Genomic DNA, 72089 nt, shown 5'->3' with positions numbered 1-72089 from the left:
CCATGATTATATATATATATATATATATATATATATATATATATATATATATATATATATATATATATATATATAATCATGGTGAATCAATAATTCTTTAGATTAAATAACGTATATATATATATATATATATATATATATATATATATAGATATATATATATATATATATATATATATATATATATATATAGATACATAAAATGAATCATTGCAAGCTGATAGTCATATTATTGATTCACCATAACTATAAAAAAAAATACCTAAAAAGAATCATTGCAAATTGATAGTCATATTGCAGATAGCAGGAATATCAAGATCATCTACAAAATATATGTTACAGCAATTGAAGCACCTGGAAAATATGTACAACCATATGCATTCTATGAGGGAAGGTGAATTATGTGCAATGGAGATGAAATACAAATTTATTGGTGTTGTATTGTTTTAAACATTTTGATTGGTAATCAAGCAGCATACATTAATAATTTTTTTATTATATTTGTGCAGATTTGATACAATTCGGAAAAATTGTTTCAAGATCTCTCTGAAGACAAATGTGACACTTTTGGATTTGATGTGAAGATGAACTAGACAGTTTTAGATTTGATGTTAAGATTATCGAGTGGAAAAATTACATCAGAAATATTCATATTCCCTGACTTGGTGAATATATCTTAAATGGGTGAATATGTATTAGCGGATCACAATGGTTGCAATGGACATGAAGACATCAATTTTCACTTCACTGGGTTCACTATTTTTGGGAGAGTGATGGGGGCTGTTGGAGCAGAAATTTGTCCAGATATAAATGGAGGTCGTGCCAATGTGAACGTTGAACTCATTTCCAACAGCAATGTTCTCATTAATGATGTGTTTGCATCGCAGGGAGGCAGTTACGCATTTGCAAATATTACTCCAAGGAACTATAGGCTAGTTTCTTCCCATCATGAATACATAAACTACATGAATCCTCGAGTAGTATACAAATATCAGGTCATATCAAATCCCACTACATTTTTTCAAAAAGGAAAGGCCATGATATTTTTCTCTCACTGCCTTCATTTGATACACAGAATAAGTTTTGAGATTCCTTAGGATGAGTGTCCAAAGGACACAGTAGCCCTCCATGAAATCAAATGTGAAGAAGTGGAAAGAGCGGGCTCTATGAGCCAATTGTTGAATAGAGGAAGAAGATGCAAGGTGATACCTAATGTCGATACTAGCTAGGATGGTGATACACATGAGGTACAATGATTGATGTTTATCAAGTATATTTTCTAATATTCTCTTTCAAATACGTGATTATCCTGTTCTCTTAACAATTGTCCAAGGAGGCTCTCCAGAGATGGCGTTGGGCTTTGGAAATCTGGTAGTAGATGACATCTTTTATGTCCCAAGTTATGATATGGATAGCTTAGTTATTTCTCAGGGTAACCCTAATTTAGGTGTTCATGTATACCTTTATTTAGATGATTTCCATGAGGTGAAGTGCCCTCAAAGAAGCTCCTTGGCCAAATCAAGTGCTTTGTCATGCAATATCTTATGCATATGTGAAATTTTCTTTTAATTTTATTCCATGTGGAAAATAAAGGTCGTTGCCATTCTACAATGGTGAGAATACAATATTTAATGTTTCACTTCCATCTATAGAGGTTCTTGTTGAGCACAGTCATGTTAATATATCTCAGCCATTTCAGGTCATAGGTTTCTTAGTTAGAGGACTTGTGGTGACTTCTGAAGGAGTCTGTTTTGAAGGTGTTAAGATATTAGTTGCTGGACGAGAAAGAGATACAACAGATGTCCAAGGATATTACAAACTTGATCATGAAACATCAATATGCTACACAATCAAGGCTAAGAAGGATCACTTCGAGTTTAGAAGTTCAGAGAATTTCATGGTTGTGCCAAACATGGCTTCAATACCAAAGATAGAAGCAACACATTATAATATTTGTGGTTCCCTAAAATTAGTGACAAATGGCTATTATGGTAAGCGTCAAGTTGGCTTGACACATGGGCCAAACAATGTTAAGCCTCAACTAAAGAGGATTGACAATATGGGAAACTTCTGCTTCGAGGTTCAACCATGTTAATATCAAATATCCCCACTGACCAGAACAACAGAACATGATTCGGGTCTTCAATTTTCACCATCACATATTGATGTGATAGCAACTAGACCAATATTTGGCATTGAATTTATAAAGTCCCTTGTTGATATCTGTGGATCGGTGATATGCAAGGAAGGATGTGACTCCTTAGTTTTTATATCACTTACTTCTTTGGTTGTTGAACTCTAGGTTCAAAGAAGCTTAACTCTTTAAGTTTAACAAATGAGAGCAGTGACTTCATATTTGAGAAAGTCTTACCTGGTGCATTGTGTCTTGAAGTAAAACATGGACCTTCATCTTATTTGTTAGATTGGGATGATGACTGGTGTTGGGAGAGAGGCTATCAATGTCAATGTTGTTGTTTCTGACCATTCAGAGATAATTTTTATCCAACGAGGTTATTGGTTGCATATTATGTCTACCCATCCTATGGCTTCTTACACCATACATCCAAACAAAGAATCAATGAATTTGTTGATTGACAGAGGATGGTAGCAAATCTACTTAGAAGCTCCTCGTGTGCACATGCTTCATTTCTTGAACTCATTTATTTTATTTGGAATGTCTTCATTATAATTCAATGTATTGAATGATAAGCCTATATATTTGACTCGTGAAAAATATCTACTAAGTGGTGAAATACATGTTGATTCAAGTTCTTATCCCAATGCAAATGAGTTGTCTTGAAGCATTATTGTAGACATATGGCAAAAGGAGGGTGCATTTATAGATATGATCAATAATGTCAAACTTGTTTCAAGTGCTAATGGACCAAGCAACATTGTTCTTTATCAATACACTCACTGGGCCAATCTTGAAGATGAAATGGTCTTTGTTCTAAGAGATAAAAGGAATTCTAGTGAGAAAAATAGTTTTGAAAAGGTCTAGTTTTATCCAAGAAGTTGGAACGTTGTTGTTAAAACTGATGGATGCCAACCTACTATTCCTTTTTTTGTGGGGTGCCTAGGAAAGTACATTCAGGGCTAGTGTTGCCAGAAATCCTAGGTGTTCACATTAAAATAATTGCTCAAAATGACTACAACAATGGTCTTCTAAAAAAGGGTGACTTGGTTCTTCAAACTTCGATAAGATCAGATGGTCTACTTTTGGGTGGTCCTTTGTATGATGATACTGAGTACTATGTTGAAGCTTCCAAGGGATATCATTTAAAATCACTTGCATAGGACCCCTTTTAAAGCTTAGCTGTATGCTCATCCAATTTGATTGGACGCCCCACTCGACTAGCCAAACCATAAAAAAAATTTGATCGTTAGTATTTGACCCTCTGTGCACTCACTGCCTTTGTGGTCCTCAATAGAGGAATCATTGAATTTGCATCAAACAACCACTAGATATGGACGAAACCTCTTCAATCGCATTGCTTCAAACTACAACCATGTAAGTATGGATTTTACTATTACTTTCAACGCTTTACAATGAAACCAGTGTAAATGCAGGTTGTATGTGGATAAACTATAAACCACTGTAAACGCAGGTTGTCTTCTATGTGTATGTAGTGGCATACATGATAAAATATTTGAGAGTGAATGGAATACTGTTTCAAGAGCTTCTATGCTTTATCTTGAGACTCAATATGCAACGTGGAAGTAATTTGATTGTACTGGAAATGGACTCATAACCCAATAATGCATACAATTTCTTTGTGGACATAATGATTGAGATTATGGGGAGCTTTAAATCATTAAAGGAGCTGGTCATATGTGTTGTGTCTTTTCTTAAATAAATATGTGTCTTCTCAATTTGTTGTTCGATAGGCTTCCTAATCTCCAATGTTTGTTAATGGGTGAAAACTTTATCTTGGTAAAAACAATTTTTTTGCTTTTCTTTTACATGTGCAATGAACAACATGTTCAATGTTTAAGAATGTTTGGATTTGCTACTTAGTATTCAGGTATAGCATAATTTTTTTTTATACAAAGCATATATTGACGTAGCTTAGGTTGACTATTATGTTTTGGTTCATTATTATGTCCTGTTTGCAGGTTCAATATATCCAATAGATATGAAACAAAACCAAGTAACAACTTTGTTTCATATCTATTCCTTAATGAAAATCTACACTACCTAAATTTAAAAAGTTAACCTGTTATAACATGTGAAAAGACCATAAATTCTTCCATGGTCTTTTTCCATGATGTTCATAATGAATATTTATGTATTTTACCTCATACATGAGTGCAGAGTTGGCTTATTCTGGTTTTGAAATGCAATGCAGGAAATTTCAAAATATCCCATACCTCGACGTCTCACATCCCCACTCTCTCATATCCATATATACAGGTTTATGTAGACATTACTGGATTTCATGATAGGGAAATTGTTGTATTAGGTTGCTTTCTTCAGAGCACCCCTGCTCTAGAGATGATAGAACTTTGTTTAATTGATGACTTGAATTATGCCGATCCACGATATGTAAAGGTTTTGGACGAAGTGATGTATTTGAATAGAGTTTCAAAGAAAGCAATCATATTGGTATGAGACTATTCTTTTTAAATACACACTTCAAAATCTTTAAATTGTTGACCAGTAAAAAGGCTTTTGGGCTTCATTTTCTTTTATTTTTTTCTTTACAGAAGGGTATGACCAATGCAGGTTGTATGTGGATATGTGGATGAATTCTACTGTGGATACAAGGATGTGGACATCAGTGGAATGACCTGTTTAGTCTTGGGATACATGGAGTATGGGAGCGAATGGAAGTCTCATGGAGTGGGTATGTGACATTTTGCCCCATTTTCATTTTGTTTATCATTCATTGTTTGAGCTGGTTCTAATAGTCAATTTTAATTATTTATCTTTTGTCATTTATATCATTAAAATTCCATGTTTCCCAAGAAAGGTAACGTCTTCAGTTGCTTTAGATGATAAACCTATAGGATTAGGATGTTCCCAATGAGTTTTGAACATTTGTCCAATATGCCTTGTCCATTTTTTATTGTCATTGTGGGTTATCAATTTAATTGTTATCTAGTTTGAAATTTGATTCACAACGAAATTCCATGCTTTTATAAATTATTTGTATGTTAATTTTTAAAAGTATTTAAGAAATTTTATTCAGTAGCCACACTTCAAACAGTGAATTTCACACTACTAGGTTTAAGGTTTGGGTTACGTATTTGGTTAGAATTTCTCAAGATTTATATCATATCTCAAGTGTTAGGTTTGGGTTATTTATTCAGTCAAAATTTCCCAAGATTTATATCATATCTCATCCTTTTGAAATTCATGCATTCATGCCATTCAAATGTAACACATCACAACAAGGATGAGCCCTTTTAAGATCACCAACTCTGTTACTATGCTTCATGAATCATAATTCAAGTGGACTCTAAATTTGGTTCTTTTACTTGACTAAATAGTATTAAGCAAAATCCTCTCATTCAAACTCAACCCCAAGTCATTCTCAAAATTTTGACATGTGAATAGCATTGGCTTGGTAACAAGTTTGACACCCAAGTCCTTGCAAGTCAGACAAGACTGTCCACTTTAAAAAAAAAATGATCATATCCTTAAATTGTTAGCCCTTGGACTACTTCATTAAATAAAATATCATTCTATGATCTTGATAATTGGTTTATGAAAATATGGATGGGGCGAAATATGAGTTAAGGAGTAGAGAAAGAAATTTTCCTTGACATTTCCTAGAATATTTTGAACTTTTGGGGTCACATCACGTGACACTACCATCACGACACCAATATTTTTTGGTAAAGTTCCACTACAAGCGGCATCCATTGGTTCACGTTCCTCAACCCGTGACCGTAAAGATGATTCTTCCTGGACATTTTTCCTAAATGATGATAATGACATATAGTCCTTATCATCATAAATTTTCTTCACCTATGCTCCAAATTCCCCCTTCCAATTGTATATAAGAATCAGTTTTACTTGCATGCTTCCCTCCAATTGAAAAGTTATACCCATACCTGAGATCCTCATCTTGATCTTGGTTCTTATGCTTTGCTTATTCTTCTAAGCTATGCAATTAGAAAAACAATACCTCCTTACCACCACAAATAGACAAATCATTTTTCCTACACTATATTTCAAGATCCACAAGAGGAATACCAAACAATTATCGAGTTGTTTCTCCCTCTCCAATCACCATAGCAACATCTTGATTTGGACCAGATCCATCTGTTATGCCTGTAAGATTGGATTCAAAACTATCAAGGTCCTTCAATGGTGGGGCATCTCCACATATTGAATGAAAGAGAGGGACGCCTGAATTTCCAAACCAAAGAAAGGTAACTCTACGTCCATTCACATAATCATATGAAAGGAAAGACCAATTTGACCAAACTTGGAGAACTCTCATCACTCTCTCTCGCAAGGACGCCATGATATAAATGTAAAAAAATTCACAAAAATATCCACATAGTCTTTACACTAATTATGATATTTTTTTACGAGTAAACATTACCAGCCGCCTTTCTAATTGATGACCAATAAGGGTCTTGATCTTAAAGCATGATCTATTTTCATCATTACTATCCTCAACATGTTCTATTATTTAGAGTGAGATTTCGTGAATTGGAAGATGTGTTTTTCCACATTTCTGTTTTTATATCCCACACAATTGGAATCCTACTACATTTGGCCTCCTCTACTTCCCTAGGCTACATGTGTTAAAGAGGGTACAAAACACTAATGATATGTTCTTTTTCCATAATTTCTTCTCATTTTTTGGATGAATTCTGTGGAAATTTTATTCATGCCAATTATGTGGCAGGAAATAATGTTCCATTATTCTTTTTTATCATCTCTTGTTTATGAGTTAGCATGCTTCTATTGTACTAGTTCATTACGACTACATCATGTAAAGATCAAGTTGAGTGGGTTTTATATTTGATTTCCACTCTAGTCAACAACTGAATATATATGTTTTATGTTAGGTTGAATGATGGGACAACACACTTTGATTTCCACTAGTGCTCTCTTTTTCATATACTATCACAAGTGCATAAATACAAACTCGCTTTTCTTTTTACCTCGATAAGAAAATGATGACAACTCTTTATTTTGTAGTGACAAAGATAACTATGTATTGGAGATATACCTCAAGCCCTTCAATTCATCCTTTCCTTACCCAACACGGCCATCTCCTATTAATAACGGAGTTTAATTTTTGAACCAACATTTGTCTTCAATACTATTTCATGATAAAGAAAGAACACAACCATTGTTGGATTTCCTTTGAGCACACAAATACCAAAGCCATGTCATTTTTCTTTCCTTCATTAATATATTGCATCATTGTGTTTCATAATTAATTCATTATTATTCTATGCCAATAAATCTCTATCAAATAGCAGAGAAGGATGACCTTGTTTTTTTAGATATATATAATATGAATTAATTAAAAATTCACAGGGTTATTTCGATTCTCATCTTTCTATTTCACTTCTTTAGAGAAAACTATATATTCAGATACCAACTTAACTGAAACCAAACTAAAATAGTGAATCTGTTTCTCTCTCCATACCTTATAATGACATTATTTTTTTGAATTATACTTGAAGTTCACTGACAATAACCTGGATTTATATATTTCTTTTAGCACCAAATTGAAATCATGGTAAGAATACGAATATTCCATTAAATATGACCTAAAGATGATTTAAAGAATATCATATTTAGTCTGAGCACGTGGCAGAGTAATTTCTGAGGTGTGAAGTTTTATTAGAGGCATTGTTTGTTTATTTGTTTTGGTTAGAAAATTGTTTTCTCTTTCTTTTATGTGACTTTCAATTTATCATATCTAGCATGTTGAAAAATGGGAAAGAATAACGTGTGACTTTTATCTTGGAGAAATTCATGTTGAATGAAAAGATAAAGAGTTTAACCAAGCTACAATCTGCTTTGGTAAAGGTAGAGGGACATCTTAAAATGTTACCGAAGAATACACCATATACATAGTTTGAACATAAGTAATATATGCCTTTTTCATTTGCAGATATGTTGTTTTTTCTATCCAAGATATCACAGCAAGACAAATATTGATATTGTAGAAATTGTTAGAGGACCTCATTGAGGTCAATTTTTCTGATGTTCTACTTGATTGATACATTCTCATGATAGGAAGGCTTTAAATACAAATTAATATGTTACCAAAACAAATTATATTCAAAGTTTATACATATAAAAGATAAAAACAAATGTCAATTCCTTCATTTGATTGTTACTTGACTCTGGTGTGGGTAGGTTACATGAAATGTGATTGGAAAAAGGATGGGGAGACAATATAGAGATCATGTCTTGGATATCATTCATTTGTTGTTCTTACTCCTTCAGGCACTTCAACCATCAACTTTGGAAATGTTTCTAGTAAGTATTCCTATGGTTTTTAATATTCTGATTCTTTCACCTCATGGTTATTTTGGGCAAGAAAATTTTTTAGGGCTGCGTGATAAGATATCGATGGGCATGTAAACAATTTTTTTATGATTGCAATGTCCATTCCATGATATCCTCTCTTTATTGTTAGAATGTATTTTGAATGTTTATTTCGATTTTTCTTTTTATTTTAACTATGTAATCGAAAGTACTTGGTATTATGTCCGTTTAAACAATAGCAAAGCTTGAAGATGAAATTAATATTACATGATATTGATTGAAATCCTTTTAACTGTTTTGTATTGAAATATTTTCATGATTATTAGAAAAGTTTACTTTCATGTTGTTGTTTGAGAACATGATGGTTATATGCTTGACCAAGTTCACGCATTAGACAATAAATTGTTGTTTCGAATAAAATGACAAGGATTAGACATCTCACCTCAGATTATTATTTTTAACAAGTTATTTATAGCTTGAGTGTGTTAGCATGTAACTTAGTTGGCATGATTGTGCCTAATCTTTCCCTGAAGGTTGAATACTAAGTTACTAAGGTGTTATTTTCAATGGTGACTTTAATTTGTTTATACAGGTCATCTGGCCACATAGTTTCCACTATCACTCAATTGAAGAAAACTTGTTCTAGTTTCTTGCTCTTATGGGGAAGAATGGTTTTAGCATTGTTGATGTTGAGGTATATGTAATATAAATCCTTTATAGTATACTTTCATTTATATTCTAGTGTTCATCATCTTTCATGTCTTACACTCTGCATTCTAGGTTTTAGTTTTTAGAAAAGGAACTCAATATTAATGGTAAGTAGGAGGATTTCAAGAAAGAGGAGAACACTAACACTAGAGTGACAAATGCAAAAAAATAGAGAAGAGAACTGGTCTAGTGGTACCCTTAAAGCCAATATCCCGCATAAGACACACACATAGAGACTGATGTTCAAGTCTTCATAGTTGGTGAATTCACCTACAATGACTTGAGAGCACAATGATAATGTTTTATAGTGATGAAACAACATTTCATGTGTAAATTGTAATCCAGCCAATGTTAAGTTGAAAACTCATATTGTAATACTCAACATTTCATATAATATAATTTATGTGGTTGAAATTATTTATAGTTGCACTTGATATTGTTTAGTATTTTAACTAACATATGTAATTTTGAATTTTCATATTAGATGAACCAATTCACATTGTATGATGTTTTTTTAGTTTAGTCACAAAATCATACTAATTAATCTATGTTGATTAATAATGAACACATCAAATGAATCTAAAACTACTGAATTAGTATTTTATATTGATTAATGATGAACACAAATAAAATGAATATACAACTAAATTATTCTTTTATAATGATTATTAATGAAAATAAATGAAATGAATATAAACTACTAAATTAGTCATTTATATAATGAATATGAAACTACCAAAAAAATATAAATGACTACTGCAAATGACTAATTTTTCATTACAAATGACAACTAAATTTTGCATATATACGACTATTAATAGCTAATCTACAATATCTTATAACACGACAAAAATTTAGTCATATTTATTTGGTCATTAATTGGTTTCAAACAATGACTAAAATTTCCATATATATGACTATTAGTAGCTAATTTATAGTATCTTATAACACTACCAACATTTTGGTCATATTTATTTGTTCATTAATTGGTATTATCAGATGATCATATACTAATATATTTTGTTGTATATTTCATCATTAATTGTGCAATTAATGACTAAATCAATAACTAAATTAATGACCAAATTTATGACTAAATATACTGTTAGATGATAAAATTGAGACAATCAATTAATTACTAATCTAAAAATGACTAAAAGTTGTTCGTGTTATAAGATATTGTAAATTAGCTACTAATGGTCACTGACTTAAAAATAGTCATTCATATGCAAATTTTAGTCGTTGTTTTAGTAACTAATTAGTAATTTTGTAGTAGTGCTCAATATGAGTTTTTTTTTTCATTAAGAATACACTTAAAAATATTATATAACATGTTTCAAATAATCTATTAATTTAGATATGTTTAATGTTCTACAGGAAAGAACAACGAAGAAAAAAATCAATGTCCTTCTAAGAAAAGAAAAATTATAGAACATGTAAATGATGATGAATTGGTCCTTAGTTCATTCAGAGTGGTGTTTTAGGTTAATGAAAGGGGGAAAGTGTTTTACAGAACTATGAGGTATCTAGTGGAATGAACGTATAGATTTATTTTCCACTTACAACACAGAAATCAATCTAATGATTCTAAGAACCAAATTATATCTAAACTACGTGAAACGATTCGAGAGCAATGGTAAATGAGACATGTCGAACTTGCAATAGCAAAAACATACAACACCAAAAAAAATCACTCAAAAGATAATATTTCTAATTGCATAAAATGATTTTCTTGGGTTATATATATATATATATATATATATATATATATATATATATTACCACAAACCATTAATTTATTAATATCAATTTTTTTATATTTACTTTCCATATATCATTATAAAAATAGTTTATCACCTTTTTTGGAAAGATTATGAAAATCCCAAATGATCAATGTGCTAATATGCGAAACATGCCTGTAGGAATATTCACAAAAATGTATAAGGAGATCGTCAAATAAATGGACATAATTGCATCACAGCAAGAGCCATGTCAACAAAAATGTGCTTCAAATGTATGTAATCATGATTGACTATGTACATATACAAAAATTAATTTATCATCAAATATTACTTTTCAATTATTTTCCTGCAAAAAGCAAAACAAGATGGAACTCATTCAACACATAAAACAGGATGACAAGGAAGAAAAGGGTCAATTTCAAAGTTTGTGAGTAATTGTTAATATATCCTTTTAACAACTCAAGTCAGTTTTGTATATTTTAAGTTGTCGTACAACCATCCCTAAATGTCTTCAAAGATATGCTAACATACAAATAATAACTATCAGAAAAATTGATTGACATTGGGTTAAATAATGGTTGTGAGTCTATGTTGGCATATCAAAAATTAATTGTGGAATTTGTAAGTATCTATGTTGCTTTACTTCTATGAGTTTATAATTAATAATAGAACAAAAAAATCATTTATATTAAATCTATGGTTTATAATGGAGTTTAAAACATGCAGGAAACAAAATATGGAACTACGCTAGTAGAAGACTTGTTGCAAAAAGGCATGAGACTTGGTTTTGAAATAATGTGCATAGTTTATAAGTCACTTCCTTCTTTGGTATATTTATATTCTATTTACATTGATGTATATTATTTATTTCAATTTTCATCATTCTCACCAAAGTAGATACACTCATTACACTTTATTTTTATGTTTGCAAATGGAACATGAGAAAGAAGAGGCAAACAATCGATGCAATCAAGAAAACATTCGTCAAGATAACCGAAGTCATGGAAGTAGCCTGACCACTGACAACATTTTTAGTGAAGAATGATAATCTATTTAGGTATTAGTGCAAGCTGTTGTAATTTTTGAAATAATTATCTGTGAAAATAAGATATTTTGTTTAATGTAATGGACATAATGTCCCAATTGAAAAACAAGCGGTTACCAATAAAAATCCCATTTTGTATGGAAAAAAGCCTCTTATTTATATATAATAAAATACATTTTAATTTATTCTATTGTGTTATCCAATGTCATTGTGAAATGTTACACCACATATTAAACATATGGATGATTAAATATTATAATGAAGAGACCTAAAATCTGATAATATAACAAATTAATCCAAACATCGTATATAAAGTCACTAATCCAATTTTAATTTATATGAATGTAGTTATAATATATATGCCGATTTTTTGTTGAATAACATATTGTAAAAATTACAATAATTGCACTATCGTGGGTCAACGCTTAAAAAAAAAGAGAAAATATCATTCAATATTCTGGAGCGTCCCCTAGATGCGGGTGGCACTTTGGCTTTAAATGCTCATCATGCAGAACAATAAATCCTAGTACTGCCAGCTGCAGAGCAGCGTGGCTTCCCAAGACTTCACCTTGTGCAAGCGGGAGGGAGTTATTAAGGCTGGATTTGGTAGGATATTTGCATTAATGGATTGTGTTGTTCAACGCAACATTATCTCTGTTATAATCATGTCGACCTTGTATGTTTTCCTCACACCTTGCGCTCAGTCTTACGGCGACGGAACCTGGTTAGCTGTGATCGATGGTGACAGGCTAATTCTGGCACACAGAAGCAAGCTCCAGGCTGACTCTTTCAGGGGTAAGCTCTCCTCAGTTCTTGACTTCAGCATTGGTAGTATTGTGCCTCCGTCTTGGGCGTTCTCTGTGCATTCAATTTGGTATCTGTGTCTGGTCTCTCTGGTCTCTAGTCTCTCTAGTCTCTCTGTGGCCTACCCTTCGTCATTCATAATGGTTTGACAGGGTAAAAGACGTCGCTCCAGGGGGCGCCATGACAATGGCTTACACTCAACTACCGGTCACTCTGTGGAACCTGAGTAGGCGCCCATCAATCTTCCCCCCTCTCATGAGGTTGTGCCACCTTTGAGCTCTAGCGCAAGCCAATTCCTAACAGTGCTTTCCAAACCACGCATTTTAAATTTCAAAGCAATTTAAACAGGCCTCTGATTACTGCTCACATCACTATCATCCTTTGGGAAGAAGAAAATCAAGTCTCCCCTCTGGCATGCATCGCTCTTGATCCTTCCCAAAGTAGTGAGCATTCCATGGATAAAGATAGCCCGGAGAATTGGAAAAGTGATAAGTCTGGTCAGGAGGAAATTCCTAAAAGTATTCTGCCCCTTGAAGACATAAGCCCAGTTGTTGAGGAAGGGACTCTTGGCGCCACAAGTCACTCCATGGTGATCCCTGTCAGCGAAACGGATGGCAATGAGAGTCTGAGGACCGGCAGTGCGTGTCTGGTTGAGGAGAAGACTCCTGGTAAGGTTAAGGAAGTCTAGCGCCACCTGGGACCGCTTTTTTCCTTTTTGTGTTTGCTACTGCTCAAATGACCACCTATAGGCGTCTTCGCTCACAGTCAAGGTTCAGCACTTCTGGCCTATTGTTTTGGCATCCCGTTGGGGAAATGGCAATTCACTTACCAGATGGTTTGCAATGACTTTAAGCTTATGTTGCCAATGTCTCTTTCTTAGCTAAACACATCATCCTCTGGGTTTTATATCTGGTTTTTTGCTATATGTAACTGGTCTCCCCAGCTTCTTTTTGTAAGGGGGCAGTTCTGCTGTGTTGAGTGCCCTTGGGCTCTGATCTCTGAGGCCTCAACTCTATGTAAAAATATTCTTCTTTTCAGTTAATAGAATTTAGTATTTGCAGAGAAAAAAAAAATATTCTGGAGCGTCTATAACATTAAAAAAAAAACATCGGTGCATTGTATTATATAAAAGCAACATGAAGACATTTCTTTGCATGAAAGGTGCATTTTAATAAAACAAGAGCACGGGTTCATTTATGACTTCTAAAGCATCAGACTTGTTCGAGATTAATGCCCCAATGAATTATAATTCTTAACACACTAGATCTTTCATATATCTAACTCCTCGGTCATACAAAACATTACTTCCCTCCTGGTGCTTTATGAAGTCCAATAACACAACCCCTTTTTATAACTAACACATCAGGGCCTTTGTACGAATAATGTGCATTAGTGCTACAAGTTAGAAAAAAAAAACACTAGTGCAACAATTATTTTTTACGTGATGCGGTGTCATTCCATAAAACATCACCCTGGGATTTTTTTATCTCTTACCACCGATGTGGTATATATTACCCTCTAGTATTTATTGAATTGAACACTTTGGTGCTTTTAGATATGTATGCCGCTTGGTTCTTTTATGTGTGTAGCTTACTAGTGATACTTGTTCCATTAAGTGTGCAAAAAAAAACATCCGTTGGAACTTCCAATCACCTAAATTTTTTAAGTTGTGATGAATTTATATTAAAACCTCTTCAAAAACCTCTGTTATCTCAAACAGATGTTTTAGTGAATGTTTTTTTGACGACTTTTTCCAATTTTGTAACACTAAAAACATTTGTTATAACCTCCACTGGAATGTATTTTCCTCATATCTTTTATGGGTCGAAGTACGGGATGAAAACACAAAATTATTCCAAGCATATGTTAAGCGAAGGATGATTCAGAATGCTATTTGGAATCTTCAAGACAAGGATGATAGGGAGGTTTCAAATTTGGAGGGCCTTGCTTCTCTTGGTTGCGTACATGTTTAGAAGTTATTCAAAGAACCTAGAAGGGTAAGTATTTCCAAAGTAATTAAGGTTGCAAAATTATTTCCCAGGTTTACGGATAATTAAGACAATAGGGCACTGGAAAAGGAGGTCTTAGAAAATAAATTGAAGGTTGTTCTAACTAGATTTTGGAGGGATAAAATTCCTAGCCTTGGTGGGTGGGGAATCGAGTTCTTTAAACATTTTTATGACATTAATGGTACATAATTATTCATTTTTGACAATGAATCTATAAGGGAAGGTAGAGTACTGGTAGCATTAAACACAATTTTCATTTCCCTCATACCAATTTTCATTTCAGTTGTTGACTTTAATCTAAAATACACAAATGTATTTTTTAAGTAATATTTTATTAATATATGTATATAAACATACAAGAGATGATCGAGAGTTACAATGACGCCCTGCTTATATACCTAGGCAAGTATCCTTTCATGATTGGCAATGTATTTTAGACATTCCTCTTTAGTTAGCTAATGAATATTTGAATAATGATTATTTATGTTTATCTATGTTTATTTTATTTTATAAAAATTTATGTTCGTAACATAAACTCCATGCGAAAAAAATCCAACCATCTTAAGGGTTGGTGTGGCCCATGCTGGGTGTGAACCTCAAGTGATTTTAGCATCTTATATGCCCTTTGGTTGCAGTTTATCAAGCCAAAGGTTAGGCATCCAATCATCTCACAACTCACACCAGTTAGCAAACAACAACAACAACAACAACAACAATAGTAAAAATAGAAAAAATAAATAAATAAAAGTTAAAAAACAATATATATATATATATATATATATATATATATATATATATATATATATATTAGAAGCCATGAGATGGAGGTGATGCTAGTCCTCGCCTTCCCCAAGTACGTTGCATGGCAACGACATCAACCCCGAATTCCCTTGCCTTGCCCAAAAAGGATAATTTTTTTTTCTTAATAAGAAACTTGAGAAACATAATGTCATCATTTGAGAAAGAAAAATGACACTAAAACTTGAATTTTTTTTTTGAAGGCATTTCAAGAAAAAAAGAAATCCTTGAAAAATTCTAAACTTACTTGAAAAATTCTTAAAAGACTAACATTTGTAGATAAAAACGTCTATACTTTATTGATAAAAGCTAAAAGGTTAAAATATTACTCCCTCGTAAAAGGGTTGATGCTACATCATCACTTTCTAAATCAAAATCAAAACAAACACTAAATGTGACCACTAAAAAATGAGAACTTGGTCAAGTTCTTGTTAGGTTGATAGCTTTGTTACTTGAGGACTTATTTCTATTTCGGTCATGTAAACATCCTCTTAAAAATAAGTCATTTATGTTATAATTTTTCAAGTTCTCATTTCTCATATCATTTAACATCAGAGATGAGATCACATCGTCAAAACTTAAAGTCGTTGCATTACTACCTATGGCTACAACCATGCTATCCCATAAGTTTGGTATAGAGCACAATAAACTGATCCACTTATATCCATAAAAAATCTTAATATAAATAGTCACTATCTAACTTACTATAGTATTAAAGGCATCCATATGCTTCATCCCTCTGTCTCCATCATTCATCCCTAGGTTGTACAACTTTTTGCACAAGAAACATTTATTTTCTGAGGAATTAATATGATAAAAAGCCGCAAACTTGGTCCATTATTTCCTAATTGTAGTTTCTCCTAAAAAAATTAGTAGTTCTAAATCTGAGAGATATAATTAGATTATGCTCTTTTCGTTTTGATACAACTTGGTCTAGTATTCTATTGATATCCTTATCAATGCATTGTCTTGATCCACAGTAGTCCATTGATCTTTGTCTACCAAATGCTCTTCCATCACTCTAAACTTTTCTTATTAAATTTCTTGATCTGAATTATTGAACCCATAACCATTTTGTTATAACATAAGAATTATTATTGCAAGTCTCCCATTGCAACAAGGTTTATCGCTGTCATAAGATAACTGAATCCTTAGCCATAGAGGTGCCCCCTAGAGCTAATAACTACTTTGATACCAAATGTACAAGTTTTAAACCTTATATAATAATTCAATACTAAAACATATCCTTAAGAAACAAAAAAGAAAAATAATGGAAATCACGTATTTCGCAAACATTTTCCCTTGAAAACCAAACTAGAAATTTCGTTAATAGTTTAGAGCTGCACCTCTAATTTTTATCATTAATCAATTTCATTATTTATGTTATACTATATACAATCCCACATCATGCAAAACCCCCAATTCATTAACCAAGATTATATTACAACTATAATTCCTTAATCAAAGTTATAAAACCATGGCACCAAGCATTATGCACCACAAAATCACTAAAAACAAAAATCATGTGCCCAAAATAGTGAAAAATAAACTCGAAAAATTCCACCCATGTTGGAATTATGATGCATGTGTTGTCCTTGATGGAAACTCATTTGTAACAGAACAAATATATTGTAACTAGATGAATCCACAGGTCAGTTGAGAGGTGACAAATTGATGGAACATAATAACATAATGATGAGGAAAAGGTTTATGGATCAGCATCAGAAGCTTAATAAAGGTGAATATTTTAAGATCGTCAATTCCAAGTCACCTATACACACAGGTACAAAGAAGCAAAGTCGCGTACATGCTGGCACACTAATTTAAGAATACTAAGGGTCCTTACCATGGCATTAGCCCACAATATTAGTGTAGTAACAGTTACTTGATCTCGTCCAAGATTACCACCGGCACTAATGTAGTTTTTACTCATGGTATTGGCTAAGGCTCTAACTATATAAGGAGGTGAAGTTCAAAGTGATAAGTGTGCATGTGAAAGGGTTTTTTATGACTACTTCAATATGAAGTATATTTGCATTGTAAGGGCCATAGTTGAAACATAGATCTGAAATAATTATGCATCAATGAATACAATGATGGATCAGGATCATGAGACCTGAAATTATTTTCCATTGTATGATATGCTCATGTATTGACTAGATCTAAGTATTGACGCATGTTTTTATCTCTGAATATTATGGTCTAAGTCTTTCTGAAGTTTTGAAGAGATGAACAGTTTTAGGTAAAAATTTGTACATTTGTACACAGGTTGGTCTCGCTGAAGTCACGTATACAGACAGGTTTTTTTCTTCAAAGTCGCGTACATAAAGGAAGGGTTTATGTTCATAAATGACAAGTTAACTTGATCAATGCTACTCTATCTCTGTTATCTGTCAACAATGTCCTAATGTTGATCTGGGTTGAGTGATAACGTCTAAAGTAAAATTGACTGAATGATGAAGTTTAAATTTTTTACATGTTGATTAGTTGAAATATTTTTTATGTTGTTAATTGTATGAGGGTTCTATAAGATAACAGAATATTTCAGAATAACTCTCGTCAACTATGGGTCTTATTCAGAATTACAGATTTTTAGTATATTGAGATCTGTACATAGGTTTCTCTACCGAAACACACGTATACACGTGGGTTGCCTTAAGTGAAGTAGCGTATACATGTTGGCATATGAATGATCAAGGTTGTAGTTCATTATGTGTGTTGATGTATTATTCTGAGTTTCATTCTGTGTTTTGGTTACAATGATCTCACTGTTATGTTTGAATTAAGTTGGTGTTTGCTTACGTTGATCTATAGGTTCTAATGTATTAAATCAGGTGGATCCAATGTGAAAATTTATGAAACATGGTCCACGGATGTTGTTGAGGGTTGGAGCCTTCAGTGAGGGAGTTAAAGCTTCCTTCCAGTAGTAGCTGGTAATCAGATGAGGGGGTTGTAGCTCCCTTCCAGTAGCAGATGGAGAATGAGTGAAGGTTGTAGTCTTTAGTAGGTGGGTGCCTCCGTACTAGCATGAATCTACAACAATACAATAATGTAAGAAGTTTTTGATATTAATAAGTTTTAACACTGAGACGAAAACAACAGTGGTTTTCTCCCACATTGGGTTTCCACCTTAAATTATGGTGTTCATGTGTGTTTCTTGTGTGTGATACTTTACTATGTTCTTACTGCACCTGCTTACTGCTTATCAAATTCCTGATAAAACTCTTACATTCTGGTTTAAGTTTAATAGATAAAGAATTAGTCTTTTTACAAGCTTACTAAGCATATGTTAGTTTCTTTTGCAACAATCACGTACATACGCGAGTTGGGTTCAGTAAAGTCGTGTACATATTTCAGAAAATAAAATTATTATTGTGAGTTTTTAAAACACTGATTCACCCCTTCCCCCCCTCTCAGTACTTTTCCCAACAACCCAATTATTTTTTGAGGGAAATGTCACAAATAGGGGGGTTTCCCTTACTACATCCAATGCATGTGAATCATGGATAGGAGTAGATGTGTAAAGAATATAACACATACAAACTATAATCATCAGCTAGTATAGTTCAAGTTCAATATTTGTCATGATTTTTTGGAAGACATTGTCTAGCAAAAACTAAAGACAATATCTCCATGTTCATAACAGTGCATCCCCAGATATTTGGATAGATCAAGGTCATCAATTTCTTGGTGGTAGAATTTATTTGTGTGTAGAACAATAAGTGTCATAGAACATTGGGTGTGAGAGTCATTAAGGGAATTTTAAGGTAAAAAATGAACCTCAAAACAAAAGTTGCACCAACAAAATAAACTTAAAAAGAACAAAGAAGATTCAAGATGATCTCATCCGCACAAATAAATAATTTTAGAGGAAAAATAAGAAAACTAATTTTTTTAATTGTATTTTTGGCTTATATCCTTATAGGTTTACTCAAATGTCAAGTGTAAATGTCTTATGGTTGCAAAATTAAATTTCATGTCCAATGAGTAGATATTATGCATACTTTTAAGTAAGCCCACGTAGAAAAAAATATGAAAACATAAAAAGAGAACAAGTTTCATTCGACAACAAAAAAAAATACATTAAAAAAAGTGTTTTTATGTATTTATTTCTCTGTGTATCTACTCAAAACTATGCATAGTGGGAATTGGTTGAATGCAAAATTGAATTTCATATCTAATGCATGTCTACACTTAAACTTATAAGGAGATAAGTGAAATACAATTTAAAAAAGATAGTTTTTTTTTTTCCTCTAAAAGTTTATCTTTTGTTTCATTATTATAGCTATTATTTTGTTATTTTCTTTAAAAAAATCATTTTGTACTTAAAATTTTTCCTATGCTAATACATACAATATAATTATAAGAACATGTAGCATAGTTGAGAAGACAAGAGTACTTTTAAAATTTATTATATAATTAAACCATCGCATCTATCAACATTATTAGTAGATTATTTGTCTCTACTAAAATATAGCATGAACAAGGAGAAACGGACAATGCACTTGGTTAAGGTTTTATGAGAGACAAAACAAGAATAAGAATGGAAAGCACAATAATCCTCTTTCATTCAAAATTGAAAAATAATTAAGCCGATAGCGTTTTTATGGTGAGGTTTTTGTCATGAGCAGATTCGTTGGCCTAAGAATATTCTTTGCAGAACTGGCCAATACGGGCAACACTAACTAATGACTAATATGGAAGTTTCACGAGGATAATTCTAGAGAATCTTCTCTCTCAGCTACTTCCTTGCACCTCTTGCAGCAGACGACTCCTGTTCCCTCAACTTCTTCCCTTGCAACTGTTGCCAGAGAATCTTCTCTCTCTGCTCCTTCCTTGCAGTTCTTGTGGCAGCCTCGTCCTATCCTCTCAGCTGCTTACCTTGCAACTATTGCCACAACCCGTTCCTATTCTTTCGTCTAAATAAATATATTGCTACAACCTTGTCCTCTTCTCTCAGTTTCTTCCCTTTCAGCTCTTGCCACAACCTCGTCCTGTTCTTTTGTCTGAATAAATCAACCTTTACAAAAGTGACAGGAACATGTCATAAATGATGTTTCTAGAATTATTGTCTCAATTATTATACCTGCAGTGCATAATCTTCATGATTTTCTCTTCTAACTTTAGTAGCTCAGGGATCTGGATGGAATTCGATCCCTCCCAGGTATGTTTCTCAGTTTTCTCTGCTAAGTTTAGTAGCTCAAAGATCTGGATGGAATTCGATGCCTCCCAGGAATGTTTCTCTAGTCTTCAAGGGTAATTTCTTCACCTATTCATTCTGCCACGAGGATTTCCGTTAATTTGAAATGAAAATTTAAATGCTTCTGGTCTGGTTAGGGGAAATTTTTCTTCAACTTCATTTTCCCATTTAACTGGACTGGGAAACATTGGATTAGTAGAGTGAATAAAAGATAATCAATAGCTTCTGTTGCAGCCACTTGAAAATGACAGAAAATGTCATCATTAATTTGTAGTTGTAAACAATTCCGATTGGGAAACCTACCATTGTTGGGGAATTTGTCAAGATGTGATGTTCCATCAATACAATAGCAAAGAAACGGTTCTAAAATATTGTAACCACAAATCCCTTTACTCTTCTAGAAAACACCATAGTTTTCGTATCTCCTCTCATTGTCATTCCCTATGGTTGAAAAGCAGAGGGTGGCTCTTATTAAATGGTAGTTCAAATGCATCACAGAATCTTGACCCTATGAAGATTAAGGTGGATTCAAGGTACTCGAATTATAGTTCAAGTAGTACCAATTATCGTAGCAGAAAAAGAAAATCAGGAGAAACATAGAATGGCAGAAAAGAACATACATAATACACCATAATAGCTAGAATGATGGTGGTGGCAATTCCAATCATTCACCATTGAATATGATTTGAATAAAAAATCAACAAAACAACTTACATAATCAAGTGATGCAGGAGCATCTAGCTTAGGGAAGGACATGGCGGGAGTTTGCCTCTTTCAAAATAGTCTGAGTTTCATTAGTTTTTCGTTTTCTAACAATGTCTGTCTCAGCCAATAACAATGTTTGCTTACGTATATTTATTTTTTACTTTTATAGTTTTATTTAAACTTTGTTTTAATTTCCAAGCAAGAAAAGACAGTTATTCAGAAACTATTTTAATGTAACCACATTATGTAACCACTAGCAGTTTTGCTAACTGTCCAGTGTTCTCTACAAAACAGAACGAAAAAGAAACTAATATAAATTTATTTAAACTTTGTTTTAATTTCCAAGCAAGAAAAGACAGTTATTCAGAAACTATTTTAATGTAACCACATTATGTAACCACTAGCAATTTTTCTAACTATCCAGTGTTCTCTACAAAACAGAACGAAAAAGAAACTAATATAAATCTTTTTTGGGCATCATAGAATTAAATGATGAGGAAACACAGAAATATTTTCTAAATACAAAACATCTGAATCCATTCATGTTACAGTCCTAAAATCATTCCTACTGTTAAACTATTTCTTTATCCATAAGCAAAACCAATATACACAGGTGAACAACAAGCACAAAGGTGAGGAGAGCTATCGGATAAGCTACAGTACAAACAAAACGAAGATACGAAGGAGCTGAGCAAGCCACTGTCTATAGATACAAGGTATTGAAAACGACTACATTCCCATGTTCATTTGCAAAACTTGAACAATCAAATTCACAACATATATATATATATATATATATATATATATATATATATATATATATATTTGTCAAGAAGTCAAAACATTACAGCACATTGGTCAAACGACCAACAAATAGAACGAAGCCATTTAAATACATGTATAATTTATAAACAGCAGAGTCACAAGCACATAGTGGAGCCACAGGCACAGTGCCAAGAAACCGCAGAGCCAAGCCAGACTACAACCACAACTCATAAAACCCTATGAACAGTAAACCCTCGGACAAACAATAGAGAGACACCAAGGAGCGACCCTACCCAATTCAGGTGTAGAAGACCCGACGTGAGGACCACGAGCGGACCGTCGCTCCCCCGCATTGGCCAACAACTAGGCCATCAGCAACGTAACACAAGATACAGCTACGTTAATAGACAGCAATCAGAACAGAGGGCAGAGTCATGAGAACTTACCAGGGTAGAGCCGAGGCGGTGTAAGCTGCCAGAGAAGCCACGGAGTTGAGGTTGTAGCCACAAAGTTGCTCGCTGCCACAAAGGAGCAGAGGTTGTTAGTGCCTAGTGCAAATGAACTAAAGACTACTGACATAGAAGGAAGGTTTACCTTAGGGAGACTGCCGAGTGGAAGCCGAAAGCCAAGCGACTCCATAGCCGCAACCTGAGACAAAACCAGAGCAAATCATTAACCTGTGAGCCATCGCATGGAGAAGAAATGAATAGACACAAGCTGCAACTGAGAATACAAACAAAGCCGAGCAAAATTTGACAGCGGAGACCGATACTGAGGGTTTCACACCCAGGTCTCAAAGCCGAGCACAGAACAGGCCAAGACATCGCCCACAGGGGAACATCACATTGCAAACCAGGCACAACAAAAATGAAATTGCAAACAAATGACAGAGCAAACCCTTGTATAGCAGAACCAGAGACCTCACCAGCAGCATAGCGGCATAGCAAAACCAACAGTGCAAATGAAATGAACAACCAATGTTTCGAGGCATAGAAGGAGCGGGAAGGAGCAAAGCCCGAGACCTGGACACTTGTCCTAGTCTCCACAAACCAACGGTACCACCACATTAAAGTCAACCAACCACCATATAATGAAACAATCCAATCAACACACATATCATTAATCAACATATTTATCATTAATCCGAAGGTCGTAGCGGTTGGACCCATCATGAAGGAATTGAAAAAATTACTTAATTGTTCGAGTAAGTAGGAGTAGATAAGATCCATATATACAATGGAGCTCCCACCGTCTCCCCGTCTTCGTCATCATCTTCTTTTCTACCATGAATACCATCAGAATGAAGGAAATTTAACTCACAAATCATATATCTAAAGATTGCACCTAATATATCGAGTAGCACTTCGGGAAATTCCATTGCAGATAATTACAATTTTAAAAAACGCATGTCGTGAATAGTCTTCAATCATCTCATCGATGTTGTGGGAAATTTTCATGATGCTCATCTTTACTTCACTTTTTGAAGTTCAGGGGATATTCAAACATGTATTCTAGGAATATCGAACACGCGTAGACCATGTTCGGCGTGCTTAGAAAATAAATAGTTTAAGATTGTGTTGGCATTATGATTCAAGTGTTGTCCTTGATGGCAACTCACTCAGAGGATGGTACAGGTGCTCAGAGGTTGGTACAGGTGATGGCAACTTAATCAGAAGACAGATCTCAGTACAGCATACCAAGGAAGCTCATACACGTCGTTTCGTTAAGCCCAAGTCGCGTGTACACGCAAGTTAGATTCATAAAAAGCGCGTGTATGTGGAAAGGTTCCTTTGGTCCATGGTGGTTAGTCCTTGGAAGTTGTGCCTATGATTTCGGACCATTGTGTCTCGACGGGCGTGTCGATCCCTAGTTTTGAAGTTGATGGTATTGTGTTACTATGGTTTTGGCTCTTGGTATTGAGTTAGGACTAAGACTATATAAGGAGAAGAAGATCATTAGGCAAGAACATCTTTCGACAAGGCTTGAATATCTAAGAGAGAAAGAGATCTGATATGCAGGTTCTGGGTTGCTTGATCTAAGCCAAGGAGAGATCACATCGGTTGATGGAAGACTAGATCTAAGGATAGATCGGGATCTAATGGTTTGAAATGCACTATCATGATATGGTTGATTATGCGTATTTCTAGATCTGCATATTGTCGCAATGTTACGTTTTGGATCTAACTAATGTCTGGTACAGCTGCAAATTGAGAAAGTTTAGTTTTAGATCTGTACGCAGGTTGGCTTCGGTAAAAGAGCGTGTATACGCGGGTTTTTCTCATTGAAGTAGCGTATATCTTTTGAAGCTTGATTTTGGGTTTACAGTGGGGTCTGACTGTTATTGCAGAGTTCTGTAGTCTGCTCTGTGTTCTGGTAACTGGTGATTGACAGGGTTCAGTGGTTCAGTGATTCAAAGTTTGGTTGTTTTATGCTTCAATGATCTGTTGTGGAAATTGAATGATTTGTGGTCTTCAGATTGTAATGTTGTGCTTCAGGAATATCCAAGTCTGAAAATGTATGAAAAGTGATATCTGAAAGAAGGAAGATTGTAGGTCAGCACCTACGTACTAGTATCTTGGCTAGTACAAGAGCAAAGGGGGTTGGAGCTCCCTTCCAAGGAAGTTTGGAGAACGAGAGAAGGTTGAAGCCTTCTGCAGGTTGTAGCCTGCGTACTGGTATAAGGCTGCACCAGTACAAAAGATTGTAAACTGAAGTTTCATATTAAAGAAAGATAGAGACAACTTGCAGCAGGTGGTTTTCACCCACATTGGGTTTCCACCTTATATCTTGGTGTTCATGTGTGTGGCTTTTTATCTGTTCTGTTTTACTGCACATGTTTACTGTTAATGTGATGAATAATGTCCTGATGCACTTAATTGAAGAAAAAGCTAACTAAATTGTGAGTTTTCTTCCTATACGCTGTTTTACTTCGTCACAGTAGCGTGTACACGCTGGTTCACTTAACTGAAGTAGCGTATATGTTTCTGAGCATTTAAAAAGTTTGATTAATCAGATAATACTGATTCACCCCCCCTCTCAGTATTATTTCCAACAATTGGTATCAGAGCAGGTCCTTCAGAGAAGCTTGATCGCTTGAAGGAAGATCATTCATCATGAGCAACTACGAGAAAGAAGCATCAATCAGGCCACCGGTTTTTGATGGAACAAATTTCAATTATTGGAAGGTAAGAGTTACTGCATATCTTCAATCTCTTGGTACAGAAGTTTGGGACATTGTAGAAACAGGCTATGCTTTTCCTTCAGCTACTCCTACAGATCCAGCTGAGAAAAAGGCATATGAAACAAATGCAAAAGCAGTCAGTACTCTATTAGGAAGTATATCTCAAACAGAATTCATGAAGGTCATGCACTTCAAATCAGCAAAAGAGATATGGGACAAAATGATCACTAGCTATGAAGGAGATGAACAGGTAAAGCAAGCTAAACTTCAAACTCTCAGGATTCAATATGAGACCCTCAAGATGTATAATGATGAAAGTGTGGCTAATTATTTTCTTCGGGTAGATGAGATTGTTAATTGTATGAAAAATCTGGGTGAAGAAATAAAAGAGACTATAGTAGTTCAAAAGATTCTAAGATCATTATCCCCCAAGTTTGAATCTAAAGTATCTGCAATAGAAGAAAAGGAAAATCTCAAAGTTCTCACTATGTCTCAGCTACATGGAATTCTAACTGCTTATGAAATGAGAAAGGGAGGTCCATCAGACAGAAGGGAAGCTGCTTTTAAGGCATCAAGAAAAGAAGATTACTATGAAGCAGGCCATGTTCCAGAAGAAGAGGAAGAAGAATCAAACTTTGTCAGAAATCTTCAAAGGGGTGCTGGAAGGTTCAGAGGTAAGCTACCTTTCAAATGCTTTGCTTGTGGAAGAGTAGGTCATTATGCTGCAAAATGTCCTAATAAGGATAAAGGAAAAGAACCTGCTAGATGGAATAAGAAACAAAGTGCAAATAAGAAAAGCTACTACACCCATGAAGATAGTGATGGCTTATCAAACAGTGATGAAGATGAACAAGGTAATAAATATAAGCTATTAATGGCATTTGAAGATGATGATTATGAGGATGCTGTAGATGTGGATAATCTCTATAATGAAATTACTAGACTCAAGAGATGCATAGAAGAAAAGAGTGTGATCATTGATACTTTGCAATTTCAAATTGATGAAAAGGAAAAACATCTTGAAAAACTAGAAGGTGAAATTGTTGGTCTCAGAAAAGAAATTGAGAAAACAAAAACTATTAATCTTAAGTTTGTCAAAGGATCTGAAACTTTGGATGAGATTATCAATGTGCAGCGGTCTCCTCTAAACAAGACAGGTTTGGGCTATAATGGAGAAACCTCTCAAGCATCCACCTCAAAAAGTTATCTTGATGCAGCAAGAAGAAATGAGCAGAAGAACAATGAAGATAATCAGGTAAAGCAGGGACGAATTACAAACAGAAACTATCAGGGACAATCCTTCTTAAGGGTGAACAAAAGCTACAACCAACCACAGGTAAAATCTTCTCAGTTTGGCACAAGAATAGATGAAAATAGAAATTACAATCAGTTGGCTGGTAGATTCAATAACCGCAGAAGCTTCTTCAATGGACAATGCTTTTCTTGCCATAACTTTGGTCACAAAGCAGCTCAATGTGTTGCATATAAAACAATCATGACTAGGGAAGCTCAAAAACAAAGAAGTATGACAGGGATTACAAAGAGGACCTATAACAACTTTTCAGTTCTTGAAAATGAAGTTGAATGTTCTATTTGCAATAATTTTGGTCATAAAGAGTCTGAATGCAGGAGCAGGTTTCAGGAGAAAAAGGAACAAGCCACGAGCACCAAAAAATGGAGAATAAAAGAACCTCAGACAGAAAGATGTGGGATAGCGTTTTATGCAGAAGGACAGGAAAATCTATGGTACATTGACAGTGGATGTTCGAAACATATGACAGGTGATAAAGAAAAACTCGAATCTTATTCTACTTTAGAAAAGGGAAAGAAAGTTTCTTTTGGAAATGATACTCCTGCAACTATAAAAGGAAAAGGTATTGCTCCTTTGAAAGAAAAGGTTAAGGCTGGAAATGTTTTGTATGTTGATGGATTGAAGCATAATCTTCTAAGTGTCAGCCAGATGTGTGATAAAAAAACCGAGGTTATTTTCAGATCGAATGGATGTCTTGTTCGTGATCTTGATACAGGTAAAACAGTTCTCAAAGGCAAAAGAACTCCAAATAATCTGTACATATTTGAAGAAGGACAACAACAATGCTATCTTAGCAAGGATGAAGAGCACTGGTTATGGCATCGAAGGTTGGGACATCTAAGCTTCTCACAAATAAGGAAAGCATGCAAATATCAGGCAGTTCGCGATCTTCCAGATATCAAAATTCCAGACAACACCATATGCAAATCTTGTCAGTTTGGAAAGCAAACCAGAACTAACTTTCCAGAGAAGGAAGGATCAGCTAGCTTGCCTCTTGAGCTAGTCCATACAGATGTATGTGGTCCATTTAGGAAAAGGACACCTCGAGGAGAAGAATATCTGATATTATTCATTGATGATTTCTCAAGGTTTGTTTGGTTAGGGCTTATGAAGCACAAAGATGAAGCATTCGAAAAATTCAAATCCTTCAAAGCATTGGCTGAAAATGAATCAGGACACAAAATTAAGTGCCTCAGATCTGACAGAGGTGGGGAGTTCACATCAAATGAATTTTTCGATTTCTGCGATGAACATGGGATAAGAAGAGAATTCTCTACAGCTAGAACTCCTCAGCAAAATGGGGTTGTGGAAAGAATGAACAGAACTATCCAACAAATGGCTCGTGCTATGCTCGATGAATCAGGTACTCCTGCAACCTTCTGGGGTGAAGCTGCACATGCTGCTGTTATCATTCTTAACAAAACAAATGTCCGAGTAAACAGCACTCAAACACCTCATGAGCTTTTGAGTGGTAAAACTCCTTCCGTGAAGCATTTCAAAATCTTTGGGAGCAAATGTTATATTAAGAACACTGATGAGCAACTTGGCAAACTTGAACCTAGAGCAGATGAGGGCATTCTTCTTGGTTATTCTCCACATAGCAAAGCATACAAGTGCTACAATAAAAGACTTGGCAGAATTGTTGACAGTATTGATATAGTGGTTGATGAGAAGGGATATATTCCTAGGCAAGTTCATCATGAAGACATTGAAGAAGATGAAGGTTACTCTCAAAGGCGAAATGATGAAGAAGAAGAACCTCAAGAAGAAGAAGAATCTCAAGAAGAACCAGAGGAGCAGACAAGAATAGAAGAGAAGACTCCATCCAGATATGTCCAAAAGAATCATCCAGAAACTCAGATTGTGGGGCAGAAAGAAGCAGGAGTACAAACAAGAAGGACACTTGCAGAAGCTTCAAGCTACTTGGCTCTACTCTCCTCCATTGAACCACAAAATGTGAAAGAAGCATGCAAAGATGAATGTTGGGTCAAAGCAATGGATGAAGAACTTGAGCAAATCGAAAGGAACAACACTTGGGAATTAGTTCCTAGACCAAAAGATAAGAATGTAATAGGAACAAAATGGGTCTTCAAGAATAAGTTAAATGAAAATGGAGAAGTAATTAGAAACAAGGCCAGACTTGTTTGTAAAGGGTATGCACAGCAAGAAGGAATAGATTTTGAAGAGACCTTTGCTCCTGTGGCAAGACTAGAGGCCATCCGAATGTTCCTTGCTCTCTCAAGCTTTCAAAACTTCAAGGTATTTCAAATGGACGTGAAATCAGCCTTCCTGAATGGAGACTTAGAAGAAGAAGTATATATTGAGCAGCCAGATGGGTTCATTCTTGGAAATGATCCAAACCTTGTATGCAGATTGAAAAAGGCACTCTATGGGCTCAAACAAGCTCCAAGGGCTTGGTACTATCGGTTGGACAAATATCTTCACCAACAAGGCTTTTCAAAAGGATCAGCAGATAGCAATCTCTATATAAAAGTTGAAAATAACAAATTGCTAATTCTTGTTGTTTATGTAGATGATATTATTTTTGGCAGCAATGAAGAGACCATGAGTCAAAACTTTGCCTTGGTTATGCAGAAAGAATTCGAAATGTCACTTCTTGGAGAATTGACATATTTTCTTGGATTGCAAATCCAACAAAATGAAGGAGGTATCTTCTTGTCTCAAACCAAATACCTCAAGCAGATCTTGAAGAAGTATGGCATGGAAGAGTCAAAGCCAGTATGTACACCCATGGTTACAGGATGCAGCCTCAGTGCAAATGATGAATCAGCAGCAGTCCACCAACCCACTTATAGATCCATGATTGGGAGTTTGCTTTATTTGACAGGTACTCGACCAGATATTACACATGCAGTAGGAATGGTTGGAAGATTTCAAGCCAACCCAAAGGAAACTCATCTTCAGGCAGTCAAAAGAATCTTCAAATATCTTCAAGGGACCCAAAACTATGGCTTATGGTATCCTAGAAATACTGATCTCACTCTTCATGCTTACACAGATGCAGATTGGGCTGGAAGTGTGGATGATAGGAAAAGCACAAGTGGAGGTGCTTTCTTCATGGGTTCCAGATTAGTATCTTGGTTCAGCAAGAAACAAAGTTCGATTGCCTTATCTACAGCTGAAGCAGAATATGTGGCTGCAGCATCTTGTTGCACACAACTTCTTTGGATGATGCAGACCTTGCAGGACTTTCAAATCACTTGCACTCCACCTGTCTCTATCTTATGTGATAATACAAGTGCAATCAGCATTTCAAAGAATCCTGTCATGCACTCAAAGACCAAGCACATACCAATCAAGTACCATTTTCTTCGGGAACAAGTGCTTGAGCAGAAGGTCAAGTTGGAGTATGTTCCTTCTAAGGAGCAAGTTGCTGATATTCTCACAAAACCACTGCCCAGGGAAACTTTTGAATATCTCAGACAAAAGCTGGGAGTAGTTGATGCTTCATCCTGTTGTTGAAGTTTGTTTGTTCTACAGAAAAGTTGGTATACGCAGGTTACGGAAGGGATATAAGCGTATACACGCGGATTCATGCTGGGTAAGTCGCGTGTATGCTGGACGCTTGTTGCAGAAAGAATATCCGCGTACATACGCTGTTTTGTACAGGATAAAACGCGTATATGAAGTTCTGAACAGCAAGGGAAAACTCTGAAGTTCTGAACAGCAATAGGAATGTCAGAATTCTTCAGGCACAGTTTCAGGGAGTGCAACAGGCACAGGTTCAGGGGGAGCAGCTCAAAAGTCTCATAAAGCATTGTTGGCATTCAGATGTTTTGGTTGTTGGTTTCAGAAGAAGGAGCTCAGAAAGAAATTCTGGTTGCTGATCTAACAAGATGTTTATTAGATGCTGCTGGTGTCTTTCCTAAGTCTTGGTCTAGATCTGTTGTCTCTATGTCATGTATCTCTCTTGTCATATCTCTTTTATGGTATCAAGGTCATGTAACGGCCTTTGTTGGTTTCCCCACTATGCCTGGGATGAATGCTGTAATATAATTGGTTGTTTCTGTTATGTCCCCTCTTGGTAGGGAGTATGGATGTATGTATTGAGTCTTTTGGTGATAGGAAGGTCCCTTATGGTGTATAAGTCTTGGTTCTTGTTGAAGAACATCTTTTGCAGATCTGGCCTTCGGTCAGGGGGAGCACAAGTCAGCACAGCCAAACAGAGATATCAGCATGTCCTCAGGGGGAGCACAGCCCTTTGCCCTTGATGTCAAAGGGGGAGAGTGACTTGGTGTGATGGTTGCCATCAAGTCCAAAGGGGGAGATTGTTGGCATTATGATTCAAGTGTTGTCCTTGATGGCAACTCACTCAGAGGATGGTACAGGTGCTCAGAGGTTGGTACAGGTGATGGCAACTTAATCAGAAGACAGATCTCAGTACAGCATACCAAGGAAGCTCATACACGCCGTTTCGTTAAGCCCAAGTCGCGTGTACACGCAAGTTAGATTCATAAAAAGCGCGTGTATGTGGAAAGGTTCCTTTGGTCCATGGTGGTTAGTCCTTGGAAGTTGTGCCTATGATTTCGGACCATTGTGTCTCGACGGGCGTGTCGATCCCTAGTTTTGAAGTTGATGGTATTGTGTTACTATGGTTTTGGCTCTTGGTATTGAGTTAGGCCTAAGACTATATAAGGAGAAGAAGATCATTAGGCAAGAACATCTTTCGACAAGGCTTGAATATCTAAGAGAGAAAGAGATCTGATATGCAGGTTCTGGGTTGCTTGATCTAAGCCAAGGAGAGATCACATCGGTTGATGGAAGACTAGATCTAAGGATAGATCGGGATCTAATGGTTTGAAATGCACTATCATGATATGGTTGATTATGCGTATTTCTAGATCTGCATATTGTCGCAATGTTACGTTTTGGATCTAACTAATGTCTGGTACAGCTGCAAATTGAGAAAGTTTAGTTTTAGATCTGTACGCAGGTTGGCTTCGGTAAAAGAGCGTGTATACGCGGGTTTTTCTCATTGAAGTAGCGTATATATTTTGAAGCTTGATTTTGGGTTTACAGTGGGGTCTGACTGTTATTGCAGAGTTCTGTAGTCTGCTCTGTGTTCTGGTAACTGGTGATTGACAGGGTTCAGTGGTTCAGTGATTCAAAGTTTGGTTGTTTTATGCTTCAATGATCTGTTGTGGAAATTGAATGATTTGTGGTCTTCAGATTGTAATGTTGTGCTTCAGGAATATCCAAGTCTGAAAATGTATGAAAAGTGATATCTGAAAGAAGGAAGATTGTAGGTCAGCACCTACGTACTAGTATCTTGGCTAGTACAAGAGCAAAGGGGGTTGGAGCTCCCTTCCAAGGAAGTTTGGAGAACGAGAGAAGGTTGAAGCCTTCTGCAGGTTGTAGCCTGCGTACTGGTATAAGGCTGCACCAGTACAAAAGATTGTAAACTGAAGTTTCATATTAAAGAAAGATAGAGACAACTTGCAGCAGGTGGTTTTCACCCACATTGGGTTTCCACCTTATATCTTGGTGTTCATGTGTGTGGCTTTTTATCTGTTCTGTTTTACTGCACATGTTTACTGTTAATGTGATGAATAATGTCCTGATGCACTTAATTGAAGAAAAAGCTAACTAAATTGTGAGTTTTCTTCCTATACGCTGTTTTACTTCGTCACAGTAGCGTGTACACGCTGGTTCACTTAACTGAAGTAGCGTATATGTTTCTGAGCATTTAAAAAGTTTGATTAATCAGATAATACTGATTCACCCCCCCTCTCAGTATTATTTCCAACAGATTGAACACGCATTGACAATGTTGGGTGTGCTCAGAAAATACATATTTTTATTGCTTTAGTGATTTGATGGTGATTTTACATATAAAGTTCAAGATGTTGTTAATTCAACCCTACTTCTACACATTATGCATGTGTTAGAGATAGAAAGCGGTCCTTTTATTTTTTTCGAAGTGATCGTACAGTTTACACTACCTTCTTTTTTGTAGATATACATCTGGAATGGCCTTAGAATCATTTTCATCCCCTGAAAATTTATCAACTGACTCAATAGATTCAATATTATATGCTACATCTCTGTTGGAAATTTCTGGTAATTTCAAACACAAATTTAAATGAACACAGAGCAATGCTCTATTTTTCTCCTCAGGATCTTTTGCATAGGGAAGCCAAATAAAAATTTCTGAGAAAAGCAGAGTTTCTCAGCCAAAATAAACTTGTATTAATTCATAAAATGCCTGATACAAATTTCTTCCTCTTTCTCAGAGGGATTCACCAAAAACTTTCACAAAAAAAATTACTCTGCCTCTTTTACAAATAATTTTACACTGGTGTGTAAAATCTTCATTCACTGCTGTGTGAAAAACTTTTACATTTACTGCTATAAAATGAGAAATTTTTACATTGGTTTACTGCTGTAAAAGAAATTCTTTCACATTCACTCCTGTGTGAAATTCTTCATTACATTCGAAATGCTAGGTTTTCACATTTCATATTCACATAAAAAAAATTACATTGCAATCCCATTTGTTTCAATAAACAACCACAAGCACCTGTAAAAGGAGTTCCAGATGTTCATTTGCTGCCGCAAGTTTTCTTTTTCATTTCATCCCTGCTCTGGTTTCGATTTTATTCGCACTGCAGTGCTCCCCTGTTTTTATTCGCTCCTCTGTTTGTTTTTCGCTGCGGCGAACCCTATCTCATTTCATCCCCGTGTGCAAAATTACAATACAAGGTCAACGCTCACATATTATATATGGGTTAACAAAAAAAAATACATGCCGTATGAAAACTTTAAATATTTTACCTAAAACTATGACAAAGCATTAAATGAAACGGGGGGTAAAAACAAAAACTAATGTTCTGGCAGGTTGAATGAGATCGAAGTGCGTTGACTTGATCGGACGCTATTCGGATCTTACAGCCACACAACCTAAACGAACTTTAATGTCTGGGAGATGGGCAGTTTTGTGTTTGTACAGTGGACGCGTGGCTGGAGCGGATTGTGTCGGAGGCCTCCAGGGAAAAACAACCTTTGACAAAAGACGGTGCGATAAGGGACAATGGTTTTCTGAAGTGGTTTTCGGTTGTCGTTTAATGCAGCTGTATGGCAGGTTGAAATTAATATTTCAACACTCCCCTTTAATTTCAACTGTTGGGCATTCAGTCATACCCAAACATTTCCTCAAAAATTCAAAGCTTTTCTGATCCAATGGCTTGGTCAAAATGTCTGCAACCTGTTCCTGAGTCCTGCAATGTTGTAGAACAATTTCTCCATTGCTCACCAATTCCCTGATGTAATGAAATCTTGTATCAATGTGTTTCGTTCTCTTATGAAACACTGAATTCTTGGATAATACAATAGCTGAGCTATTGTCACAAAAAATCACTGTTTCTTTTGCCTGCTCTTGGCCTAAGCTCCTCAACATCCTTCTCATCCAAACTGCTTGACATGTTGTTGTTGTAGCTGCCACATATTCTGCCTCTGCTGTAGACAATGCTACAATGGACTGCTTCTTAGAAGCCCATGAAATGGCTCCTGAACCCATGTGAAAAACATAACCAGAAGTGCTTTTCCGATCATCTACACTTCCAGCCCAATCACTATCAGTGTACCCAACTAAATTTGAACATTCTGAGATTGTATATAAAATGTCAAACCTTTTAGTACCTTTAACATACCTCAGAATTCTTTTTGCTGCCCGCCAATGTGCTTCCTTTGGCCTCTCCATGAATCTAGAAATTAAACTAACAGCAAACATTATGTCAGGCCTAGTTGCAGTCAAATACATTAGGCTGCCAACTATACTCTTGTACAAACTAGGATCAAAGTCCTTGCTGCTGTCCTCTTTGCTGAGTTTTAATCCCATTACTGTGGGAGTGATTGCTGCCTTGCACTCTTGCATATTAAATCTGCCCAACACTTCATTTACATATTTTGCTTGTGATATAAAAATTCCATTTTCATTTAGATCTACTTCTATTCCTAAGAAGTATCTCAACAAACCCATGTCAGTCATTTCAAATTCTTCTTTCATGGTTGTTTTGAATTGTTCAATGAGGTAGTCATCATTACCTGTAAAAATTACATCATCAACATATAACACAACAATTAGCAATTTACCATTCTTTTCTTTGATGTAGACTGTGGGTTCTCCCTCAAATTTGTCAAATCCATTCTCCAGTAGATAGGAATCTATCCTACTGTACCATGATCTTGGCGCTTGCTTCAGCCCATAAAGAGCTTTCTTCAATCTGCAAACTTTGTGTTATTGGCCTTTCTTCTCATAGCCTAGAGGTTGTTCAATGTAAACCTCCTCCTTTAACACTCCATTTAGGAATGTTGACTTCACGTCCATTTGGTAAACTTTCCACTTGTTTTGTGTTGCTATGGACAGCACTGCTCTCACAGTTTCCATTCTTGCAACCGGTGCGAAAGTCTCCTCATAATCTCTCCCATACTGCTGCTTGTATCCTTTGACAACAAGTCTTGCCTTGTGCCTTTCTATTTTGCCTTCATCATTGCACTTGGTCTTGTAGACCCATTTGACTCCAATGACTTCTTTACCTTTTGGTAGCTCAACCAAATCCCATGTCTTGTTTCTTTCTATGGCATTCATCTCCTCATCCATAGCTTCTATCCATTTCTTATCTTTAATTGCATCTTCGAAATGAATAGGGTCATCAACATGACAATACAAAGCAAATAGGGAATTCATACCTTCATCATAAATGTCACTTAAATTTCTGAATTTCTTACCTCTTTCATTTGGTGTGCAAGTGCTTGAAGATGCACTTGAATTTCCTCCTTGTGGTGTGCTTGGAGAAGCACTTTCATTTATCCTCAAGGTTGTTCCTTGTTGTCCTTGTGTTGGCGCTACTGTTTGGGGATGTATTTCAGCCACCTCCTCATCATCTTCATCATGAGACAAACAGTTTTTAACATGCACTGTTTTCTCTATGCTTCCATCCCAAGCTTCCTCCTCAATGAACTGAACATCTCTACTGACAAAAAACTTCTTGGTGGATGGGATATACAACCTGTAAGCTTTGGATTCCTCACTGTATCCAATGAAAATACATTTCTCCCCTTTGCTGTCCAACTTCCTCCTTAGCTGATCCGGAATGTGTGCATAGGCCACACATCCAAAAATTTTCATGTGGGTGACTCCTTGCCTTCTCCCACTCCATGCTTCTTCGGGCACTTTGTTCATCACTGCTTTTGTAGGACACCTATTTAAAATATATACTGCACAGTGTACAGCTTCAGCCCAATAATCATTTGGCAAATGCTTTGCCTTCAATATGCTCCTCGCCATATCCATGATGGTCTTGTTTTTCCTTTCAGCAACTCCATTTTGTTGCGGGGTGTACCTAGTTGTAAATTGCTTGTGTATTCCATTTTCTCTAAAAAACCGTAGGAATTCCTTGGAGATGTACTCACCTCCTCTGTCAGTTCTCAAAACTTTGATATGCAGCCCGCTTTGATTTTCTACAAGTGCCTTGAAATTTCGGAATTTTTCAAACACTTCATTTTTGTTCTTCAGGAAATAAACCCAAGTCTTTCTGGTGAAATCATCAATGAATGTCAGAAAATATTGGCTGCCTGCTAGTGATGGAGTTTGCATCGGTTCACATAAATCTGAGTGGACAATCTCTAAGGGTGGCTTTGCCCTTATGCTTTTCCCTAATGGAAAACTTTCTCTGTGTTGTTTTCCCAAGATACAACCTTCACAAAGACTGTCTGATTTCTCTATCAATGGTAATACTCTTACCATTCCTTTTCTACTCGACAAGTTAAGACCTCCAAAGTTGAGATGCCCAAATCTCAAGTGCCACAACCAATTTTCATCCTTTGGTACACTTTGGAGAGACTCTTGGGTAACTGCTGCAATTACTTCTTTGTTTTTCAAATATGCCCTTATTCTGAGAGGGAACATCCTGTTCCTTGTCATCTTTACTTCAGCAATACATCTTTTGCTGGGTGCTCTATCCATGATGGTGCATACATCATTCTCAAATAAAACATTGTACCCCTTTTGAACAAGTTGTCCAATACTCAAGAGGTTACATCTCATTCCAGGAACATAATAGACATCTGCTATGGTTTTCTTTTCACCCTTCTTTGTAAATATTTTTACCTCTCCTCTTCCCATAACAGAAATTTTGCTATCAGTCCCAAGTGTGACCTCTGATTTCACATTTTGATCTAGGGCAGAAAACAGGGCTAAGTTTCGTGTCATATGGTTGCTGCAACCTGAGTCTAAAAACCATATGTCTTCACTGCTTGTTTCAACCATGTGACAAGCTAACAACACATTATCTTGACTGATGTTTTCTCTAGTGACATTTGCATTTGGTCTATTACTCATATCATGCTGCTTTTTCCTACATTCATTTGCATAATGCCTATATTTTTTACAGTAATAACATTGGACATTGGATTTTTCATACCTTTGTCCTTGAGCATGATGTTGTCCTCTTTGTTAACTGTTGCCTTGGCCTTAGTTCTGATTTGGATCACTGCCTCTTCCTTGAGCATTTGCTGGACTGTTCCTTCCACCTCTGTTTTGGCTTCTGCCTCTTCCTCTCTTGTTTCCTTTGCCTTGACCTCTTCCTCTTCCAAAAGACATCTAGGTCTTAAAGGCTTGCTCTAGAGATGAGTTTTCATTTCTACTCAACCTCTGCTCATGTGTTATCAGTGATGCATGTAGCTCATCAACTGAAAAGTTTGAGAGATCCTTCGTCTCTTCTATGGTGGTGACAATCACATGGAACCTTGAGTGTAGGACTCTCAATATTTTCTCTACAATCTTCCTTTCTTCAAGAGTCTCTCCATGAGTCCTTATCTGTGTGACCAGACCAATTACATGTGTGAAGAATGAGTCAATATTGTCTAACTCCTTCATGTTCAGATTCTCAAAATCTTTCCTCAGCAATTGTAGTTTTGTTGTCTTCACTTTCTCCATGCCTTGATAGGCTGTCTTGAGAGTTTGCCATGCTTCTTTGGATGTCTTAGTTGCTGCTATCTTTGGAAACACACTCTAGTCCACTGCTTGATACAAAAACACAAGGGATTTTGAATCCTTCTTCCTATTGCTCTTCAACAGATCCTTCTCTCCCTGAGTTAAGCTGTTAAATTGATTTTCATATGCTGGTTCTTCAAACCCATATTCAACAATTTCCCATAGATCTTGTGAGACAAATAGGGCTCCCATGCTTATTGCCCAGTAGTCATAGTTTTTCCCATGAAACAGTGGGAGCTGGGTATTAAACATGCCCATGCTAATGCTTGTGCTAGCCATTCCTTGCATTCTCAGCTATGCCTCTAAATCCTTGACTGTATATTTAAAAAAAAAACTGACTGTTTCTTCAGTAGTAACAAAAAAACTGGTCTGAGAAATACCTGGATCCTTTTACCTGAGACTTCACTTTCCTGGAGAGGATTTACTGATGCAACAAAAGGAACCTTCCTTCATCTTCTTTACACCTTCAAAGAGCCTGGATCTGCTCTGATACCACTCTTGGAAATTTCTGCAAACACAAATTTAACTGAACACAGAGCAATGCTCTATTTTTCTCCTCAAGATCTTTTGCATAGGGAAGCCAAATAAAAATTTCTGAGCAAAGCAGAGTTTCTCAGCCAAAATAAACTTGTATTAATTCATAAAATGCCTGATACAAATTTCGTCCTCTTTCTCAGAGGGATTCACCAAAAACTTTCACAAAAAAAATTACTCTGCCTCTTTTACAAATAATTTTACACTGGTGTGTAAAATCTTCATTCACTGCTGTGTGAAAAACGTTTACATTTACTGCTGTAAAATGAGAAATTTTTACATTGGTTTACTGTTGTAAAAGAAATTCTTTCACATTCACTCCTGTGTGAAATTCTTCATTACATTCGAAATGCTAGGTTTTCACATTTCATATTCAAATAAGAAAAATTACATTGCAATCCCATTTGTTTCAATAAACAACCACAAGCACCTGTAAAAGGAGTTCCAGATGTTCATTTGCTGCTGCAAGTTTTCTTTTTCATTTCATCCCTGCTCTGGTTTCGATTTTATTCGCATTTCATTGCTCCCCTGTTTTTATTCGCTCCTCTGTTTGTTTTTCGCTGCGGCAAACCCTATCTCATTTCATCCCCGTGTGCAAAATTACAATACAAGGTCAACGCTCACACATTATATATGGGTTAACAAAAAAAAATACATGCCGTATGAAAACTTTAAATATTTTACCTAAAACTATGACAAAGCATTAAATGCATTAAATGAAATGGGCGGTAAAAACAAAAACTAATGTTCTGGCAGGTTGAATGAGATCGAAGTGCGTTGACTTGATCGGACGCTTTTCAGATCTTACAGCCACACAACCTAAACGAACTTTAATGTCCGGGAGATGGGCAGTTTTGTGTTTGTACAGTGGACGCGTGGCTGGAGCGGATTGTGTCGGAGGCCTCCAGGGAAAAACAGCGTTTGACAAAAGGTGGTGCGATAAGGGACAATGGTTTTCTGAAGTGGTTTTCGGTTGCCGTTTAATGCAGCTGTACGGCAAGTTGAAATTAATATTTCAACAATATCTTTCCATTCCCTTCTTAGATTCCTCGGCTTCAAACGTGACCTTCTCAACAGCTCCAAAATCACCCTCTGAAATCAAGGCCTTCATATCAGCCTCCAGGCTTCCAGCTCTTACTTGCATGATTCGATTAATAGCATATACTACATATAGAGGCTCATCGGGTACAGTAAAAGGAAGAGCAGCAAGAACTTCAGCACAGTACACTAGAAATGGAAGTGATGAATAGCTCCAGCTTCCAAAATCAAATTTGCGTATAATAGATGATAGGAATTTGTTTCTTGAAATACGACTGCCTCGAATAAGCTTGTATATGCCAGACTCGGATAAAGTTGAATTTAAAAAATGTGTTATCCATGCATGATATAGGTTTAAGTTATTTTGTCCAAAATAGTCATGGTCGGTCATATATTCGTGGTTTTTATGACTCTTATATTTTGTCCAAAATAGTCATGGTCGGTCATATATTCGTGGATTTTATGACTCTTATTCCGCATGAAATCTTTGTTTCCTAAAGTTCATTTTGCCTTTCTTGTCTTGAGACCTCAGATCTCGTAATCTTCCTCGTAAGTGCTTGCGGAGGAACATTAGAGTTGAAACCCTATTGAGTGGACCCACGATGAGATCATGTATATATTTCATGTATTGTTGTCTGATTTAATAAGATTAAGATATGTTTTCTTTATCTCCCGAAACTATGTCGCAATCACATTAATTTGATCCCCTATTAGTATTCGGATGTAGTTCTAATTTATCTGATATAGTTAGTTAAGTTAGTTATTGTATGTTTCTTGTTTTTTATGCTAATAAGTTTGAGAAAGGTATAGGTGTTTGCTTTTGTGGGAAAGATGTTTTCTTTTCTATGTAAGTATGTGAATTTCTTGGATAATTGGAGCAATAAAATTAAACATTATAGGTTTGTTTTAGTAATTAGTATGAGAATCTAGTGATGTGATTATTGGTAATTTAACACTTTGAAAAGCCCATATTGTTAACATTTGGATTTAACACCTTTAAAAGCCTCTATAATATTTGGATTATGTAATTTTTATTTAACATCTTGAAAATTTTATATAACATTTGGATTATGTAACTTTTATTTTTATTTTTAAACCATGGTGAATCTACAATTTGTTGGAGTGATTTGAGCTAGCAAGAACCTATTAGCTTGCAAGCTATATGTGGAAGAGACGAGACTCCAAGAGGGTGTGGGGGAGCCTACTCCATGAACCTTATCACAAGGGGCCAAAAATTTCTCCCTATTGGATTTGAAACCACTTAGAAGGATAACACCGCAGTATACCAATCATTCATTAGTCTAATGAGGAGACACTTGGATTATACAATTTTAACAATAGAAATGTACAATTATAAGTCTTTTAAATTTTAGATGATAAATTTCCCCTCTAACTGCCCATCAAATTTAAATAAGGTCTTCATAACTAATTGGTAGATACTTGAAAATTATTAAAACTACTTAAAAAAAATTATTCTTTGAATTTGAATTCTATTTTATTAATGTTCCAATGTATTATTCTTTAAATTTGTATTTTGAATTCTATTTTATTAGTGTTCCACCTTAATTCTAGAATAGTTTTATTCATAATAATGAGCTTTTGGATTTTGAATTGAAAAACAATTTAACAATAACCACCTTTATGTTTTTATAACTATTTTTTTATTCAAAAATATATTATTTAATATTAATTTATCAATTCAAAATTATTTTTTTTACAAATTTATTTGAGATTTCCAATTAAGATATGGCTAACACCAAAAAGGAAGACATTAACTAAATATTTATTACTTACATAATCACACAAATGTTTAACTAGCATTTGTACCGAGAGACGCAAAGCAACGCCGATAGGAGAAGTGGGGAATATGGAAGTAAGTAAAACCAACATTTTAGTAAAATTCCATCAAATAAATTTAATTTTCATTTCCAGCTGCAACACCTAAAAAATGTCGACTAGTTGCTTACAACTCAGATCCATATCTTTTCACATTCTACATATACTTGGAATCCATGAATGTGGTCAAGACTTCAAATATCTTTATAAAAGAATGCCCGTGACTTCATGTAACAACCAAAGACATAACTCCATTCCTTGGACCTCGATCCAACAATCTTCATCCACCAAAACTTGAATAGGTTTCAAATATGCAAAGTATGACATGCTCTTGCCTCAAAAAGACCTTAAAACTATATATAGTTGAAATATTATTATATTCAAGCACTTTCAACAAAACATTTGGTAAAGTTCAAACCTTCGCATATAAGAAATTTAGAGATTTGATCCATAAGAAGTTCCTATATAAGGAATAGTTTCACATTAAAATAATACATAACATGTTCTTTTGGTGGAAATATTCTAGGAAAAGGGTCTACACTAAACATTATCCTTTACAGCATATGCAAGGTCATGTCTTTGCAGGAACTGGAAGCCATTGTTTTTGGAAGGAGGAATAGCCTCGAGCTCTCCTAAACCCGACGTGTTCTTATTTCATCCTAAGTCACCTTGTGCAATTTCAAATTTGAGTTCGATGGCCTTGAAGTTAGACAAAAATTGACAGCAAAAATTTTTGGAAAAAAATCTGCATTAGATTTGATATGCTAGATAAATATATCTATATCTATATATATATATATAGATATAGATATAGATATATATATAATTTATTAAATGAATTTTAAACCTTAGTAAATGTTAATTATCATGAACATGAGTAATATTCTATGCAGATTGATACAATTCTAATTCTAATTCTAATTTAACAAATAAAAAACATATATTAAATATTTGACAATAACTAAAAAATTAAAAAAACACTAAAACTACTTTTCTTTTGTCTTACATTATTTCCATAATCATTCCCTTCCTTTAAAATCAAATAAGGAAAAATTAAAAGAAAAGCTACATTATTTCCTATCCATTCTCTTTTATTTGTATCTTGTCTCTTTTTATACAGTTTTTCATTTTTTATTTAAAATTAAAATTAAAATTAATTATATATAAAAGAGATGGGAGGAAAATAAAAGGAAATGGTTGGGAAATAATGTAGCTTCTCTTTTTATTTTTTCCTTACTTGATTTTAATGAAATTGAATGATTAGGGAAATAATGTAACACTAAATTAAAGTAGTTTTTTTCTTTTTTTAGTTAGTGTAAAATATTTAATATACATTTTTTATTTGTTTATGTTAAACATAGCACAAAAGCGACGAAAATGTTTTTCACAAACTTCCAAATGTCCTTTAATGCTAAACATAACACATCCCCAAGATAAGGGTTCAACTCTGACAAATTGGAAGATAACATAACTATAACTGGATTGATTGAGTGCTAGATGTATTTCTATTTAAATTAAGTAAAGTAATGAATAGAATATATATAAAATTATATGAATTGATTAAGCGATAGACATGCTATGTAAATTAAGTAAAGTAATGAATAGAATATATATAAAATTAAATTTTCATATAGATTAACGAGTTTTATATTTTCATTTGAAAAATTATAAGTTTAAAATTAGAAATGGGTAGAATGTGTATATTTGTAAATTTTAATAATTAAATTTATTATCAATTTAAAATTAGAAATGGGTAGAATATGTATATCTATAAATTTTAGTGATTAAATCTATTGTCAATTTTATAACTATAAGTATATATCCATCTCTAAATACATGTTATATAGTTGGCACATAGACATAGTAATATTAATTATTAGTTAGTATTTTTTTATATAAATAAATCGTTGAAAAGGATACATGTGCACATTATTGAAGTCAATAAATATAGACTCATCAAGTGTGTGCATGAAAGCTATAACTTAGAGGCAATATCCCTTGAAGTCAATAAATATAGACTCATGAAATGTGTGCATAGAAGCTAGAACTTAAGGGCACTTCCCCTTGAACCCACCTATCAACCATGGTAGGAGGATGCCAAGGGAATTACATAGTTCGATGCCAAGGGATTGGTTTAGCGCAATTAATAAATAATACTCACATATTTTTTAAATAGAGATTTGATTTATACATTTCTCTTGAAGGATAAAGGATATCACATTTTTTTCAAATAATCTTGATAAAAAAAAAACATTTCAAAAGATTTGACTCTTAATTCAAATAGTTTAAAATTGAAATACAACCCTTACATGTTTTAATCCATAATCCTAATTTATTATAAATTAAAAAATGCAATTTCTTATATATATCATCAGTGAAACACTAACTCCCATTGTCCAGATGGTCCAGGCTTCACTCGATGAGGCTTTGAATTTTTCTGAAAGTGCCCTAATCTGTCAGTTCAATGGTTTTTGGCCGCAACTAATAGCTCTCCACAGTTGGATCTCGGAGGTATGGAAGCCTGTCATTTCTAATGAAATTAATATCTACCCGTGTGCTAGGGGTTTCTTTATAGTGGATTTTGAAAACCCTGAAAGCACACAATGTATTCTAGATTCTGGCCCTTGGTTTTGGGAAAAGTCAGGCCTATTCATGAAGTCATGGAACCCATCATTCGATCCCTCAACAATAGTCATAACCTCAGGACCAGTTTGGGTGAGATTACCAAACCTACCCTTGCATCTCTAGAATTTCTCCTCGCTAAAAGCCATTGGAAATGTAGTTGGGAAATTTTACTGCAGGTGCCAAGAAACAGAAGAATATGCCGGAACCACCTATGCACGCATATGTGTGGAAATTGACGTCAGCACCGGATTCCCAACTGAAATAAACCTAACAAGTAAAGACTATGTGTGGAACCAGAAACTCGATTATGAAAGTATTCTCTTCAGATGTCGATCGTGCTTTGAGATAGGCCATCTAGCCAAAAATTGCCCAAAAGCCTCCCAGAAAAATTATGCTAGAAAGAATCACCACAAATCCACATGGTGGGAAGGAGCACAAAAAGAACATTACACTGTCATCAAGAACACTCTCCAAAAAAATCTGAATCACAGGAAATCGGGCAAGAAAGAAACAACTCTCAAGACAAGCACAGGGAAAGCCCCACCCAATAGCAAAAAAGTCAACTAGACAACCCCTCAAGCATCAATAGTTATGAGGATTTGCATACCGCACAAAAGAAATCTTCATTTAACAACAAAGTAGATCTCCCAGACCAAGCTTCTTCTCCAACTATCTTCAAAAGGACGAACAAAATAGATCGCGAAGCTAAGACACCAATGTCCCAAGAACCAGAGGAGATGAAGGAGATGCAAGATAAAGGAAGTTGGAAGATCTAGAGAAAAAAAAGAAAGCTACAGCACCAATCTCACCAAGAATGACGAGAAGCCAAACAATTAAGACCTAAGAAAATTATATGTCCGATAGACCAATTTGGTCTTAGTGGACGTTAACCACCACCACCACCATCATCATCATATATATATATATATAGATATAATTTTAGTTTTAATTTTAAATTTAAAGTGAAAAACTGTATAAAAAGAGGCTCAATGCAAATAAAAGAGAATGGTTGGGAAATAATGTAGCTTCTCTTTTATTTTTTTCCTTACTTGATTTTAATGAAAGGAAATGATTAGGGAAATAATGTAACACAAAACCAGAGTAGTTTTACTATTATTTTTTATTTTTTAGTTAGTTTGAAATATTTAATATATGTTTTTTATTTGTTTAAATTAGAATTAGAATCAGAATTGTATCAATCTACATATATTACTAATGTTGATGACAATGAACATTTACTAAGGTTTAAGATTTCTTTAATAATATATATATATGTATATATATATATATATATATATATATATATATATATATATATAGATATATATATATATATATATATATATATATATATATATATATATATATATATATATATAGCATATCATATTTAATGTGGAATTTTATTCCAAAACTATTTGTTATCAATTTTTTATCAAACTTCAAGGTCATTGAACTCAAATTCAAAATCGAACAAGGTGACATAGGATAAAATAAGAACATGTCAGATTTAGGAGAGCTCAGGGCTATTCATCCTCCTTCCATCAACAATGGCTTCTAGTTCCTCAAGAGACATGACCTTGCCTATGCTGCAGAGGATAATGTTTAGGATAGACCCTTTTCCTAGAATATTTCCACCAAAAGAAAATGATATGGACTATTTTAATGTGAAACCATTCCCTATATAGGACCTACTTATGGATCGGATCTCAAAATTTCTTATATGTGAAGCTTTGGACTTTATCAAATTTTGTGTTGAAAGTTCTTGCATGTAATAATATTTCAACTATATATAGTTTTTAGGTACTTTTGAGGAAATAGCATGCCATACTTTGCATATTTGAAAATTATTCAAGTATGGCTCTGGTGGTTACATGACATCATGGGAATTCTTTCATAAAGATATTTGAACTGTGTACCGCATTCATTGATTTCAAGCATATGTAGAATGTGAAAAGAGATGGATCTGAGTTTTAAGCAACTACTCGACATTTTTACGTGTTGCTGTTGGAAATGCAAATTAAATTTATTTGATGTCATTTTACTCAAATGTTGGTTTTACTTACTTCCATATTCCCCACTTCTTCTATCGTCGTTTCTTTGCGCCTCTCAGTGCAAATTCTAGTTATGTTATATCTAGATAAAAAAAAAATTGTAGACCTATACAAAATGTTAAACCTAAAATATAGTATAAAATTCTTTGAGCTTAATGTTCAACCATATCTTGGTTTGCATGTAGTATTTAACATGTAGTGAGAAGAAAATGTAAAATAAAAATTGCATCGAGAGGTTCAAATGAACGCCGGAAGGAGGAGCTGGGAATGTGGAAGGAAAATATCTCCTTGTCCTACATGTCAAGGTACATCATCAATGTAGCCTTATGGGATGAAAAATCCCACACTGAAGGGGAAACAATTTCTAACCTCTAGACCTCAAGAACCACTCCATTCCTTGCAATCAAAATGGGTCATGCCAATGGATGTGATCTCTACTTGAGTCTTACTTTTCTATAGCATCCACAGATGCTATAAATGATAGCACATCCAACAAAATGCCATGGATTTTGGGCATCGACAGGTGGTTTTCCATCTATATGTTATGAGACCAAGTTATGAAATCAGATAAATAAACAAGGATAATGATTATTTTTGTCCTTTCAAAGATGGAATAAATTTTGATAATCAATCTGACTATTTTGACAATGCTTTGGACCAAGTTATCTCTTAATGGGTCAGATTTGATTCTTTCCCCAAAGATTAAAGTCAAGCTTGATTCAACTTATTTGTGGAGGAGTTTGGTAAAGAGGAAATTAAAACACTAGTATAGTGTCAATGGGAGAATACCTCAACTCCAACCCAAAACAAAGAGGAGTGTTGGGTCCCTATAATACTAGTGATTACCCCATTACTATTGTAGTTATACCCCTTATTTATATTTTTGTGCCCCTATTACCCCCATATTGTTATTTCAGTGCCCAATAGAATCCCTCTATTGTTATTTTTGTGGCTTTATATTATTATTGTTAGGTCGGCTGGATTATATTGTGACTCCTTAGACTCCTATATATAGAAAGGAGGTTTTGTCATTTGTATCATCCAAGAATTGTTCATTTATGTAATGTAAAGGAGGTTTCCCCCTCGAAGAGGCTGAATTCTAAGGCGTTGATCTTTTTTTTCTATCTTTTCTTGAGCTGGTTTCATAACATTTGGTATCAGAGCTTTGGATTCTAGGGTTTCGCTGCTCCAAACAGGTCATCGTGGCATTTTCGCTATAACGTTTTTTTTGTGACGTTGCAGACGTCTAAAAAAAAACCCATTTGAGAAGAAATCACGCGGAACCTTGGGTCCGAAGTTCAGAGATTTTCGCGTGATATTTTCGGAGATATGATCGGAGGACGTTGGTCTTTTTGCAGACTCCTGAATTACACTCAAAACAGGTGACCTGGGGAAAATTGTCATAACTTTCTTTCTGAGCATCGGATTGAAATTTTGTAAGAAGGTACAGAAAGAGGACGGAATGTAGTTTTCTTTTATATATTTGTTAGAGTCAAAGGTTGAAGCAGTGACACGTGGCACTTCATACAAGTTCGCTCTACTGAAATAGTCTATAATCAGGTCACTACGGAAGATTGTGCATAACTCTTTCTTGGAGAATCCAATTTGGATCAGACTAGTGGCATTGGAAAGAGGACATACAAGGCTACTATAGGTCATAGTTTCAGAACTGGATGATTCAAAATTACAGAGATACATCAGATTCAATATCAGGCTTCTACAAAGTAAAAAAAGGTGTGTAGTTTTTTTTTTTTAATTTTTGCATAAGCTTGGTTTGAAGGAATTCAAAGGGCATAGTAAAGCATTATTATCGGTAACTGATGCCCCGAGGAAAGAAAATGCAAACACCTAGTAAGGAACCTGAAAGCTCTAGCATGACTCATGAAGAAGAGGAAGAAATGCTACATGATATATCAAAATTACAAGAACAAGTGCAACAAATGTCACGCTCACAAAAGCTAACAGATGCTAAGATAAATGGCGTGGAATCTAAGATAAATGGCATGGAATCTAAGATAAAGGGCATGGAAGCTAAGATGGATGATCTGAAGACAGATTTGAGGACATATTTGAAGACAGACATGGCAGATTTGAAGACAGATTTGACAAATTTTCTACAAGAAATACTTACTAATGGTGAAAAGGTTGTAAAGGAAACTCATGATGTGAACAAAAGAAATGTTAATCATGATTCCATAGACTCTAATGTTGGATCAAAGACCCACCATATTCCAAAAATCGATATGAGGAAGTTTGATGGCAAGGATCCCGCCACATGGATATTACAGATGGAGCAATTCTTCGATCTCAATAATGTGCAAAACACACAAAAGGTACGTATGGCAACTTTATATTTGGAACCAAATCAGTTTGTATGGTATCAATGGCTTTGTTCTCGTAAACAATTTATCACTTGGGCAATTTTTACGGAAGAATTGATAGCACATTATGAGGATACAAAAAGCAACACTTTTTTTAGCCAATTGATAAGTCTCAAACAAAAGGGTTCAATAATGGAGCACATTGAGGAGTTCCAAAAATTGAACATAAGGGTAAAAGATATTCCAGAGGAGCATAGGATTGATGTGTTCATAGGGTCTTTAAAGGATAATATCCAACATGATGTGCGCCTTTGGGAACCTGATTCATTAGAGAAGGCATTCAGGTTAGCAAGAAAAATGGAAAGCAAAATTATGGCAACTAGGAAGCATACCATTCACAACTATAAAGACGGAAGTGTTGTTGCCCATAGTCTTCCACAACCTACAAGGTTGACACCACAACAATTGGAAGAAAAAAGAGCAAAAGGGCTTTGTTACAATTGTGATAGCAAATACACAAAAGGTCATAAGTGTGCTGAGAAGAAATTATTCTACATAGATTGTGAAGAGGAAGAAGAAAAGGAGCAAGAAAGGTCAAAAGAAGAGGATATATTCCAGGAACAAAGCCTAGATGAAGAAAAAATAAATCCGACCATATCTTGTAATGCATTGGCGGGAATTACCACTCCTCAAACCATCAAGATAGAAGGACAAATCAAGAAGAAAAAGGTAATAGTGTTGATTGATTCAGGAAGCACCCACAATTTTATTCATTGTAGGGTAGCAAAAGAATTGAATTGCTTCCTATATCCAGCACCAGAGTGTCAAGTGATGATTGCAAATGGAGGAACAATAAATTGTTCTGGAAAGTGCCATAATATCAAGCTATCCATGGGAGAATATGTATTGACTAGCCCAATGCTTTCCATTCCAATGGGAGGTGCTGATGTTGTACTAGGAGTCCAATGGCTACAATCCTTGGGTACAATAGCTTTTAATTTTCAAGAACTTTTCATGAAATTTTCTGTGGAAGGAAAGGAAGTTGAATTAAGGGGTATTGCAGGGAAACCAGGAAAGATAATCAGCTCTAATGGCATGACAAAGCTTCTAAAAAAGGAGCAAAGAGGTGTAATTGCACAATTATGTTCGCTAGATGTTTCCACATTGGAATCATCTATTTCTCCAGATCTCCAAAAAGTCCTGGACAATCATTCCAAGGTATTTGAGACTCCCAAAGGTCTCCCACCTATGCGTGATCATGATCATGCTATTCATCTGATTCCAGGAAGTGTTCCTCCAAACATCAGGCCGTACAGATATCCATATGTCCAAAAAAGTGAAATTGAACGTATGGTTGCAGAAATGCTAGAGGCTGGTATAATTCAACCGAGTCAAAGTTCTTTCTCAGCTCCAGTAGTATTGGTGCACAAGAAGGATGGATCATGGCGCATGTGTCCAGATTATAGGGAGCTCAACAAGCTCACTATTAAAGATAAGTTCCCCATTCCTGTCATTGATGAATTACTGGATGAATTGCATGGATCAATTTACTTCACCAAGTTGGATCTTCGTTCGGGATATCATCAAATCAGAATGAAGATTGAAGACATTCCGAAAACGGCATTTAGAACTCATGAGGGTCATTATGAATTTTTGGTCATGCCTTTTGGCCTTACCAATGCACCTTCAACATTTCAAGGTTTGATGAATTCAATTTTCAAACCATTCCTTAGAAAATTTGTGTTAGTATTTTTTGATGATATACTAATCTACAGCAAGTCTTGGAAGGATCATGTTGAACATGTTGACAAGGTGCTACAACTATTGGAGGAGAAACAATTATATGCAAAAAGATCCAAATGTTTCTTTGGAGTCCAGGAGGTGGAATATTTGGGTCATATTGTATCTCATGAAGGAGTTAAGGTAGACCCTAGCAAAATTAAAGCCATTAAGGAATGGAAAATCCCCACATCCATAAAGCATCTGCGAGGATTTCTTGGGTTGACAGGGTATTATCGCAAGTTTGTTAAGAATTATGGGAGAATAGCAGCACCTCTAACAACATTATTGAAGAAAGATTCATTTTCATGGACTCCGGAAGCAACAAAGGCCTTTAAACATCTTAAAGAGGCAATGTGCCAAGCACCGGTCTTAGCTACACCGGACTTCACAAAAACCTTTATTGTGGAATGTGATGCTTCAGGAAATGGAATTGGTGTTGTTCTAATGCAAGATGAAAGACCCATTGCTTTTGAAAGTCGTCCAATCAAGGGAAAGTTTTTAAGCAAAGCTATTTATGAGAAGGAAATGTTGGCAATACTCCATGCACTTAAGAAATGGCGACCCTACCTAATGGGAAGACACTTCAAGGTAAAAACGGATCATGATAGCCTTAAATACTTTTTAGAACAAAGATTATCCTCTGAAGAGCAACAAAAGTGGGTCACAAAGATGTTGGGTTATGACTTTGAAATCATCTACAAAAAAGGGAAGCAAAATGTGGTGGCAGATGCACTCTCAAGAAAGGATGAGGATGTGGAAGCATTGTTGTGTGCCATTTCTATTATCCAACCAGATTGGATAAACGAAGCAAAGGAGGAATGGAAGAATGACGAAGAAGTGTGGGCACTTATTCGAAAGCTACAACAAGATTCCAGTACTTCTGATACATTTAGCTGGAAAAATGATTCGTTATGGTACAAAGATCGCTTATACCTCTGTAAGAATTCCCAGCTAAAACAAAAGATTCTTATGGAATTGCACACTTCTCCCTTAGGAGGGCACTCAGGATTTTTAAAAACTTACCACAGGGTTAAGAAGGAATTTTTTTGGGATGGCCTTAAATCAGATATTCAAAAGTTTGTGGCGGAATGTTTGGTTTGCCAACAAAATAAAGTTGAAACAATTAAGACACCGGGTCTATTACAACCTTTATCCATTCCAAGCCAACGTTGGGAGGAGGTTTCAATGGATTTTATCACAGGTTTACCCAAGTCTGAGGGAAAGAGTGTCATCATGGTGGTAGTTGACAGACTTACCAAGTATGCACACTTTTGTGCATTATCACATCCATTTAAAGCCAGTACAGTTTCTACTGCATTTATGGAAACAGTTCAAAAGCTACATGGAAACCCAAAGATTATTGTAAGTGACAGAGATCCCATTTTCACTGGAAATTTTTGGACAAAATTATTTTCTTGTCTTGGTACTCAGTTAGCTCATAGCTCATCTTATCATCCTCAATCTGATGGGCAAACTGAGATAGTAAACAAATGTTTGGAAGGATATCTTCGTTGCTTTGTATCTGATAAACAGACACAATGGGTCAAATGGTTGCCTCTGGCTGAATGGTGGTATAACACTTCCTTCCATACAGCAAAAAAATGACCCCATTTATGGCACTTTATGGGTACCAACCACCATCAATCACATCATATTTAAGAGAAAATTCTAAGGTTCAGGCAGTGGAACATCACATCGAACATCAACAACAAGTCCTCCAACTCTTAAAGGATAACCTCGTGTTGGCACAAAATAGAATGAAACAACAGGAAGATCAACATCGCAGTGAAAGAAGTTTTGATGTAGGTGATTGGGTATTCCTACGGCTACAACCATATAAGCAAATGTCCCTAAAGCAAGCTAAGAAGGATAATAAATTATCACCAAAGTATTATGGTCCGTACAAGGTGTTGGAAAAGATTGGTACTATGGCATACAAATTGGAGCTTCCTGCAGCTTCTCGATTGCACCCAGTTTTCCATGTTTCATGTTTAAAGAAGGTTATAGGCGACAAGCTCCCAGTTCAAACAATATTGCCAGAACTTGACGAGGAAGGAAAAATTATATTGGAACCGGAAGCAGTCACAGAAACAAGAACTCGACAGCTACGAAATCGATCAATTTCAGAGTATCTTATCAAGTGGAAGAACTTATCCGCTGAAGATTCCACATGGGAGGATGAGAATTTTATGCAGAAGTATCCAGAACTACTCAAGCGTTGAGGACAACACTTTTTTGAAGGAGAGGGGCATGTTGGGTCCCTATAATACTAGTGATTACCCCATTACTATTGTAGTTATACCCCTTATTTATATTGTTGTGCCCCTATTACCCCCATATTGTTATTTCTGTGCCCCATAGAATCCCTCTATTGTTATTTTTGTGGCTTTATATTATTATTGTTAGGTCGGCTGGATTATATTGTGACTCCTTAGACTCCTATATATAGAAAGGAGGTTTTTTCATTTGTATCATCCAAGAATTGTTCATTTATGTAATGTAAAGGAGGTTTCCCCCTCGAAGAGGCTGAATTCTAAGGCGTTGATCTTTCTTTTCTATCTTTTCTTGAGCTGGTTTCATAACAAGGAGCTAGAATTATAACCTAAAAATATATATTTCAAGTTTTAACCATTTTACAATAATTTAGCACTAATGGTATCAAGAGAACATTGGCTCACTAGTGCAAATTCATTTTTACTGATCTTTTTTTCCATCTCATTCGATATCAAAATGAAATATCCACAATGAGAATATGGTACTGTTTCCAAGCTTGAGAAACACATAGTAAGAACCAGACTTGAGCTGACAATTATGATAACCAAAATTTGTCATGGATTGTCAATCCATCATCGTGGCCCTCTTGGTCTAAATCAGTGTACAATTTATCTATCCACATAGTAGAATCACATTTCCTTACCTATACTTCGTGTCCAATATGGCCCAAAATAGTGATTGAGAGCTCTCCTTCCTTGAATCCCGGTCGATAAAGAGAAGGATTACTAAATTTATCCACTACCTTGTTTAAGGTTTGTTGCAAGGCACTTAAGGGATGTTACCCATTCTTTTAGAATTTCCTTGCAATAGTGATTTCACCTTTGTTTAGAGTACTAGAATACCTGTGACCTAGAGCTTTTACGTAATCCAAGGAACTTCAAAAATATCTGCATGCTATATAATCACCACCCTCTAATGACTCAATTGGATGACCATGAGTGACTCTACCACTCAAATCGAGAGGCATGTGACTAATGGTGGAAAAAATCATGTACACTAAATCAACATCCTATTTCAAAGTTGTGAAAGTCTAATCCACGATTGCGGTGAGACAAATGTCATGCTATGTAGTAGACAATCAGCCTTGATACCTACACTGGGATTCTACATTTTTGAAATGTAACTCAAAATTAAACCCTAAAATTAAGCTACAGTCTCTACCAATGATCATGTGTTGAAATTGATTTTGAGATTTCACATTTTACAGAATGGTGGAAACCTTCACGAGTTCCAGTACATGATACAGGAGTTCATGATAATGCAGACTTCTACTCATTGAATATGGAGGACAACTCTAAGAGCGCAACTTCCTCTTCATTGAATAATCTTCAAGTCTCTAAATAATCCTCATGTCTCTAAAGTCTACATTTAGTGATTCAATTTTTATTGGCACTGGATGTGAAGAAGAGGAACCTCAGTGACATAATTTGGAAGTCAAATTTCTTGGGGTTGTCCTCTTATTTGATTCATACATGGTAGTTCACAAATTTTCTTTGTTGTGACACATGGTTGTCGAATTGAGAAAATATTTTCATAAATATCTCCATAATTGATAACGATTCTCACACTATCATCATGCTCAGAATGTAGTCACCATATCATTCCTCATGATTACAAACTTTAAACCCATGACAAATCACAACTATATTTAAGATGTCATTTTCCATTGTTACATAATCTTCAAACTTATATATATATATATATATATATATATATATATATATATATATATATATATATATAATGTTAGAAAGCCTTTTAATTATTATTTTTTAATCAAAATATGGATAGATTCCATTACCTTTACATAAAATGAAATGAAAATTCAAAAAAGAAATAATTTCACCCTCATGTTTAAATATAAGATGGAAATGACAAATCGTCAATGGAATTGCACTAAGCCAAATTTTCATGAATTTATATGGATGATACCACCATTGATTTACTCAGTAACATGTACAATGACGTCTTTCTTTGGCAAATGGGAATGTCAAAATTATAGCCTGGGTTTACAGTATGTGAGCATAAACACTCTCTCGCCCTGTTGGGTCTATGCATAGGCTACTCTTGTGTGTAGATTAGAGCTAATAAGAACATATGCATCACCTCCTCCTTAGGAACATAGTTAAGTCTTCCATGTATAATATTTATAACTTCTCTTTTTTTATTGGTTGTCTTCTTCACCCACCCTGCGATGGCTCATGCCCTTGATTCATATGTGGCAGTTCACAAATTTGATAATCCCTTTTATTTTTTCCCTATTCTGAATTTTTGCTTCCATGTCTGATGACTCGTAATATGGTGGGAGAGTTGATATATGCCATGGCGATAAAAAAATTAATATGAATACCTCACATTTCCCATAGAATTCCTCATAGAGATGATTATAGAATGTGTTGGGCATGGAATCCCCCCCAAGGCATGTTCTGGGGCTTAAAGCCCAATTTTTGACCCAATCTTGTTGTAAAGCTCTGCGAATTGTGCGCGCGGAGCATGAAATGTATGATAGAGTCATAGGGTTGTCCACCCTAGTTTTGTAATGTAATGTCGGCTAGATAGACCTACCCATGGTCCGCAGACCATGGGATTGTATAAATAGATCGAGGCTCTAACTGTAAAGATATAGAAGTAGTAGAGAGATAGGAAGTGAGTCTAAGTAACTAAGTGAAGTGTCTCTTTGGGTCGTAGAGTAGGAGAAGGCTATACAGCTGACTGCACGGACCCTTGTAGCTGAGTGCATAGGGCGAAGTTGAGTTTGTAACCAAATAAGGAATTAATAAAGAGAAGTTTTATCATAATTCTGTATCTGTTCCTGAGTTAATGCATGTTTGATATATTTTGCAAATATATTGTTTATTTACTGCGTGCACCTGTCTGAATGGTTTATGTTGTTAAGTATAACTTAAAGCATGCAAGTAGGCTAAAATAATCAACTAACATTGGAATACCAGTAAGGACTTGGGTAATAACTCAGAAGCGTAGTGTTTGGCCCCCGAATAGGGCTACGCGAAGGTATCTTATCAGACTGCGAGGTATGGGAAAGTACGTGAAGCAACCTGCATGCAAGGTTAAACCATAGACCACTTGAACTCATGAGACATCTCCAGGGTGTGGAAACTTGGTTCTAGCACCTTGCCATACTACTTCGGGTGAGACCTCAGTCCACGCTCTGCAAACTATTCCCGAAAGGGCCAAGAAGTGTGATCAGTTTGATAAAGCAGTGACTTCCATGCATACCACCCCCACCTACACCACCACCAATTTCACCATTTTCACCTCGTCTTCACCCACACCACCACAATTCAATATGGTGAATGTGATAAAGTTTCTGGTGTTCAAAGGAGTACGGAACGAAGATCCCGAGCAGTTTTGGTTCATGGTAAAAGTTGTACGGGAAGTGCAGGGAGTCACGGATGACAATATAAAGAAAGAAACATTGGTCAACACCTTGTATGATCTCGCATTGACGTGGTACATTAAGCATTCCAATGACAATCCAAATGTAGGGATCACGGATATCCAAGTTGTGCTAAACAGGGAATTTAGTAGGAAAAAAATCAGAGACACAGTCGATTATTTGATTTAAGGAAATTGCAATGCTTCTAGGCGAGACCCCTGGGAGCTAGATCAGAGATTGAAGTGTATGATTCATGAAGCCAATATGACCTTGATGGATGGGAAACACCGCGCATGGTTTGTAGCATTGCTAACACTGCATCTAAGGAACGCGTTGTCATAGCAAAAGCTATCCACTCAGGCTGAGGCCTTGGAGATCGCAATGAGACTGCATGAGACCTCGATATAAGATCCTAACTTGGGAGTCCAAAATATCCATGCACAGTTGAAAAACTTGTGCCTTGAGATGTAGAGTTTGAAACAAGACAAGACGGCTCGCTAGAAGCCCGCGAGGAGGTATGGTGTGTAAAGTGTAAAGGATAGGGACATGACAAGGACCATTTTCCAGTATTCGTGAACTACATGGCAGGAGGAGTACCAATGCCATTGAGACCAGAGGCACAAGTAGGACCAAACGTGACACCTGCATTATGGTGCATGATTTGTCAGATAGGAGGAAAACATGCTACAAATAACTGCCATCTATTATAGAAGTATACGCAAACTTCCCAGTAGTTGTTCTGTAATTTCTGCAAATCAGTAGGCCACAATGAGCGGACCTATAGAAGTTATGAACTAATGATGGATTAGACTCCTACCTACAGAGTTCAGACCAAAACACGGGCCCTCGATCAAAATGGGACCAGGAAGAGGTCGCGGACAGTTGATCTGTTACAATTGCGGAGGGTCAGGGCATTATGCCCGTGATTCTACAACTATGACGAGACCATCATGCTTATATTGTACCTAGCTTGATCATGAGATGGAGGACAATCTCATGCTAATAGCGAGGTTGCGTGATAAAGGAGCACTCCAACCTCCCCCAACTCAGAACCTGCAAATGATGAGGTTTGAGCCACTCGAGCAAGACCCGAATGTAAATATCATGCTCCGAAGTGGTATTACGAAAGGAGATGACAAAGGAAAGAAACCCGAAGAGAGTGCCTGGATTCGCGAGGCTCCAACAAAGGAACCAGAATTTGATTTGGAGCGCACTAAGGAGACATTCATGGAAGCCAAGAAGAGCTTCGCGGAGGCCTCCACTTCAAGTAGTAAAGACAAACTAGAACTAGAAATGGACCCATCAATGCTCACTACTGTTACACTAAAAAATGTCACCTTGACTACTTACAGTTAGTATGGCTCAAATCAACAGTCATGCTACCCTCTTAGGCAAGTCTCATGCCTCTGTTATCCATCTCAAACTCAAAGAAGAGAGAAAGTCTTGTAAAAACTATGTTTATCTCTGGGGTCGCAGGTTCTCTCTAGCCTTACCTGCGGGGACGCTGACCATGTTCACAAAATCTGCGTCCATGGACGCTCTGTATGTTAAGGGACAGGTGCGTCCCTCTGTAAAAGGCAAAATGCGCGAGTTTTATCTTGAAAAAGTTACTTGTGGTTACTTCTAGAACATTCTAGAGGTCGGTTTGATGAAATGGATGCGCCTCCAGTTGGTTCATGTATCTCTATTAAGGGGGAACTTATCCCATCAATAAGGGAGCTATCCCACCCAAAGAGGGGGATGATCCCATTGATAGTGGACCTGAATAACCTCTTTACAGCACTATAAATAAAGGCATTGAGCCAGAAGGAGGGGAGGTTGGAGCTATACATTTTCTTTGGGTAAATGCTGCAGGATTTAGGTCTTCCATTAGAGCCTTTGTGAGGAGAGATTGTCTTCACTTGATTCTACTTGGGAGAGGGTGAGCTTTGTCAAAGTAGAGGAAAACCCTTGATGGACCCTGGGAGGAACTTGCACAACACCAAGGCCAGGTTGTAAGAGTTTCTTTGTTTCGTTATTAATACAAACTGGTTTATTTTTCTCAATAGCTTGTGTTAATGAGTTATTTCATGTGTTCCTTGGTCTGCATGTTGAATATATGTTTTATTATATGAAATGCAAGTGCTTGGTAATTGTTTGATTGTTTGTGGTTGCAGGAATTGACTTGAAGGAGGAGCTCATCCGGATCGTCAAGAACGGACTTCAACAACAGCGTTTTGGAATAAGGTAAGCCTAAACACTTGTAGTTTTCATGTTGTAAAAGGTGTATTTAGAGAAAGATCACTCCATTTTGTCTTGTTTGTCATTAGAATGTCTTAGACTTCTAGGAAGGTCAGTCGTGTCCGCACCCTTGACAGATTCCGTGTGACAAATTGGCGACTCCGCTGGGGAATCCATTAATGAGAGAGTCTTTTCCTTTATATGAACTTTGCTTTGAGAAAATCATTTTTATTTTCTGGTTTTTGACTGTGAGAATTAGTATTTGGGTGGCTTAGCTTTAGATTTAGTTAGATTTGGTTTTTCTTCATTTTTCCAGAAGGACGCACCCTCTGAGTACTGCACAGTGCGTCTTTGGACGCGCTGTTGCCGTCTGCACAGAGCGGGGCCGCACCTGTGACAACGGGTTGCCTGCGTCTTCCTGTAAAACTTAAGAAAATTCCATTTTTGCTTTAAATTGCTTTTAGATTTTGTTTTTCCTTAGTGTTTTCTGCCCAGATCCTTTAGTACCCTGTCAAGAATTTTCACCTGAACTTGTTTTGTGAGCTTTGAGTGTTTTAGTGGTTTTCAACGAAGTTTAGACCTAGGGTTTGATTTTTGGATAGGCTTTGTAGTGACTTTGATAGTAGAAAGTTGTCCAGCCTTAGATCTCTCTGGTTAGTCAACCTTCTTAGAAGTCGGGCCTGTCGTAAAGTCTCCTTGTGTGAGCAACTTGCCATTTGAGTTGTTTTGGGTCAAATTTCGAATTACTTGTTTATAAAGTATTGATTTCCATTTTACAAAAAGAACAAAAAGATTAGAGTTTTGTTTTGGCTAGTTTTTGATTCTGCAATAAGCTAGTCCTTGATTTGATTGTGATCAAGTAAAACACCTTAGAAATAATCATTGTTAGTTTTGGCCTCGTTAAGATTGCTTAGAGTAAATTTGCCTTTAGTTTGCTTATGAGTGCATTTTCATAGATTTTAAGAGTTGTTAAGATTGATTTTTGGTTATATTAGATTTACTTGCTTTATTAAAAGAAAAATACAAAAACATCTTCTTAAAAAGTCTTGTTTCAAGTAGCTTTTTGTTTTCAAAAGAAGAAAAGAGTTTTTTCGTGCATGTAAAGAGAAGTTATGTTTTTATGCTTGGAAAAGAAAAACGAATTGTTTCTTTGATTGTCTTCAATTAAGAAGTTGCTTTTATAAAGATTGCATTCTCTCAACTTTTTAGTTAAGCAATTCATCGAAAAAGTAAAGTAGTGGATAAATCATTCTAGGTGCATTTTGTAGTGGTTTCGAGTCGAGTCAACACACCACTGGTTTCACTTCCATCACCTTTTGACTTAAGAAACAACCTTAAAAGTAACGCTTAAATTAAAATCAATCTAGTAATCTTTATTTTTCTAGGGCTCTGAAGCACCAACATAGCTTAGGCTAGGGTCTTGGAGTAGGTGAGTACTTAACTCTCCAAGACTACAAAACCAAACAGATAGTCTATCTTGAGTAGAACAAATCCAATTGTTTCAGTTACATTCTGGGAAAGCTCCTCTTAAAGGAGAAGCACGAGCTCGTGTCCGAACCAGTGAGGGGATCATTCCTCCCTCGTTGGGAACGACGCCAGGCAGTACGTATTACAAACGGTAAACCTCGGATTAACCATTGTCGAGGAGCCAGGGGTCACTTATCGGTAAACCTTGGATTGTTGTCAAGGAGCCGGTAAGGGGATTGGAGCTTGCTACTCTGCCCTTGCGTGCTGTCGGAGTTTAGACTGTTCCCCCAGGTGTAATTGTTGTGATTGGTAACCTTAGTGGCCATAATATCTAGGATTCTACCCAAGGTGACGGTGGAGGGAAGGTCCCACTGTACCTGGAGCAGACGTCGGTTATACTCACTTGGATTTTCTGGGGGGTTCGCTTCACTTCGAGACGGTTAAAGTGGAGGAACTTGGTCCAGTCTATTCATTAAGCAGGTTGCCGGGGTAACTGTTCCACCCACTATTTCTGTACTGAATCCTGCGAGGTTGGGCCTAATCACCAACTAGCGCTTTTGGTCCGGAAGACTACTGTTTGTGTGTGGTTTGACGCTCTAGATTATTTAGGCGTGTGCTTCAAATTTGATTGGTTCTTTAGAAGACTTTAGGTGGTTTGATTTGAAATTTTTTACTTTGTTTTCGTGTGTTGTAGTTAAAATCTTTAATTGTGGCGGAATTACCGAGACAGTCCCGTAGACTTCGGGGCAAGTCTCCTGAGATTGTTACCGGAATAGATTTGTTAAGAAAACTCCGTAAATCGCGGGGTGAATCTCCTGAAGACATTCCGGGTCATTTAGAAGGGTTAAAGGTCCTTGTAACTCCTCCTAGTGGCAGTAGAGTAGGATCACCTGAAGAAGGAGAATCTTCCTTGGTAGTCCATCCAGATTACCAAAGTTTAGAAACAGGTTACAATCCCGAAGCTGTTACAGTTTCCGAGCTTGCTGGTAGTTTTTCATCTGCCAGTGAAACAGGCGAAGAACCTGAAATTTCAGAACCTGTTACTCCAACTCCTAGTGTTCCTGATTCACCAAGAATAGAAAGAATTATCACCGAAAATCTTCCTGTTGGATTAATTGCTATAGAAGAACTTGTTCCAGAGGAAGAAATAGGCGTTTCTGATTCTGAAGATCTAATTACCCTTGATCTAAGGGAGCGTGAATCCATCTTTTACAGTCCTCCTAGAAGTGAATCTTGGTACCTTGCATTAACCAATTTTTTAGACAACTCAGTAGGTTTTTCTACACCTCGTACTCCGGTTCCACCTAGAGGAATTCATTCTCCTGTAAATATGTCTGGTCAGTCATCTGTGTTTTCACAAAGTCCTGAATCATTTTTACATGGCGGTCCTTCTGTTCCTACTGGGTATCAATCACTTTCTGGTACCTTTGCGGGAGCATCTCCTCAACCTGTTGATCATGGGTTATTAGTTGGAAACAGTGGTAATGTACCATTGAGTATAGGTGAAGTTTATATGATGTCAGGTTCAACTCCCATTAACCAACCTCAAGGTGGCCAATTACCGCCTGGGGGGCAACCTTCGTTAATGCCTGGGGGGCAACCTCAAGGTACTTCATTCGTGACTGGGGGGCAACCTCAAGGGTATCAACCCCAAGGGTATCAACCCCAGCCTCAATATGTACCCCAAAGTCAACCTCAGTATCAATATCAACCTCAAGGATGGCAACCTCAAGGATGGCAACCCCAAGGGTATCAACCCCAAGGGTATCAACCTCAAGGATACCAACCTCAAGGTCAAGGTCAACCCCAGTATTCGTATTTACCTCAAGGTTATCAACCTACGGGTCAATACCCTGGTCAAGGTTATCAACCACCTCAAGGGCAATCATATGGGACTGCACCTTACAGTTATCAACCCTATCCTCAATACGGCTATGGATCTCAGTATCCTCAACCTGTTACGAGTCAATACCCTGGAATGTTAACATGGGATCCGTCACAGGGTCAACAGATGTCGCAACCAAGTATACAGTCGGTACCTCAAGCAGGACAACCTGCAGTTCCTGGTCCACCCCAGCAACCGCAACCTGTCCAGTCAAGTGTTCAGACCCCTGTAACTTCCGTAGTTACTCAGCCGCCAATTGCACCTAGTACTCCACCTCACACGGCTGCAGCAACTACCGCTTCATCTACCATGCTTACTTCTGGAGTATCGGCAGCTCCGGTTTCTACTGTCCCTGTAACCACTCCTCAGACATCTGTACCGTTGTCTGGACCCACGGTTCAAACCACAGTCCAGATGCCTGCAGGCCAACCTGGTACAAGTACGGTTGTTACTACTCAACCTCAATTTGTTCAACCTCCGTACCAGGGACAGTATCAACCTGGGCAAGCTGCCCAACAACCGGTTTACCAGTATCAACCGTATCCTGGGTACACTTATCAACCACCTCAGCAACCCCAGTACGGTCCGGTTAATCCTGGTTTTCCAGGAGGATATAATATCCCCAATGCGACTCCTGTTCCTAGTTATCCTGGATATCCTCCTCCTGGGGCTGGTATTGTGACTCAGAGTTTTAGAGATCCTAACCGGCAGTTACCGTTTATTGCGACTTTAGATTTACCCGACTTGACGCGCCTAACGAACGATCCAATTCAATATCTTCCGTTCTGGCCGCCAATGCCAAATAAGTTGCCCAGCGATATACCCAAGTTCGAAGGTAAGTCTGGAGAGGATCCGTCTAATCACGTGATGACTTACCACCTCTGGTGTGCATCAAATTCCATCTCAGATGATTCCATCCGCTTACGTCTTTTCCAGCGTACACTCATTGGTCTCGCAGCCAAGTGGTACATTGAGTTACCACGGGCCTCTTTTTACAACTTTAGCCAGTTAGCTACCTCGTTCTTAACTCATTTTCAGTTACCAGTCAGATACGATAATGGTACAGAATTATTAACTTCGCTAAAACAATCGACATCCACGTACATTTCTGATCACATCCATGAGTGGAGACGTCGAAGAAGATTAGTGAAAGTTTTTATCCCGGACCAAATCTTAGCTGAATGGTTTGTCAAATCATTATTACCAAGAATTACTGAAGATGTAGCTAAGGCCGGAGTAGTTACTGAGGAGCAAGTCATTGCTCAGGCACAATACCTTGACTTAGTTTACACTCAGTCGGGTACGTTACACGAGAAAATTCCGGATCTTCCAAAGTCAAACCAAATCGCTGCTGCTCCTTCGGGATCTCATGCCGCTGATGGTATGATTGGTATCGTGACTACGAAGAGTAAGAAGAAGTCTTCCAAGACCTCCAATACTCCAATTATCACTTTGCCTGATTCTCCGACAGGAGAGTCTTCTCCTCCTGAACTTACCGCCGACATTCACGCTGTAGAGTCATCTACGGCCAAATCAAAAAACGGTGGAAAGAAGAAAGGAAAGAAGAAGGCTAAAGCAGACAAGGCTCCAAAGGAGAAAACGGAAAAGTCGGAAACCAATGACGAAAAGCGCAAACCTCGATATCCTTGTCTTATTTGTGAAGAAGATCATTTTACGAGAGACTGCCCTCATCGGGCCGAGGTAGTGAAAATAGTCAAAGGTTCTCCCACTCCTGCTGTGTTAAAAAATCCATTTCCAGAGCAGGAGAATAAGATGATAGGTTCTTCTTCGAATGCCAGTGAAGAACCCATTTTGATGATGTCTCATGTCAGGATTGCGACTCGATCGCAAGATTATGGTAGTAAGGCTCCTGTTGATGGTAAAGAAGCAGAATCTTCTCACTCTAACCCATCAACCTCAGCTCCTGGTTCCGATCCACTACAGATCGAAAAACCTAACCCAGACTTAGTGATTAAGCCGCCCGCCAAGGGTGTACTTCGAAGGTCTGCTTTCAATCCACATGCGAGAGCAGCCCAGAATTACAACATTGTTGAAGACTTAGCTGTTTCACCTTCAGCAATGTCGGCACTCGAAGTGCTGCAATCATGTCCAGCGCAACGAAAATTGCTTTTGTCGGCTATTGGAGCTGTCGATGTTCAGGACCCGAACCTAATGATCTTTGATCTAGAAAATAGTACACCGCGTCTCCCCCATCAAATGGCTTTCCAAATTCCAGTGATAGTCAAAAACAGGCCTATTCATCGGACTGTGATTGATGAGGGAGCTTCTACGTGTATTATGTCGATTCAATGTTGGAGATCGCTTGGTTCTCCTTCGTTGAACCAATCCCCCACCATCCTTAAGGCCTTTGATGGCCGTGGGTTCCGTCCGTTTGGTATTCTACAAGAATTGCCTATAGGGGTCGAAGGTAAAACCGTTAGTCTGGATGTGGAAGTGGTTGATGCCCCTCTAGACTACAACCTTCTTTTGGGTCGAAGTTGGTCATATGCTATGACAGCGGTCGTTTCATCGGTCTTCAGAGTCATTAAGTTTCCACATAACGGTAAGATCGTGACTATTGATCAGCTGACATACTTTTCATCCGACCCAACCTCTTTAGAAACTATCCAGCATGTTGGTAAAACGACAATCCCTTATAGGGACATTGGTGTAGGTTTAGTTAAGGATTCCGGTTTACTGGGAACTTTTCCTCTCCCTCCACTCAATGCAGACCCTTCGTTTGCAACAATTCATATGATCACGTCAGAAAACATTATTTATGATGATCCTTGGTATGTTCCCTCTGACTCTGAGCTAGACTCACTCGGTGATGTTATGCCGTTGAGTCCGTATGAGATTGCTTATGAAGCTCTTATGTCTTTTACCGACTTTCATTCAACCGACCAAATGAATGTGGTCAGTGAAGAGTCACTTTTCACCTCACCCTTAGAACGGATAACGTTTCCCGAAGAAGTGTCATCTGACGAACAACTTCGCGAAATCCTAAGTGTAGATGATCTACCATGGGAAGATCTCCATCACAGATCTTCGTTTTTACCTAAGGATGATGCATTTGAAAATGATTTTTCATCTATCTTTACCGCTGAATATGTCAAAGACGCTCAGGATCCAACGAAACATTCTGATTCAGAGCTGAATTTAGGGAATATTTCTCGTACTATTCCCATTGATATTTCAGTGAAGCCCGGAATCGAGGAGAACATTCATATAGGTGCCGCATGTACTGAAGAAGAAATCCAAACTTACAAGGCCCTATTCCAAGAATTCCGCGACGTGTTTGCCTGGTCTTACGAGGAAATGCCGGGAATTGATCCTGCCATTGTTGTTCATGAAATCAAAACCTACCCGGATGCTAAACCCATTCGGCAACGGTTGCGTCAGATTCACCCTCGAAAAGCGGCTGCAATTAAAGCAGAAGTCGAAAAGCTGTTGAAAGCAGGTTTCATTTATCCGATCCCGTTAACGGATTGGGTATCGAATATTGTTCCCGTCAATAAAAAACAAGGAACAATAAGAATCTGTATCGACTATAGGGATATCAATCGAGCTTGTCCAAAAGACAACTATCCTACGCCTTATATCGATCAAATCATTGATGATTGTGCCGGAAGTGAGATGTTTTCCTTCATGGATGGTTTCTCAGGCTATAATCAAATCAATATTCTACCTGCCGATCAACCAAAAACGGCATTCATTTGTCCATGGGGGACATTTGCTTATTGCAAATTACCTTTTGGACTTAAGAATGCCGGGGCCACTTTTCAACGGGCGATGTCTTATGCATTTCATGACATCAAGCACATTGTGCAACCCTATCTCGATGATTTGCCTGCTCATTCTTTACAACGAGCTGATCACCTTGTCCACCTACGAGCAATCTTTATGAGGTGTAGGCATTATCGAATTCGGTTGAATCCCCACAAGTGTGTTTTCTGTATAGAAACAGGTCGATTGCTGGGATTTGTTGTTTCAAAAGCCGGCATTCGCGTCGATCCCTCGAAAGTCGAGGCTATCATCAAATTGCCTCCTCCTTCGAGTTTGCGCCAACTCCAAAGTTTGCAAGGGAAAGCGAACTTTTTACGCCGATTCATCCCAAACTACGCCGAGGTCACTAAAGGTTTTACACGGTTGTTGAAACAGAACGCACAATTCTTTTGGGACGAGATTGCCCAACAATCTTTTGATGCACTGAAACACGCGTTGACCCATGCACCGTTATTGCATCCTCCCAACTACAACCAGGACTACTTCTTATACCTCGCAGCTTCGCATTCCACCATTGGAATGGTGTTAGTTCAAGAAGATGAATTCAAAGCAGAGCATGTGATATATTATCTTAGTAGAACCTTAAATCCCACTGAGTTAAAATATTCGCATGTGGAGAAATTGGCCCTGGCAGCCGTTCAAGCTGTCCAGCGTTTTCGTCACTACATTCTTCTCCGCAAGACTACAGTTATTTCGGATTGCAACCCTATGATTTATATTTTGACAAAACAACTGCTAGGGGGCAAGTACTCTAAATGGATTGTTATCCTGCAAGAGTTCGACTTGGAGTTCGAGAAGTCCAAGTCTAAGAAATCTTTAGTTTTTGCGGAATTGATGTGTGATTTCCCGAGTGCTGACACAGAGACTGTGGCAGAGGAGTCCATTGTGGACGAATCTTTGTTTCTTATTAGCACTTTAGATCCGTGGTATGGGGATATAATCATCTATCTCCAAACCCAAACCTTTCGGCCTGAAGCTTCCAAGGAAAACCGTCGAAAAATTCGGTTTCGATCCCAGCAATACAGAATTATTGGAGATACACTTTATCGCCGGGGGGCAGACTTAGTTTTTCGACGTTGTTTAACTCACGAAGAGGCTGAGAGAGTTTTGAATGATTGTCACTCTGGAGCATGTGGCGGTCATATGTCTGGGTATGCCACAGCTCAGAAGGTGTTGCGCGCTGGCTATTTCTGGCCGTCTATGTTTAAAGATTGTATCCTTGCTGTCAGAACATGCCACAACTGTCAAGTGTTTGATCGAAAGATGCGCGCTCCACCTGCTCCTCTCCACCCTATAATTGCCGCTGGTCCATTCGCCAAATGGGGCATTGACTTTATTACTTGTAACCCTCACTCGGCCGGGGGGCATGCGTATATCATCCTCGCGGTTGATTATTTTACAAAATGGGCCGAGGCGATGCCTACATTCGACGCAAGCGGCAAGACAGCTGCAGTTTTCGTATTCAATCATATCATAACTAGGTTTGGTGTCCCACAAGCAATCATTACTGACCATGGGAGCCATTTTCGAAACGTCATGATGACTGAGCTTACAAGCCAGCTTGGTTTGCGCCACGATAGCTCTACTCCTTATTATCCGCAAGCCAACGGTTTGGTTGAGTCAATCAACAAAGTTCTAGTCATCATGATTCGACGGATCATTGGTATCCATCGAACGAATTGGCATAACATGTTATTTTCGGCGCTATGGGCATATCGAACTTCAGTGAAAAATTCAACAGGTTTCACCCCTTTCCAGCTAGTTTATGGCTTAGAAGCTGTGTTACCTATTGAATGCGAAATCCCATCACTTCAAATGGCTGTCGAATTACTTCCAGCTACTTCCGAAGAGGAGAAACGGTTATTATACTTGGCTAAATTAGATGAGACTCGACGTGACGCTACTTTAGCTATCGAGACTCACGCGAAACGAATGAAAGCTCAGTACGATAAAAATGTAACCCCTCGAAGTTTTTCGGAAGGAGACCTAGTACTATTATATGATCAAGCTAACGATAAGCTAGGTGCCGGAAAATTCGTTCCCATGTGGCATGGGCCCTACATTGTAAAGCGAAAGCTAGCAAAAGGGGCTTATGAGTTAGTTGATTTTGATGGGGACTCTTTGGGTAAACCCAGAAATGGACTTTACCTAAAGAGGTATTATGCTTAAAATGATGGGTATGGAGAAATTTTTAGATAGGTTAGATTTCCTTTCTAGCTAGCAAGTGTGTTAGTTTAGTCAGTGTGCTTAGCTTAGCGAGTGTGGTTTTTCGTCATTATTCTGGCTTATCTTGGTTTTACTCTTGATATTGTAGATGTCGACGCCTCTCCAAACATACATTGGATTTGCTGATGGTGCTTGTCGTAATACACGGAATATCTCTTCCGCAGCTTGGGTTATCTATTCGCCCTCTGACGAGTTAGTTTCTATGCATGGGGTAAGCCTCGGTCAAACAACGAATAACATTGCAGAATACAGTGCAGTGGTTGAATTATTATCCGAATCTATTTCATTTGGAATTCGACGTTTGATAGTGAGGTTAGATTCTGAACTTGTTGTATTACAGCTTAATAGAGTTTATGCCATTAGAAATCCTGTGTTATTAAGGTTGTTTTTGAGAGTGCGTCTCTTGGAACGTGAATTTGATTACATTGAATATCAACATATTCCAAGGTCTTTGAATACATTAGCAGATGCAATTGCTTCTCGAATGTTGGACAGACATTTACGATAATCATGCAAGTAAATTTAAAAACATTTCATCACATATGTTAAACAAGATAAGCCGGTAATAGTGATATATATAGATAGAAGTGTGTCAAAAAATATATACATCGTCTTCGATCATAGGTTTAAAACACCTTATGATCGGCAAAATGATAGTACAAAAAGTCAAAATGTCACATGTGACTACAAAAGTGACTAGTCAATCACTGGTGGTGCTCTCTGTACGACACCACTGCGCGGGCTACCTTACGCAAAAATCTCCTAAACGGTCCAGGGACCGCGACTACGAAGCGCTGAAGCCTGATAGGAATGTCGTCCATAGTAGTCTCAGGTATATCTGCCGTGAGACGCTCTAGATCATGCTCCAACTCAGCTAGTACTTCTGCTGTCGCGTCCTGTGGGGCCGGTACCGGTGCAGCTGGATGTAGTCTATCATAAGGCCGGAGGTTGGCTGGACGCTGTGGACCAACATCTGCATTTTGAAAAAGTTTACTATTACTTTTGAGACGATATATATAAAAAATACAAAAAATACATAATTAGAAAACTTGTGAAAATAAAAAGTACCTCTGTCATCCCATTGTTCTCCCTGTGGAAGAACCATGTCCGGATCACCTCTGAAATCCATTCCGGCATACGGAAAGTCCTGTATCACAAAAAGCTGGCCCTCTAACCAGTCAAAATAACTATCTGAGAATCGAACTACTGTCGCGCCCTCGTCAGGATGCCGGGCCATCACCGCAACCCATCGTATCAGCTTTGGCTGCTGAGGACCCAAGATATCAACAGTGAGTTGCTGAGGGATCAGCATTGGAATTCTCTCCAAGGCAAAGCTCACGACTATAGGCCCATATCCAAAAGTCTTTAGTCGTCCGTTCTTTGCCTTGGTCAGTTGGCTCTTCATATGAGCCGACACAGCTTCACACCAGTTGAAAATGGTGCCTTGGTAACAGTCAATTGCCATCCGCATTTGGGATCCGGAAGCAATGTGTAAAGCGGCCGCGCCGCAAATTCTGGTAACCGTGAACGCTATGACTTTGAGTTCCGGTAGAGTGATGTGTTTTATCTCTATGCCTTTTGAATGGTGAGCCCCAGGTGTGCACCAATTCTCGCGGAGACTATCAAGGGATTGGCCACCCGGCCTAGTCCCCGCAAGACTGAGTTGCTCACCTCTGTTTGGCAAGCCAGTGAGAAAGTATACATCCGAGGGCTCTATCTCGAGCTGGTGCCCTCCTATGTAAAAGCATTGTTCTTGTACGTTCCATCGCTCAACCAGCCATTCCAAGAATCTTACCTGGCCCCTCATGCCCGGTATGGTCCAATATTTGTATAATCCGCATGCTCTTAGGGCATCCAGGGAAGGTTGATGATTTATTGCAGCTTCATCTTCCTCTACATGCTCTCTTTCTCTCCAGTCTAACATGATTAATGCCCTGCATATCAAAAATAGCAATTAGAAATTAATTTGGGAATTTTTGGTGGTTTTTTGAGAGAGTTGGGGTTTTGAAATGCGCGTTTCTCGGAGGACGCACCCCGGCTTTGTAGCACAGGGCGCCCGGACGCAGCTGGCCTGAAGGCGGGCTGCGTCTTCCGACCATTTTCCCGTATGAGAAAAAGTCGGGGGACGCAGGTCACCCGAAGGGCACCTGCGTCCGCCGAGAGGCGCATTCCAAAACCAAAACCCCCCAAAAAATGAAACTAAAACCTAAAAATTGATTCTAAACGGATAGAAATGCAGAGTAGGATGTGTAAAATACCTGGATGAGACGGCGTTCGATTCCAACGGTCAGATTTTCCGCAGCAACCACGGGAAGTTTCTTGTCAAAAGCTCCTTTTTCAACCTCAACAGTGAAACGGTAAAAATGACATGGTAAAAGGTCTTTTTATAGGTTTTTTGGATGAATTAGTTCATTTTTTACCATGAAAATGTTTTTCGATGTATTTTTGCCTATTTTAAACAGGTATGAGTAATGTGTCGCTTTTGTGCAGGACAAAGGGATTTCGAGGGAAATTGTAATTTTTCACAAACAAAAATATCAGAGTCATCTTTTAAGCCCTTTTCTGACTCCTAAAACATGAAAAGATCGCCGAGTGTTTCTTTTTCACTCGTTAAAACGGAATTAAAAGACGGTCCCCTTTTAGCTCTTTTCTGACCGCAAAATCAGGAAAAGATTGCCGGGTTTTTGTCGTTTCGAACTCGATAAGGAAATAAAACGACGTGTCCTTGATCGCTTTTTACTTTTCAGGTTAACGACACTATTATGAAAGTACTCCTTGGTCGCAAGATCAAGCGGTTCCCCCAGGTATTATTTTATACTTTTTCGGGCTTGAGGGACACAAATATACGAAAAAGTTCAACGTGGAGTCTCCTTTAGTTTTTTCAGACTCTCTAAAATTGAAAAACGCCGAGTTTCTCCTATACTGGGCTCGTTAAACTTTTACAGTAGAGGACCTGTTCAATTACAAACAGGAACGAACCACTCCTTCCTAGGGTTCGAATTTAAACTAGGTTGGACTCGTCCGAAGGATGAGCTTATAATCAAGCATATGTTATCCTCCTCAAGCTTGTTAAAAATAAAGAGGTACTTGCCAGAAATGGTGGGGGAAAAGAGAGAAGAATGAACCTGTTTGTCACCTTTTGTCTCAGAAGAAACTTTATTACCACTCTTGAACACGACACTTTTCATTCACCTGGGTTGGGAAATCTTTTACCTCACAGTTGACCAAATCACTTTGAAAGTCTTTAACCGGGTTCCAGGGGTTAACTTTGAGTTATACGTCACCAAGCCATCTGTTGTGTCGTTATGTGTTCAAGAGGTCTGCAAGAAAAACTTTCATCTGCAAAATACTTGTCATCCATTTGACCATCCCTGAGTCAGTCCTTACAGCAACATTTCTTCAACTTGAACAATGATTTCGTGTTGCGGGCTTGCCTGCAACGGGTCGCTTTCTATCGACATCGACACATTATCTAGAAAGATGACTTAGGAATCGACAGTACCTTGAAGTCTGCATGCATCAATGGCAGGTTTCTCGCCTTTGACGTCAGTTTACATCATTGACTTTCGATCAAAGGATTCCGTGAAGTGTTCGACATCAAAACATCTATTCACATTTCACGGGTTGTGCTTGGTACTTTGAGGACCATTGACATTACTGGTGGTTTCTCTCACGCTTGTTAACAGTTCACATCATTGACTGGTAATCAAGTGGTTTCTAACATGTTCGACATCGAATCATTTAATCACATGCTAGAATCGTACCAATTCGGGAAGTAGAAGTGAAGACCCTGGATCTAGTTTCTACCATCCAGGCTGCGAGGAGTTTTGTATTCATTATCTATGTAGACTAATCATAAACAGATGGCTGCGTCCATACTGTGTCTACAAAAGTCTATAAAAATGATGTACTGCAAGATCATTCCTGTATCAGAATAGTTAGTCCATTAGTTAAAGTTTTGAATCTGAGTATGGGAATGCCTACCTCAGTGATGATATAATCTTATCCATGTATTTTGTGTTGAAAATTGCAGGTTCCAACCAGGCCATCCACAAGGCAATCCTTGAAATGATAAAGCGCTTCACCCTTCCTAGAATTACAAAACCCTATTCTATTCCAGGCTTCGCACTTTAGGGGGCAATCTGTTACACTAAAAAATGTCACCTTGACTACTTACAGTTAGTATGGCTCAAATCAACAGTCATGCTACCCTCTTAGGCAAGTCTCATGCCTCTGTTATCCATCTCAAACTCAAAGAAGAGAGAAAGTCTTGTAAAAACTATGTTTATCTCTGGGGTCGCAGGTTCTCTCTAGCCTTACCTGCGGGGACGCTGACCATGTTCACAAAATCTGCGTCCATGGACGCTCTGTATGTTAAGGGACAGGTGCGTCCCTCTGTAAAAGGCAAAATGCGCGAGTTTTATCTTGAAAAAGTTACTTGTGGTTACTTCTAGAACATTCTAGAGGTCGGTTTGATGAAATGGATGCGCCTCCAGTTGGTTCATGTATCTCTATTAAGGGGGAACTTATCCCATCAATAAGGGAGCTATCCCACCCAAAGAGGGGGATGATCCCATTGATAGTGGACCTGAATAACCTCTTTACAGCACTATAAATAAAGGCATTGAGCCAGAAGGAGGGGAGGTTGGAGCTATACATTTTCTTTGGGTAAATGCTGCAGGATTTAGGTCTTCCATTAGAGCCTTTGTGAGGAGAGATTGTCTTCACTTGATTCTACTTGGGAGAGGGTGAGCTTTGTCAAAGTAGAGGAAAACCCTTGATGGACCCTGGGAGGAACTTGCACAACACCAAGGCCAGGTTGTAAGAGTTTCTTTGTTTCGTTATTAATACAAACTGGTTTATTTTTCTCAATAGCTTGTGTTAATGAGTT

The sequence above is a fragment of the Pinus tabuliformis genome, chromosome 1_2 (assembly GCF_031772625.1).
Source record: "Pinus tabuliformis cultivar Carrire ecotype Pingquan chromosome 1_2, CPIR1, whole genome shotgun sequence".
NCBI classification, from domain to species: Eukaryota; Viridiplantae; Streptophyta; class Pinopsida; order Pinales; family Pinaceae; genus Pinus; species Pinus tabuliformis.
Note: the sequence above shows the minus strand (reverse complement) of the source record.